This window comes from Daphnia magna, unplaced genomic scaffold, assembly GCF_020631705.1.
Source record: "Daphnia magna isolate NIES unplaced genomic scaffold, ASM2063170v1.1 Dm_contigs163, whole genome shotgun sequence".
NCBI lineage: Eukaryota > Metazoa > Arthropoda > Branchiopoda > Diplostraca > Daphniidae > Daphnia > Daphnia magna.
This window is the reverse complement of record NW_025533147.1, coordinates 70,326-125,714: the sequence shown is the minus strand read 5'-3', so window position 1 is coordinate 125,714 and position 55,389 is coordinate 70,326. Positions and strand designations below refer to the sequence as shown.

Below are 55,389 nucleotides of genomic sequence, written 5' to 3'. Positions count from 1 at the left end.
AAACAAGTTCTTGACTCTCATGCATTTGGTGATAACTTGTTTTATTTGTTCTTTCCACAGCAGTTTGTAGGCGAATGTGACTCCTAGGAATTTTTCAGATTTTTTAGGTTGGATCCTATGGCCATTCAGAAAGAGTAGTGGGTCATCTCCCGGTTTATAAGCGCGCGTGAATGTTATCATTCCTGATTTGTCGGATGCAAATTTGAATTTGCTTTTCCTTCCCCATTCATAGACCTCGTCGATAGCTGGTTGTAATGTTATTTCGGCGTCGAACGGTTTTTTTGTCTTCGTGTATATCATGATGTCATCTGCAAATAGCATCGTTCTAATATTGGGCCGGTGGCTGGGGAAGTCCGACAGCATTATATTAAATAGGATCGGGCTTAACGCTGCTCCCTGGGGGACTCCATTCTCCACTTCCTTTGCTGTTGAGAGTTGGTTGCCGATCCTTACGCTCAAAGTTTGGCCCGTAAGGAAGTTTTTTGTCCAGGTGAGTATATGCTCTGTGATTCCCAACTCGGCCATTTTGTATAGTAGGCCCTGTGTCCATACCGAGTCGTATGCCTTTGAGATGTCCAAGTAGACGGCCACAGTGGAGCACTTTTTGCTAAAGCTCGATTTGATGGCCGATTCTAGTCTTATAATGTGGTCCATAGTGCTGCACCCGCGTCTGAAGCCTGCTTGATCTATGTTTATTTTGGATTTGGTTTCTAGAAACCAGTGTAGTCGGCTTGCAATCAGCCTTTCCATGGCTTTGCTTAGGCAGGAAGTAAGCGCTACCTACTAGGAGGGGAATTATTATCGATTTCTTCCATATGGATGGGATGAACGCGTTCTTGAATGATACATTCATTAGGTGCTATAGTGATTTTTTGTTTGCAGATGACAGGTTCCTAAGCATCTGATTGTTTACCAGGTCCTTTCCGATGCATTGCTTTTTGATTTTGGTAAGCACTTTTCTATTTCCTCTATTGTTATTTGGTCATTGAGTGTTTTTTGCATGTCTAGCCGGGATGGCCTAAGTATTATCTCTTGATATGTGGTGTTGTTTTGGGATGCCAGTCGGATGAGCGGAGCTGAAATGGTTTACGAATACCTCGGCTGTTTCGCTGGGGTCGTTGGTGGCCATACGATTGTTGTTGATTGGTCGGCCATCTGGTGTAGGATCTGTTCCTTTGCCTGTCATGCTTCTCACGAATGACCATATTTTGGTTTGGTCCTTCGGTCCTAGGTCTGAAATGAAGTTGGTCCAAGCTTGTCTCTTTGCTGCTAATATTCCTTTCTTTTTCTTTGCTTCCGCTTTAATCCACTCCGACCTCGCTACAGTGGAAAGGGGGAATTTTCTCCATGTCTTGTATGATTTCCTTGCATTTTTTACCAGGTTTGCACAGTCCTCGTTACACCACGGCCTTCTTGGTTCCTGATTGGTGGGGCCTTCTGATCTTGATTTTGAAATTCTCTAAATTTGCTCTCTCCAATGCGTCTGAGAATATTTGCATTGCCATTTCCGGGTTCATCGTGTGCGCGAAGTTTTTGCTTTCCAGGTAAGATTCTATGCATTGGTTCTATGTTCCCCATTTCTTTTCATTGAGGATCCATGTGGATGGACGGCCGCTTATCTTGTTTGGAGTTGCGTTGAGAGTGGTGATTAACGGGAAGTGGTCGCCACCAAGGTGGGAGCCTTTTCTTACGGTTGTTGTGGCTGCTAGTCTTGGTGATACGAACGCAAGGTCTATTGTTGATTGTTTGCCTGTCGACGGGTCTACTCGTGTTCTTAATTCCTTAGGTGTAATTAGGCATGCATTTTGTACATGGATAAGGGCTTCGTAAATCGAGCGCCCAACCTTGTTTGGTCTCACGTCTGTTTCCCATGTAGCGTGGTGGCCATTGAAGTCTCCAGCTGTAATGAAATCATTGTTGTGGTTTATTAGGTGCGCCACTTCTTCTGTGTCGCAGTCTCCCTTTGGAACATACACTGATATGAAGGTAATTGGTACAGAATTTGTAAACATAATCTTCACCCCTATTGCTTCAATGGCGGTGGATGTCCTGACTTCTAGGAGTGCAAATTGCAGTGCCTTGTGAACTAAAATCGCCACTCCTCCTCCCATTTTGTTGGGGCGGTTCTTCTTGAGTATGTGGTACGATTTAAATTTAACATTATAGGTGTTGGCCCAGTGGGTTTTACTGAGCGATATAATTTCAGGGTTGGTGATGGACAAAAAATCGCGAAATTCTTCTAACTTAGATTTTGTAAGTCCTCTAGCATTCCATTGGACGCATTTGAATTCGTTCGTGGATCGGTGATGTTGTGGTCTAATCATCGTGTGGCGAATTTAGTTCCATGTTGTCTCCATTGAAGTTGAAAATGGGGCTGGTTGACCTATGGGGTAGCCAAGGTGAACCCCCTATCCCTAGCGCATTGGCCGTTCTCAACTGCTGGGAATGGTGCGGAGGTCTATATTGTGTATTTATTTGTTGTCCTCTGCTTGTGATTAGGCTGGTTAGGATTCCTTCCAATTTGTCGAAGCCAGCCGTTTGTTTGTTAGTCACCTCTACTTGTTGTTTTTCGACATGTCGAACCTCGTGTCAAAGTTGTCGATTTTTTCATTTGTTGCTGCCAAGTCCCCTGCTAGGTCATTTATTTTGTCATTTATTCTAGGAAAGGTCTTTTCTGTCATGACTTTTATTTCTTCCTACAGGGCTTTTAGTTGCTCCTTTAGTTGTGCCATTTCTAGTTATTGGCTGGAGTTTACTGAGTCTTGAGTTGGCGAAACGGCCATTGTTTTTCTAGCTGGCCCATACGTCCTGTTTACTTGCCTGGCTCTGGCTTCTTCTATTGGGATGCCTTCTAGGTATGCCATCTTGATTATTCTTTTCATCTATCTGTATGACGGACATTCATTGTCGCTTGTTTCATGTGAGTCGTTGTTGCAGTTTATACAGTGTGTTGAGCAGTCCTGGTTTTGTGGGTGTGGTTTGCTGCACTTCTTGCACGATTCTAGGTTAGCATTGCAGCTTGCAGTTGTGTGACCTAGTGTTCCACATTTATGGCAGCGGTATAGATTCGCGATTGACATTTGAACTCTAAAGCTCATGAATGCTAGTGTGACTCTGTCTGGGATAGTGGCGATGAACGTGAAGACTACTGTTTCCGACTGCATTTCCGGTTTGTTCCTTATTGGTAGACTTTTCACCTTAATGACCCCCTGATCTTTTAGGGCCTCTAGGATTTCCTCTTCCTTATCACCTACTGGAACGCCGAATATCACTCCATTTTTGTTCATTAAAGAGCTATTAGGGAGCGAGCAAGTTACGGGGCGGCCTGACAGGTTTTGTAGATTTAAAAGTCTGGTTTGTTAGGCTTGGTCGTACGGAGATACCGATAGGTCTCCGCCTCTTAAGACTAACGCATCTCTGGGGTTCCCGGCTGCTTCAAAGATAGTTTGACGAAGGGTTTCTCGTTCCATTATGGAGATGTTTTTAAAACTGTGTCCGCCATCATTGAATTTGATATTTACGTTTGTTACTCGCAGTTCTGGGTGCCGTTGTCTTTTCGTGGGGGGAGTGGGATTTTGGGCCATATTTCTTTGTCTTGGGGGGCGGATTTTACGACTATTTGGGTACCTTGTCGCTTGCTGAGCGCGCCTTTTCCGGCAACAAAGGAGGACGGGTACCAACGATTGATTTTACTTGCTAATTCCTTCAGGGAGAACACTTTTTACGTCTAGACACTACGAAGGTTTTGGTCGAGCTAAAAAAAAAAATCTTACATTGCTTTGATTAAAAATAACGGACATCGTAGCAAACCAGCAAAGATGAAAACACCGTTTGCCATTCTACCGGTAGAATGTCAAGTGCACTAGTGGCTTGGTTTCTGAGTCCTTCACAAGATGGCCTAACACGGCAGAACACCACTTACCTAACAGGTTTCGTTCAGGGAACACGCACAGCGTTTAAGCCGTGTTAACAAAACAATTGGACATCAAATACTGAAAGAATATTATTCATTTATTTATTTCACATGAACTATGGGAGTTTCTACTCTTGGTACAGATCACCAGATTTTAGTTGCGCTTGCTGACAAATTAAGTTGTTTATTCATTTAGGTAGTAAAGAGTTCACGGTATCATAGGATTGTTTATCCATCGAATGTGTTGATTATACAAACATAGTTCGATAGCGCAGTAGGCAGCGCGCCAGTCTCATAATTTCGAGGTCGTGAGTTCGAACCTCACTCGGTGCAGTATTAGGTAAACTAACTAAGTTTTTTCCAGTATAAGTCAATCTCTGTAAGAGCTGGTTGGTTTCTAAATGCTGCATGTAAAACAAGAAATTCCACAGTACGATAATACAGGTTCTACCGAGATTTGAACTCAGATTATCAGAGTCGGAGTTTGAATTGCTTGTTCCACCATAGAACCACTGCTAACGTATGATCAAACACCATAAAATTACTTATAACAAATGATGCTTTCTTAATTTAATGCAGCAATCAATGTTTTCTCAAGGATGTACATTTTACTATGACAAACATCTTTGGCATTGAAATTGACCTCTAGTTTAAGTTTCCCGACGAAGATGGAATTCGAACCCACGCGTGCAATGCATAATGGATTAGCAGTCCATCACCTTAACCACTCGGTCACCTCGTCTGGTTACTTCCACCACGTTGAGGTATTGAGCCCTAATGCGTTAGCGGATGATTTCAATAACATACAAATTTAACGAAAACACTGATATTGAGAACTCGCTGGAAAGAAAACTATTCAAATTACGCCCGATGAGGGATTTGAACCCTTGACCTCAAAATTAAAAGTCCCACGCTCTACCAACTGAGCTAACCGGGCTATGTAATAAATGCATATGTTATTTAATACATTAACATCACGTAGTTTCTTTGATCTTGCGACGACAAATTATGAAACCCACATATTTTCATATAAGTCTTACATTACCTTGATCCCAAATCACGGTATCCATGTCTCGAAAAATGAAGAAGCCGACCAATTTTCAAAATTTTTTTATCTTGGTCCAAAATAAGGGTGTTCATGTCACGCAAAATGAGGAAACTGTAACGCACCTGACTTGCTTGTAGGCGCGTTGCAGAGAAAGATAAGAGAATTTACTTGGGGGGAATTTAAGCACACTGTATTTCTGTGAGAAAAACGGGGGGACAAAACTTAGAGGACAAACGTAAGGACGAACTTTCTTTAAGACGGAGCAGGGAAAATCAAAACGTAAAAATTGAATGGACTGACGAGGTAACTTGGTTAAAAAAAAGACAAGACTGCCAAAAACAAATCGAGAACACCCGACGACGACTTAGAAGACCCTTGCCTCCCACAGCCCTGTCCGATGAGGGCAGCACCGTAGGTGACAGTGGGCCCACCTGTCTACAGGTAAAGAAAAAAAAAGAAAAAACGACCACGAAAAATAGAAAAAATAAAAAGGGAGGGAATCTTCTTCCGGCCCCCGCGCCAACGTTCACGTGTCTTACTGGGGCAGCAACTCTCGGTAAGTCTCACGTGGGCCGCACAGCAGCTGGTGATGTTTCCATGAGTTGCAAATCAGACAACACCGGAGATGCTTGCAGTCTCTTAACTTGGAATGGCCGGCTACCGCCACCGGCAGAAAACAGCCGTAACACCTTCAGCCGCTCTGCATTTGAGAGACCCATGAATTCTCTACATTCCGATGCAAAAATACCGCAACTGGATGATCCAAATTTACCGAAATCGTGAGACAGGAAACACTTCACCGATGGGGTGAACCTGGGTACCACGATCGGCGGTAAATCCATGTTGGTAGGCTGTGCGACGGGAATTCCATTTTCATTTTTTTTCTTTTCACGTAAGAGAGACCCCGCAAACTTATGCAATAAGGTTTGTCTTTCATTCGAATAGTGTACGTGTACGTTGACGAGATCTCGACCCACGTTATCGATTTCTTCGTCAAGACTCACTATCATCTTCTGATGGCGGTACACTTGTTTTACGGCCTCTTCCCTTGCCATCACGAGCAAATGTTGTTTGTCACGAAGGTTTTTCGTGCACTCACTTTCCATGTCACTGGATTCTTTAAGAGAAGCCTTTACTGATGGCACAGATAAGGGGGGACACTCGGCCATTTTAGAAAAACGGAAGCACTGTTCAGATGAAGTGAAACCTCTCGTGTGAGTCGCGTGGTTCGTGGAAACTGTAATGCTGATCGTATGCTAGCCTTGTGAGCCCTAAATGGTATCTGCGCAATTTAGCAGTGATTAACGGAAATTACACAACCTGGCGGACGATGTACGCAATATTGTATGAAGTTCAATATAGGTGGCGACGAAAGTTTCCACACTACCTTTATCAACTCGAACAGCTGTTTTACCTACACAATCGTTTCTAACATGTATAAAATTAACGTTTCTCTACAAGTAAGTGAGTTTTACACTATTTAATCATCAGTACAATCCATTTTAACGTTTACCCCTTGCTCTTTGGCCGTAGCTAAAACACAGAGCTTTGTCACAGGGCGTATAAACGGGTTTTTGTGGTGAACAAGCTTCACTTTAACCACTCTAACGACATTGTCGGTGGCACTGGGCATTGTTTCTATCACTTTGCCTAATGGCCACTGCCCACGTAAGGTATTTGGTTCAATAACAAGCACTATATCCCCCACAGTAACATTTGGCCGATTTTCTGCCCACTTTCTTCTTTCAGTCAGATGAGGAACGTATTCACGTAGCCATCAATTCCAAAAATGTTGAATAATGGCCTGGTTTTGCAGAAATTGCTTTGCGGTTACGTCCACGTTTTCTTCATCTGATAACTTTAGCGGTGTATAAGGACGTGCCCCACCGTGTAGAAAGTGATTCGGTGTGAGGGGATCAGGATCGTCAGGATCCATGCTGAGATGAGTCAGTGGTTTTGAATTGAGCAAGGCCACTGCTACCTCGGCAACGACGGTTCTTAAGACACGATCAGTGACGAGGCGAGTCCCAATACTGATTTTCATCCACGTTTGCACGATTGAACCAGTCTTTCCCATACTCCCCCGAAATGGGGCCCATCCGGAGGAGAAAAATGCCATTTTATCTGCTGACAGGACATTATGGTGTGTCGTTCGTTGCGTCTTTCGACGAGTTCTTCCAGAGCCTGGCGAAGTTCTTGCTCGGCTGCAACAAGGTTTGTTCCGTTGTCGCTGTAAATTACCTCCGGTTTTCCACGTATACTGACGAACCGGGTGAAGCAAAGCAAGAACTCTTCCAGACTGAGTCAATCTGAAGTTTCTAAATGAACAGCCCTGGTTGTTAGACACGTGAAAAGACTGATCCATCGCTTTTCGTGCCTTACACCTCTTCCACCAACACGTACAGTAAGAGGACCGAAGTAATCGATCCCCGTGAAGGCAAAGGCAAGGCGATACGGGGTAAGTCGATGTACTGGAAGCGATGCCATAAGGGGCGGCATTGGCTTCGCCGATCGACGTTTACAAGGCCAGCAATTATTCACGACTGATTTGATGACTTTCCGCCCAGAAAGTATCCAGTAACGTGAACGTATACTTGCTAATAACGTCTCAGCTTTCACATGCAAATTTTTCACGTGATGATCACACACTATCCGTTGAGTCAACAACTGATCTCCTGGTAGCAGAATGGGATGTTTTGCTGAGTAGTCTACCGGGGCGTGGTGGATACGTCCGCCTACCCGTCGTCTAAAAATGGCTTGAAAGGACGAAGTTCAGACGTCATTGGTAGTTCCAGGTTTTTTCTCAAGGCATAGATTTCTTCCTTGAAAGCTAACGCTTGAGCACGTTTGACGCAAGTCACTAACGAGGTTGAAATTTCTAACACCGTTAACTCTCCGACTGCCAGTTTGTCCCCACGTTTTCTGGATTGTGTATTTCTCACGAATCTTAAACACCAGGCTAGAACTCTCTGAATTCTAAGCAAACTCGAACAGTTTTTTACGCACTGATCTACGGGATGGTTCTCATCTTCCGTTTTTACTGCCAAGATGCGAATCACATTCAGGTCACTCTCTTCCGGCTCAGCAATGTAACCCAATTGTTCCATTCAGAAGGATCGAGTTGCAAGAATTGTGGTCCTTGATGAAACTGGAACTACTCGTTTACGTTCTGTGGGTCAATACCACGAATTCACAGGTCAGCAGGATTTTCGACTCCAGCTACATGACGCCACTGCCGACGATTGGTGTTTCTGAGGATTTTGCCAACATGATTGTTCACGAAAACTTCGAATTTTTACGTTCGTGACTAAATCCAACGTAACACTGTTTGCGAGTCGGTGTGAAAGGTAACGTCTTGTAGGTCCATTCCTAGCTCTCGACAAATGGTGAGGGCTATGTTCAGACCTTCAGCTGCTGCTTGAAGTTCCAGCCTAGGAATTGTAAGGCCTTTGACTGGGATGACGTGGGTTTTCGACATGACGAAAGACACGTCTCTCGAATGGTCTTGATAGACCGAACGGAAGTAAGCCACAGCTCCAAAGCCTTTTGAACTTGCATCCGTGAATACATGCAACCGCTGCTGCTACCTCCCCCAATGGAATCTGTAACACCGTGGCACCGAAAGCTTCTCCAAATTTTCAAGATGCTCGTACCTGTGTAGAAAACGTTCACGTAATTCTTCGGGTAGAAGATCATCCCAGCCAATCCTGGTTTCATACGTCCAGATGTCTTGAAGAAGAGACTTCATCAAGAAGGTTACAGGCGCTACGAGACCCAATGGATCGTAAACACTGGAAATGATGCTTAGGAACGTTCGCTTGGTAAGAGTATAAGGGTTTGATGACTTGTTAATTTTGAAAGTTAACATGTGTCTCTCACCATCCCACATTACGCCAAGGGTTCGTTCAACGGGCAATTTATCCAGGTCGAGATTCAGAGTTGGTGTGGCGAGCCTGAACTCACGTAAAGCTGCCATCACGTTTCTTGATGACGACGTCCACTTCGTGAGGTTAAAACCACCCAACTGAAGAAGGTTCTTCATTTGGCGGGCCCATTTAACTACCTCATCTTCGGAATCGAAGGAGTCAAGGTAGTTGTCGACGTAGAACGTACGTCGAACACTGTCTGCAGCTTCTGGAAACTGGTCACGATGATCGTCTACAGTTCAGTTCAGGGCGTAGATATAGATAGTTGGGGATGAAATTGAGCCAAACACGTGAACGGTCATCTGGTACGTCAATGAAGCAGAACTGCTGCCTGGCGTCCGGTAAACAAAACGGTAGGCTGACTGATCTTCTTCGGGAACTTGAACCTGATGAAACGTCTTCTCGATGTCTGCACCAACCGGGATGTGATTTCGCCGGAACCGGATAAGAACACCCAACAAGCTAAGCAGCAAGTTGGGACCCCGCAGCTCCATCGAAGACAACACGAACTTTGGTCGATGAGCTAAACGGACTCATGACTCCGTGGTGCGGTACAGTACCCACCAAACGATTAGGTACACCCCCGTTTTTTAGTGCATTCTTATGGCGCTTCTCGGCGTGAGCCGAGAAGCAAACGCTGTTTGCATCTTTGCTGGTTTGCTACGATGACCGTTATTTTGAATCAAAGCAATGTAAGATTTTTTATTTTTGTTTAATTGAAGGTTTCTGTCGCCTACGGTGCTGCCCTCATCGGGCAGGGTTAAGTCGTCGTCGGGTGTTCTCGTTTGGTTTTTGGCAGTCTTGTCTTTTTTGTAACCAAGTTACCTCGTCAGTCCATTCAATTTTTACGTTTTGATTTTCCCTGCCCCGTCTTAAAGAAAGTTCGTCCTTACGTTTGTCTTCTACGTTTTGTCCCCCCGTTTTTCTCACAGAAATACAGTGTGCTTATATTCCCCCCAAGTAAATTCTTTTATCTTTCTCTGCAAAGCGCCTGCAAGCACGTCAGGTGCGTTACAAATGGTGCCGAAACCCAGGATTTAACGAACACGTGCATTTCTCTTGTCATCCCTAGTAAAATGTGTTAAGATTCCGTAAAATTGTCGGGTATTCCGTGTTGCAAGGCCTTGGCATACGTTTACGCCAGCCTGAAGGCAGAGCCCGGTCCACCACGCGTTGCTTATCTGACTGTATCATCGCTGTATCTACGTGAATCATCGACATCCGTTTACGTGTGATTACTTACTTGTCTTTGAACGCTTCTACGTCATGAGTGAAGCCGTAGCAAAAGCAGAGAGTATTGAGTCGGGTGGCAATATCTCTATAGAAGACGAAATGAAGCCAGAAGCAGTGAAGAATGAAGGTTCCCTCCTCCCAGACAACGATCTCAAGCAGAAACGTAGGAGAAGAAAGGCTGCCCACACGAAGTTAAGGAATCAGCTCAGAAAAGCAGTGGCAGATCACAAAATGGGAGCCATCAGACTTATGAAGTTGCAAGTTGCAGCATGGCGAGACGAATTAATTCGTATCTACGAAGACGTCAAAGATCTTCACCACAAGTATATGGAAAGCATGCCCGATATTACGGATCCACAACGTCAAGCATGTGAAAAATGGGAGGTACAATTTGACACCGACCACGTGGAAATCCTCAACTTCGCCATTAGGTATGCCACGTCGTCTCGTCACTCAGTCAGTTCTGTTGGGACGTCAACTTCAGACGTCACGATTAGCACAACGTTATCGCAGAAGATGTCTACTCGGTCGGCGCCAACCGATCTTCCCAGACAAACCAGCCAGCTAGACCTGCACAACCAGAAGCAAATGTTGGAGCTGGAAGTCAAGTTGGAACAGTCAAAGTTCCAGATGGAAGCCGACGCAACGTCAGTCACGGAAACGTTGAGTAAGGCTTTAAAGGGTATGGGTGAGCAACTAGGCAAACTCATAGACAGCTCCCATGTCACGTTCCCTGAAATCGCCACCAACACTCAGTTGGTTAAAGACTCACGCAAGACGTTGCAAGACATGGATCAGAAGATCCAAACGGTTAAGTTAGACTTAAACGCACAGATCGAGGGCCTTCGAACAGAGTTTGGCGTCAGCAAGGTGCACCTGAGAATGATTCAGGAGCAAGTCATGGACCAAGGAGAACGCATACCTAGCCGACCACAGACTATCAGCTAGACAAGACGTTTCCGCCCGGTCTACCTTGAAGTCACTCGGGTCACCCCGGTCTACCTTGAAGCCACGGTACTGCATCACAGAACTCTGCTTGACGCCGACACCTCCTCACGAGAGCAGCCTTCAAAACCACTGACTAGCATGCATCCAGCCTGCGGCCCTTCTATTGGGGATGACGAATCTTCGGACACGTCCCCTGAGCACCAGCCTGCTAATGGTAGCTCCAACCATTCTCATGGTGGCTGCTGTAGTACCCCGAACTTCACGATCCAGCCGTTCGATGAAAATCCGAAGAATTACGCTCGGTTTAAGGCCAAATTCCGAGCCTTATACGAAAACGAATACAACGGTTCCCCTTGTCCTCCTGTTTATTCTTAAAGAGTTCCTAACAGAAAGCGTTCGTAACGAAGTCGGCAACGAAACGAAGTACTGATGGTTCCATGTATTCCGTTGTGTGGAAACGTCTCGATTCAGTTTATGGCCGAACCGAGATTATGGACCAGACGTACCTAGATGACCTGCTCCAGATTCCGCTATTGAAGAATCAAGAAGCTGGCAACCTAAAATCCTTCGCGAACCGTCTACATGGTGCAGTGGCGACCCTATCCCAATCGAAGTATGCGCAGGAACTTCACAGCCGCACTACCCTGATGGCTATTGAAGCGAAGCTGCTGGCATACCTGAGGGACAAGTGGAGTGAGAAACGTAAGATGGCGGGGCAGAATTGAACATCCTTGACCTGGATGATTGGGTAACTTTAAAATCCATGAGTAAACAACATGGTAAAAACGTATTCGAGTCTTTGCCCACGTCGACGTCCAAAAACGTGAGAATCAATGAAAAGGAGCCAGTCAAGAGACCATTGTATCCACCATTGGCCATGTATCGACAACGGAAGGCTCGAAAGTAACGGCAGTATCTTCCCCAGCAACCGTGCCTCCGAGGAGCCGACCGCACACGGAGAAGAGAAGAGCCGAGAAGAAGGAGCATTGGAAATGCTTGGTATGCCACGGCAAGGCCCACAACCTTATCGAATGCACTGCCTTCACCTCTCTCTCCCCAGGAGAAAGGGCGGAGAAAATCTTCAAGTCCGGAAGGTGTTTGCTATGCCTCACCGGCAACCACGAACGTAAGTAGTGTCCGAAAGACGTCAAATGCACCATTAGTGGTTGCACTGGCTCGAGACATCATACCTTGCTTCATGGAGCTGAATTCATCACACAGCGGAAGTCAGCAGATCAACACACTCCATCGGCACCAACATCGACGGCATTCCTTGGGACAGCTACCCATTTGGAGCCTTTAAAGCGACGTGTACGTTTTAAGATCGTACCAATCCGCATTGATGTTGGTGGAAGGTGGTTCGACACCTGCGGTTTCTTGTATACCGGAAGTGACACCACACTGATAAGGAGTGATGTAGTAAAAAAATTGGACATCGTTTGGCCGTCTATACGCATCAACGTTGTATCGTACGATGGGACCACGTCTAACGTTTGTGCTTCCCTAGTACACTTCTCAATTTCATCCCGTGACGGAACGAGCAAGTTTGAAGTTAAGCATGCTTACGCCGTCGACAAATTGAAGGTGACGCTGAACTCTCCGATCGACCCTCAGCAGATTGAATCTTGGACACACCTACGTGGTATTGATGTCCCGAACGTTTAACTGGAGGATGTAACCGTACTCATCGGAATTGACGAAGCAGAAGCCCACGATCATGTCGCTTCCATCAAGCTGCCGACTGAAACAACAGCTGCCCATCACCTTCAAGACTACTTTTGGTTGGTGCATGGGTGGTCCAACGGGCCCGCAGAACACCGATATCCCGTTCATGGCACACATTGTGTCAAAAGAACAAAGCGAAGACCTGAACGAGTTAGTGAAGAGATTCTGGCAACTCGAGGCAAAGGATGTCGAAGAAGAACCGCCAGTTCTTTCCGAAGACGACCTGCGAGGAAAACGTATCTTCGACCGCACTGTAAAAAACGTATGTAATCGTTACCAAATCGGCTTGACGTGGAAGGCTGATAACGTAAACCTTCCGAAAAATCGGACGTCTGCCTTGAAAAGGCTTTATGCACTCGAGAGGCGTTTCCATCGAGATGCTGACTTCGCCCGAAAATACGATGCCGGTGTCTAGGAGTACATCGCATTAAAACATGCCAGGCTTCTCACGACTCAAGAAGCATTGAAAGAAGGCAACAAAACGTGGTATCTACAGTACCCACCAAACGATTAGGTACACCCCCGTTTTTTTAGTGCATTCTTATTGCGCTACGGGTCTTAGGAAAACTTGAATATCTTTTTACTGATCAGGACTAATTTTTTTTTTCATTTTTCCTCTATCAGAAGAGAAAGTGCTCTAAAAATTATCTTTACAGGAAAAAATTGTAGAAGTTACACCCAGGGCGCTAAAGTATCGTTCACATGATTAGGTACAACACTTTTCTCCCCATAAACGCCATGTTAATACTGGCGTTTCCAAAAATATAAATAAAAAACTTAAAAACCTCCTTAAATTATTTTTTTTTATGCCGAACGACACTTTTTTCCTTACTTTATTAGAATATAGTGCATATTTTTGAATTGTTTGAACTAAAAAAGTGCTTTCCTATACCCCAAAGTTCTAACACTCAAATGTTTTACAGAGAAAATTAAGATTTTTGCATCCGCCACCAGGTGCACTAGGATCAATTTCAAGTGCTCAGATTTAAATTTTAAAAGAAGAATGAATTTAAACTGTTTTGATTGTTGCTGTAATGTATAACAACAACTAAAAGAATGTCTGTGAATTCGTTGTTATACATTACGGCAACAATCAAAACAGATAAAATACTTTCTTTTTATGATAAAAAAATCAATTATTTTTTTTTTATTTCTTTAATACGAAAAATCTAGCTGTATTTAACAAAAAAAAATCTGAGCACTTGAAATTGATCCCAGCACCCCTGGTGGCGCAAGCACAAATCATAATTTTCCCTGTAAAACATTTCAGTGTAACAACTTTGGGGTATAGGGAAGGATTTTTTTAGTTCAAAAAATCCAAAAACATGCACTATATTCTAATAGAGTAAAGAAAAATGCGTCGTTTGGCATAAAAAAATTAATTTAAGGATGTTTTGAAGTATTTTATTTATATTTTTGAAAACGCCGGTATTAACATGGCGTTTATGGGGAGAAAAGTAGTGTACCTAATCATGTAAACGATACTTTAGCGCCCTGGGTGTAACTTCAACAATTTTTTCCTGTTAAGATAACTTTTAACCAGTACACCATACATCCACTATTAACGAATGATCAAACATCATAGAATTACTTATAACAAATGATGCTTTCTTAATTTAATGCAGCAATCAATGTTTTCTCAAGGATGTACACTTGACTAATACAAACATCTTTCGCATCGAAAATGACCTCTAGTTTAAGTTTCCCTACGAAGATGGGATTCGATCCCACGCGTGCAATGCACAATGGATTAGCAGTCCATCACCTTAACCACTCGGTCACCTCGTCTGCTTATTTCCACCACGTTGAGGTCTTGAGCCCTAATGCGTTAGCAGATGATTTCAATAACATACAAATTTAACGAAAACACCGATAATGACAACTCGCTGGAAAGAAAACTATTCAAATTACGCCCGATGAGGGACTTGAACCCTCTTTTTTTTTGTAAAATCCTCTTTTATTATCTATTAATTTTTACAAAACAAAACAAAACTAAATATACAAATAATAATTTTCCTTGGATGCAGACGATGTAAGGGAGACAATAATATAAATTTGGCAATGTCGGTCCCGTCAATTCATTGATGAAAGAAAACAAACAAATGCGAAATATACTACGGTGGATTACTACAAACAAAAAAAAATCAAAACAAAAGTAAACAAAGGTGATTGACATATTAAAGTAGACGAAATAAACAAAAATAAACAAAAGATTTACAAATACAGGCAAGGAAATATATATAAAACAATATAAATTAAGAAAAGGGAACTCAAAGTGAAGGCTAAATGAAAAAGAGTGGGTTAAATGGAGAAAGTGCTTTCCATAAGCTCTCTACTTCTTCTTGACGAGGGGGGCGTTGAGAATTTCTTGATTTCCAGGTTATGAAGATGTATGCAGCCAGAAGAGTAAATGTTTGCCGGAGATTACCTATTGGCCCAAAATGGCCACGAATGAGATCTTCTTTGGAAGACCCCATTTGACGTATGGTTCCATCCAACCAGCTCCAAACGATGTGGCGTTCAGGACATTGAAATGTCATATGCTTATCGGTTTCTGGGTGCTGATGGCAGATAGGAAATGTCGCTTCTTTGGAAGGATCTAACCGATGGCATCTGGTCCTGGTAGGGAGAAGTCTCTGGTTGAAAAGGAACATGGTTTCTCTGATGTTGCTTGGCAGGGCTGCAGTCTCCTTTTAGATACGTGGCCAATCCAGGTTAGGCCTTAGGATCTCCAGCTTCCCCAAAGTGGTCACCTCCAGGATCCAATGGTTGTATGTTTTCCTGTGCACCATTGGACTCCCCTGCACCAGGATAGAAGAAGCAAATAGTTGTTTTATTTGGTGTAGGGGTTCCTGAAGGTAAGTTGGCCTCTTCATGACTGCAACGGGTACGGTGTTGTTCTTGTAGAGAAGTAGTACGGTTCGAAGAGGAAAGGACATCCAATAACGAAGTAGAGAGCTTTCTGGACTATTGGGGCCTGTCAGGACTTCCCAGCTAGCAGATCTTTATTGGTAAAATATTTTTTTCCGACAATATTCTTCGGTCGATAACCCATATATTGGTATAATATTATATTTTTACTTTTTTGCGACAAGGTGGCTGTTAAATTTTTTTGTTGTTTTCCCAATAAATGACTTTTATCAAAGAATAATAAATCAATATTATTTTTTGTTATTTTACCAATAACGGACCATTAAGTAAGGAATCGAACGTTGAGTTATGAAAAAGCTATATTCTTTTTCATTTACCATGCGTTAAAAATCCTAAATAACTTTTATTGTATTCATTACGTTAGTTCTGTATACATAATTTGCCCAAATGAACAAATCATAGCCTAAAAATCGAAGTCGTTCATAGGTCTCGAACAACTAACTATTGAATCACGAATATAACACTTTACCTCTACGCCACCGTGTTATGATTTGTCTTACACATTAAGGATGCAAATGTCAGTACTGTTATTTTCGATAACTTTAAATAAAACTGATTGATAATTCTTAATTAATTAATTAATAATACTGTTTTATTTGTTTTGAAATGAATGTTTGAATTTTTTGAGCCTGGACGTTTTTATGCATAATTCACTCAAAACAAATAAATTCGTAAACATACATTTCTTTTGAACGTGTTTATTTATTTTGCTGCTTCATAATTACTGTGATGACAAATGTAGTAGTGGAATCACTAAACCATAATCGCGCATAACATTATTTCTTAGAAAAACAGCTTTTATAGCATTCTTAATTTCATTTTTATTCCATTTTTTCTGCCTTATTAAGCCGCGCACTTTATATACATTTAATTCAGATGCTTTAGCTGGGTGCGAGTAGAACTCTTCAAAGTTACCATCACGCCTTTTTTCTATTCTAAGAGCGTAACCTGTAACATATAATGAATCCATAGCTGTAACTTTAATAACTATTGGATGCCTAGCCCTTGGAACGATAATATAGGAATCATTTTTAGACTGTGGAATGATAGTAGCGAATGTATCATATGATTTCGATTTTCCGCAACGCTCATTTAATCCAGTTCTCTTCATCGCACTTTGCATAGCATCGATTTCTGATAACCTTCGCACAATTTGCTTGAGAGGAAGTCTTGAATTTCTAAGAAGCCTTTTGAGTTTTCCTAAATAGTTTTCAAATCCAAAACAACTAAATGTATCTAACGCGCCATGAATAAGAACGTCTCCTGCCAAATGGATCAAAGAGTGGATATTGTAAACAATATGAAAATCACCATATAAAGCTGAAAAGTTCGTCACAAAATGTCTCAGGACTTGATCGGCATATTTTATATGGTCTACCGTAGATTTCGGATTGCAAAGTATTCGAATAGCAACATGGAAATAAATAAAGTGTTTGTACTGATGACAAGGGAGGATGTTTCTTAAAATATATATACCAGTGTAGAGAAGTCCTAAATTCTGTGGCTTTCCAGTTACTTATATCCTCAAGCGATCGACCTTTTCGATTGAATTCCTTTGGTAGTTGCATGGCACATAATCTGATTAATTCATTTATCAATCGTTGTTGTTGCTTACTCAGGCAATCGGGGTGTTGTTCCAACCAAATCATTTTCAGAAGGCGTTTCATGGCTCCAAAACAAACCAGGTGAAGATAATCCAACGGTATGTCAAACACCATGTCTAAATTATCGATTTCTTCAAGAGGGCTAATGGAATTATGATGATGTTCATCAGAACCAGCTCTAAAAGACTAATCAGTTCTGAAAAGCATTTTGAATTTACTACAAGAAATAATTCAGTAGCTTTTTAACCAATAATAAATACCTTAAAGCTGCCGTTAGTTGTGGAAACGTCGTTCTATTATCAGATCTCATTCCATGTGTTTCGCATCGTTCACATGCGCAATATCCCGTGTGTCCAATGATTTGCTTGATTAATGCGCGAGCTGGTGCGTCACAACAGAAAGCGCCAATTCGAATGTCAAATTTTTGCCCAAAGTGAAGTAATCCGTCGTTTAAAAGCGCTTTTAATTCGTCCAAAAAAGGCCGAAGATATGATCTGACGCTTAGCGGTTTTCCAACTCCACAGTGTAAAGTGACGAGAAATTCACTACTATCTTGACAATTAATAATGCGACAAACAATTGGCCAGAATTGCGTGCGGCTACTCCTCCAGAGCGGTAAACCATCAATATTAAATTGAAGAATAAGCATCATCAGCTTTTTGTCGGCGTTCATCAATTTTTTCCTTATCCCTTCAATTAATCCAAGGTGGACGAATGAGTTGCTGTTGCATTGGACACCGTTATTTAACTTGGTTAAGTCGCAAACTTTCGTCTTCATAATGGTTCTTGGATCCTTAGGTATGTTATGCCCCAAGTCGCGTAAGAGATTTGAAATTTCAGCGATAGTTGTTAGAGAACAATTAGTCTTGATTTTTATCTGTGCGATACGCTCCGTAATGGTTAGTCCGTTAAAAGCTTCCTCAATTGGATTTTCATTTGCAATATCATCAAAGTTGTTTAAAATTTCATCGCTGTAGCTACTATCGGTACTTGTGTTGTAATAAATTGCAGCAGAATCTGTGGTTGTTGTGTATAAAGATGATGTGTCATTATTATGTAAGGAGTTGTCAAAATGTGCCGCAGATACCGCAGATCTGTTATCTCTATCTGAGGCTATACATGAAAAACAGAGAAATGATTTGATTTGAGCCATAATAAAGTATTATTTAATTTTAAGATAATACCTGAAGATTCAAATTCAATCAATTGTCCCCTAGCACAAATGTCCTGGTGAAGTAGTAAATTTTCTATATATTTTAAAGACATTTTAAAGTTTAATCATTGATTAGAAAGTTTGTTTGTATCACTTTGCACGGAAAAATTATTATACCTGTCGTCATTCTTAAACTTTCATCTGTTAAATTTCTGTCGGATGTTCCACTATATAAATCATTGTCTGAACTTTCGCTTCGATTTTCTTCAGCACTTGTTCCGGAATCTATATTTAATAAAGTAGTTTTGACCAAATGCCTGAATCGGTATTATATTAAGATGCATTAATTTTATTTATACCTGATCGTTCTGATGAAGAACTGAAATAAGTAACCAAATTTTGCTCTTGCTGTTGAAGTTTTAGTTTTTGGATTTCTTTATTTACTTCCCTATTTTCTGTCCACCTAGACGAACTCATGATTGCAAATCATGACACAAGCGTGGTTAATTATGACAGGCCATCCATTTATTGTGGCAATAATACATATAAATTAAAAAAACTGGAATTTTATTGTAGTACTATTGTTATTCCGCTAGATGAGTTCTCGAATAGACGAATTAAGCTTCTCACAAAATGGTCATGCAACGTTGCGTGCCGTTAGCATCATCAGAGGCAATCACTTTTATCAAGTCTGCGTTCTGCTACCAAGATGTCTGCAATAGTACGTTTCCCAGAAAAGCCATACAAGCGGTATTGGGTCGCAAAAGTTTACGACGATGAAGTGGCAAATAAACAGGTTTTCAGTGTTCTAAATCCTAAATGGTGTCAGCCAGAAATATTGAAATGCCAGTTTCCTGCTGATATGAAAGTTAGTGAACAAGTGAAACAACGTGGTGAGAGCATGAAGCCAGCGGAATCGGATTGGATAACTTTCTCATATGTGTATTTCTCTCAAACTGGTAAAATTATTCTCTGATTCGTCAAATTAAAAAAATATATTGAATTTGCATTCAATTGAGATCAACACAAATAGTTGTGGATTCTACCAACAGATGGCGAACGAGAGCGTTTGTTTTTATTTACATTCGGGAATCATGACTTGAACTACATTTATATTTCTTTTAGCATAGTAGCCTTGAAAACAGCTAGTTCTATAATCTTTTTTTCCGCTCTATAATTACTTAACCGTCATCTGCTTATTATTAACGTAAAATATTTTATTTGTCTACTAGATGATATTAAATCTGCATATCGGCGAGTTGAACGACTGAGTAAAGGAGAAACGTTTGAAGAATCTGAGCAAGTAAAGCGTTTGAGAATAGCGAATAAAAAGTATGCTGATGATTACGAAATCGGGGAATTTTCAAAAGCTAGTGAGAAAGCTCTATCGCAAGAATCGACCAGGACTACGCCACCCTCAGTGAAAAAGTCGTTAGCCAAGAAGCCCACACAACAAAACATTTCAAATTTCCCATCTATACCGAATAGTAGTGTCCCCGAAGGTAATATATGATTATTATTATTAAGTTGTAGTATCATAATAAGTTACTTTTTTTATTAGTATCCGGAAAACGTGGGGTGTATAGAGGCAAATCTTTGAAAGCTGTCATTCAAACGGCCACAGTCAGCACTGTTTCAAATTCCGAATCATTAGAGAAAGATATGGTTGCGCCCGAAGGTAAATGGCAATAGATATTATGTTGTTATTATATATTGGCAGAACAGTTAATTTGTTATTGTTATTAGGATTATTTAAGCGCAATTGTCAGGTCACGTTGACGCGATATGAAGATATGAGCAACGACTCTGGTATCAATATTGACACAATTGAAGAACCATCACATATAGAAGATTTTGAAAGTTCATACCAGGAGACAACGCAGGCATCTAGAGCGACCAATGCAAGCAAAGTCCGCGATATCAACTTCATCAGTCAAAAGAGACGAAGCAAAATCCAGAAAAATACTTCAGAATTAGAAATGGTGTTGTACGTATGGCCTTTTTTTAGAATACTCTATTTTATGCAACTACATCTAAATACTTTTTTTTGTCCAGGACTCCTGCTCAAATGAGTCGTCTACTGATCAAAATGGATCAGCGAAGTAAGCGAACAGAAAAAATGGTGATAGAGATTAAAAATAATCGTACTGCTGGAGTCTTTTCTCCTTCTGGACTTCAATTATTGAAGGACAAGCTTCCCACAATGCCTTTCGACGATTGGAGTGAACTTGTGAAATTTGAGGATAGCATAGCTAGCGATGATGGGGCTTCTATAAAGAACGATTTGGTACGTACACTATATTTATTTCTACATTTTCACAGAAATAAAACCAATGTGTAATGTTATTAACGTAACTTTAAATTCTAGTTGGCATTCCTACAAATGGTACCTGGTACTTCAGTATATCAAACTGCCAAAAACATGATGGCTACTCTGATATCCATACCGCTATCCCAGCTATGTACTTTTAAAGGAACATCTGTTATTCGTGACCAAGGAATACAGAAAAACAAATTTTCTCAATCTTGCCCAACTATCTTGGCTTGCATTAGTGGTAATAATTGACGTAATTTATATAAGTTATAAAAATGAAATAATAATGATAAACACTTTTTTATATTTAGCTGCCTGTTTATCCCGACATCACGATAAATACGACCCCAATCAATTCAAAACGTCTTTACAAAAGTTTTTATTGAATCTGGAGATAAAAATGGGGGCACAGAGAAAAGAAAGAGAAAAATCAACGAAAAAAATTAGAAGGACAGATTCAACAAAAAAATCTCTAAAAAAATTCAGCAAGTGACATCTTTGAATCGTCGGAGGAAGACGTGGAATCATCTGGAAATGAAGCAGCCAATTTCAGAAAAAAAAGAGGAACAATTTTGATTGTATTAGTTCGTACTTTAGTTCAGGTTCATCAGATTCAGATAGTTGAATTCTATGTCCAACATCGCCGTGAAACATGAATCGAAAAATAAACAAATTGTGGACTGTAAATTTTTTTCTTTCATATTTTTCCAATAATAACTTCCTCTGCAAAATACGATGTATGCAGTTTTCAGCTAAATATAAAGCAAATAACATTCGCCAACATTTGAAAAGTAAGAAATCTGTTATTTTACCAATAGAAGTAAAATAACTTAAAAAATATTGTGACCCAATAAATTCGGGTGCAAAAATATATTGGATAAATATTTAAAAAAATTATTTTACCAACATCTCAATTGTAGGAATATAATATTTTAGCAATATTTGGGAAATATACTCTGCTAGCTGGGTTTATACATAGAACACAAGAAAAGGGAACGGTAAAAAAGAAGTGTGTTGACCATTCCCAGTCCCCCTTGAATAACAGGACGATCAACTACAGTTTTGTTCGGCCATTCAACTATTCCAATCCATAGAAATTTCATGATAGCCTTTAAAATCTGGTCAGCCATATTTTGTTTACATGGTAATACTTGTGCCATAAACACAGTTCCGGAGAGAGCCTTCGACTTGAGGAAAATAACCCTCTGGTATAGATTGAAACGTCGACAGGCATTCTCTCGCATAATACAATTTAGAGAGCCGAATGCATCATTCCAAACCCTATCAGCTGTCTCAACTATGGAGTGAGAGAATTTAATTCCTAATAGGGACAATCTTGGTTCCGACACAAGCCACTCAAGAGGCCAAGTCATCATAGAGCTCCAAGTCCCGAGTCCCAGGGCTTTTGTTTTCTCATTATTCATCCTTGCCTTTGTCCACTGGCAGAACAAGTCAAGCACCTGACCTGCCCTGGCAAAATCTTCGTCACAAGAAATGAAAATGGTGACGTCATCAACGAAGGCTCTGACAGTGAGTTTTTCATTAAATAATGATATGCTCTGGAGAACTTGAGATAAACAGTAACGGCTCAATGTATAGAATAAAGAGATGGACAGATAGGGGGCATCCCTGGCGAATCGATTGAATATCAGAAAGCACCCCAGCCACCTCCGATCCGTTGAGAATTTACATTCCTGTTACAGAATACATAGTCTGTAGCCAACGGATGAAAGTGGTGGGATAGCCCATGAAATCCAGAATCCTCCAGAGGACTTTCCTGTTAACCAGGTCGTAGGTCTTTTCAAAGTCAACTCCAACAATGGCAGCGCCCATACCCCGAATCGAAAAGTTGGAAGAGTCATGGTATCCCCGGTCATCAACGAATTGAATGACATCTCTATAAAGCATTAAATTGTCAAAAATCAATCTACCAGGTACCCCACCTTTTTGATGAGGCCCTATGGTAGATGACAGTGTCTGCCTGAATCGTCTCGCTAAAACAGATGCAATGACTTTGTAGTAACAATTCAGAACAGAAATTGGCCGAAAATTAGAAATTCCACAGAGCCCTGAAGACTTGGGAAATAGCCTGATCGCCGCTCGGTCCTGTGATGACGTCAGAGTTTCCCTTTCAAGGATATGATTGAACATATCCAAGAAATGGGGTGCGATCACGTCCCAAATTTCTACGTAAAACTCGTAAGGAATGCCATCGGTGCCAGGGGACTTGTTTGATTTCATCGCCATAAGAGCAGCTTTAATATCAAGGAGGAAAATTGGTGCAGTCAGGTTTGGGGTTGGCTTAAAGCACTCCCTCAAGAAAATCAGTACCTGCCAGTATGTCAGGAGAAGGTTGATTTTTGAAAATTTTACTGAAATGTGAAATAATCTCTCCTGAAATGTCCTCTTTGGTCGATAAGCATGTGTCATTAGAGGCAATGATTTTATCAATACGACATTTTCCGTAGTTAAGTCTAGCTCTATTTACATGACAAATATTGGCTTCCTCTACCTCATGGCCTTCAAAGCAGCGGGAACGAATCCCATACCCTTTAAGTGTGCTCTCCTCCCAAGACTTTGAGAATTTCCTCAACTGGTGAAAGGCAACCCAATCAAATGTATCTGCTTCTGCCATCTCCTGAATGCAGGACTGGTAAAAAAACTTCGTTCCCTAATAATTCTAGCTCTTTGCTTAGAATAATCTACCGAAATGCGTTTGATTCCTGGTTTCAGGACACTCTCCCACAAATTTGCGACATTACTTTCCCTAAGAGGATGATTGGCAGATTCATGAATAAAATTTTTACATAGTTTTGATAGCCTTCTTCTGACAATATGGAATTATTTGATTTCCACAAACCAGCAGGGGATCTAGTACGATGTGGGAGATCGAGATTGCAGGTAAACGTAGATTGTACCGATTGATGATCACTAACCAACAAAGATTGCAAATAAATATTTACAAAATTCTCTGCAAAAGATCGGCTAGCATATATCCTATCAAGCCGAGAAGAACAGGAGGGATGGTAAAAGGTGTGCCCCGGTTCAATTTTATTTAGCTTTTTCCAGATATCTACCAGATCAAGACCAGTAACCATCTCTTTCAAAGCATAGCTGACGATATTACTTTGGGAAGGGAAGGAGTCGGAGGATGCCTTATCTTGGATGTCGTCTACGCAGTTAAAATCGCCCGTCAACACGAAGGGCAGTCGAGTAGTTATTGTGTAAGCAGGGACGGTTTGACGAAGAAAATTGTTTCTCTCAGTTTTTACGTGACTACCTGACGGGGCATAGATATTAATGAACGTGAAACAATTCACGTCAATAGATATGAGCCTTCCGTCGGGTTCTAGAAGTAATCGAGAATAGTCTAAACCATGTCTAATGAGAATGGCTGTTCCGTTTTTGTTGGGACCGACATTTGCCAACAAACGGTAGCGACTTTCAATAATTGGACAAGAATGAAATGCTACCTCTTGAAGTCCCGCGATATCTAGGTTACCGTCCCTGCAGAAGTTAAAAAGAATTTGACGTCGCTCGACTGACCTAATCCCTCCAATGTTGATAGATGCGATTTTTAGCTTTGCAGTCATTTAAATGGTTTCTTGGGTTGAGAAGTGGACAAGGTAGGTCTAGAATTCTGGGGCGTCATTGTTGGTTTGAAACGTTTGTTTTGTGGTACAGTGGGAACTTTCAGGTGGTCACTGGCTTTTCAGTTTCCATGGGCTCAACTTCCCCCAAATTGGGTTCCATTGGGTCCATGGAAATTGTCATAGGTTCCGAGTCATCAGGTTGCGTTTCAGGGATTATCATTTGGGCTGGCGGAGTCTGTCGTGGTGGGTCGTCTGTGGATTTAACGGGTTGTTCGGTGGGAGAAATTTCTAAGTTGGGAGTCCCCCCTGAGAGTGAACTTTGTAATCCAAAATCAAGAAGGGCTTAGAAACCATGGGGTCTACATCTATTGGTAGAGCGACGGGTTTTTCCGGGACTGTCTCTGTCATCTTTGTCTCTTAGTCATTTTATTATCGGGCTTTTGGACATTGGTAGGTTCCTTACTACGTCTCAAAGTTGGGCAGTTTTAGCTAAAATGGGTTTCGTCGTCACACAGTCTGCAAGTAGGTTTTTGTCCCTCGTAATTTACCATGGCACGATAGCTGACAATAGTAATGTATGAGGGAATATTCTTAGTCAACGTCATTCGTACTATCATCCAAGTGGCAAGGACAGGGTATAAAACGTCATCCTCTGCCACCCGATAGCGTTCCCAACGAGCATTAATTATGGTTCCAAATTCCTTCAGACGTGTCTTTACTACTCCCAAGGCTAGATTCTGTGGAATCCCTGCAATTCTGACAAATTTCTCCTGAATATTACTGTCCCTAATGACTACATTAACTTCTTTCCCTTCCAATTCCGGTCTTTCCGGCTGTCGTAAACGTAATTCTAGCGACCTGATTTCTCGTATCTAGTACAGCAACTAGGCCTAAGAGATCCTGTGGCTCAACCTTCAAACTACGCACGAAACCATGTACCGCACGCATACTCAATTTCGGGAATTGAACCCCAAAATCGACGGCTACACTATTGAGCCACTTGGCAGCCATTGTCCCCTAGACAATGTAAACAAACTACCAAGGGGGAGGGGGGGTCCCCACACAAGTAAACAAAACACCGAAAAGGAAAATTTTGGGGAAAACACGAGAAAAACAAGAAAACTATACAAAATAAACACTCTAGAACATGAAAATAACAACAAAAAGTAATGAAAATAAACAATAAACTCACAAATTGATGGGGAAACGGGAGGAACAAAAACACGTCTGCATCCAAGTACTAACGGGACCCGACCTCCGGATTAAAAGTCCCGCGCTCTACCAACTGAGCTAACCGGGCTACGTAAACGTAATACATGCCTATGTTATTCAATACATTAACACCAAGCAGTTTCTTTCATCATGCGACGACAAATTTTGAAACCCACATATTTTCAAATAAGTCTTACATTACCTTGATCCAAAATCACGGTATCCATGTCTCGAAAAATGAAGAAGCCGACAAATTTAAAAAAAATTTTGATCTTGGTCGAGAATAAGGGTATCCATGTCACGCAAAATGAAGAAACCTTCAAACAAACAAAAACAAAAAATCTTACATTGCTTTGATTCAAAATAACGGTCATCGTAGCAAACCAGCAAAGATGAAAACAGCGTTTGCTTCTCGGCTCACGGTCCATGGACTACCCTAACTAAAGAACGGGACTCTTTCCCTATCTCGCCTTGCTAAAGGGTATCGTTGTGAGCTATTTTCATGAAAAAATAAAAAATACACCATTAAATGCAGCTTTAAAAGGCGAGTGTAACCATCAAATTTTTTCTTTATAAAACGAATCATTTAAGAAGATATTGCGATTTTAATTTTGGTAGGAAGGAGAATCGGGCGGGCCATAGGTGCCATCTATCAACCAAAAATCGCAAGTTCTTGCTGATTGACAACTGAACTCGAAATTGTCGGTAGCCATCTATCAACTAAAATCGCATGATCTTGCTGATTGACAACTGAACTTGAAATTGTAGAAAGAAAACAGGCAATGAGTTAGGATTTTTGGCTCCCAGATGGCACCGGCGGCCCGCCCAATTTCCGTATTTTCTGATAGAAAATATTTAATATCTCTTTAAAGGTTAATTTTCAATATAAGGACATTTGGTAAGTAAATAATTATTTTTTAAAACTGAATTTAATAAAAAAACTAAAAAAAATTACATGGGTAGCATAGGAAATGTCGAAGAGTCCCATCCTTTACTTAGAGTAGTCCATGCACGGTCACATTGTTGTTTTCCGTCTGCTATTCTGACATTCTGGATTCGCCATCTACCGGTAGAATGTCAAGTGCGCTAGTAGCTTGGTTTCTGAGTCCTTCACAAGATGGCCTAACACGGCAGAACACCACCTACCTAATAGGTTTCGTTCAGGGAAAACGCACAGAGTTTAAGCCGTGTTAACAAAATAATTGGACAGCAAATACTGAAAGCATATTATGCATTTATTTATTTCACATGAACTATGGGAGTTTCTACTCTTGGTACATATCACCAGATTTTAGTTGCGCGTGCTGACAAATTAAGTTGTTTATTCATTTAGGTAGTAAAGAGTTCACGGTATCATAGGATTGTTTCTCGATCGAATGTTTTGAATACATATAGATTCCTCGATAGCGCAGTAGGCAGCGCGCGAGTCTCATAATCTCGAGGTCGTGAGTTTGAACCTCACTCGGGGCAGTATTAAGTAAACTAACTAAATGTTTTCCACTAAAAGTCAATACTGTAAGAGATGTTTGGTTTCTAAATGCTGCATGTAAAACAAGAAATACCACGGTACGATAATAAAGGTTTTACCGAGATTTGAACTCAGATTGTCAGATTCAGATTTTGAAGTGCTAACCATCACACCACAGAACCACTGCTACCGCATGATCAAACACCATATAATTACTTATAACAAATGAGGCTTTCTTAATTGTTAATTTCACGAGGTCGCGTAGCAACCGAGGTGGAATTTTAGTTAGACGACTAATTAAAATACGAAACTTTTACGGTATAGAACACTTTGTATTTAGCTCCTTCCAAGAATACTGAAGCGATGGCAGCGCCATCGCCAATATACGGGAGAATACCCTCGAAGTCCTCAGAACTCTTTTACACAGAAACCCCAAATAAGTTCGAGGGAGAGTATAAGAGGCTAGAACATGGTTTTAAATGAAAATTGTAATTATTTCTCGATAAGCTCTTGACCTCTTGAAGCAAAACTGCCCGGAGATTATCAGTTGCACTGGTTGTTCTTGAAGCCTCTGTAACCACATCTGAAAAGGAAGAAAGGAGATTGACGATATACATTAGTAATTGGGTGGAGCGGGTGGGAAATAGAGAGCGTTAAAGTCTCGTATTTTAATTAGTCGTCTAATTAAATTCCACCTCGTTCGCTACGCGACCTCGTGGAATTAACAATTACACTCCTAACGCCAATACTCTACTTTAACGGTGACTTCAAAGTTAAATCACTCAGAACTTATTTGAGTTAAAACTGCTTCAGCCAACGTTGTACCAACCAAATCCCGATGATAATATCTTTGAAAAGTGGATTCCTTTGACCAGTTAGCTGTTTTAAGGACCGAATCCACAGAGACAGATTGCTTCACCGCTTTAGAGGCCGCGACGCCGCGAATAGAGTGAGCAGAAAAAGACGACGGGTCTAGACCAGCGTTTGACAAACATGCCTTGATCCAGTGGCCTAGAGTCGACGAACTGACCGGCTTGTGGGGCCTCTTAATCGACAAGAAAAGAAAAGAATACTCTGGATCTCTCCATTCACGAGATATATCCACGTAGGACTCAAGACACTTTACTGGGCAACACTTGCCAGAGAAACGAGGTAACACGAGGGATTTAAGTGGACCCGAGTTCTGCGCTTTCCGGGTTAGGCCGAGTTAGGCCGGGTTAGGACGAGTTAGGCCGGGTTAGGCCGAGTTAGGCCGGGTTAGGCCGAGTTAGGCCGGGTTAGAGAGAAACTGACCGCTGTCGGGGAAAATTTTAAAGAATGAAAGGAGATGGAAGCGATCTCTGAAATCGGCATTATCCGGCAAAGAGTCTAAGTATTTCAAAACAACATCAGGATCCCAGAGGGAATTATATCTAGCTTTAAGAGGTGGGCGATTGAAACAGCCTTTGAGAAGCTGTACGACAGTAGGGTGTTCACCGATTTTGTGTCCATCAATAGGATCTAAAGTGGACGAAATCATGGAACGGGCTGTGTTGATGGCACTGTATGAAGAATTAGATTTAGCCATATCCGTTAGAAATTGCAGAATGAATGTTAAAGAAGAAGACATGGGACTCGAACCCCGTTCGTGGTTCGTCCAATTGACCCAATACTTCCAGGCGGACTGGTAACTAGAAGTTGTGGACTCACGTATACCTTCCAGGAGAAGGTCGATAGTCTCTTTTGAAAAGCCTTTAGTTTCGAATCGTTTCCTGATACATACCACGCGACTGGAAGGAACTTCTTCGACTGAATTAATGGGTGTGGTTCCAGTATTGGCGAGTGTAGCAAAAGATGATGCGGAGCTAGAACACGAAGAATTTCGTGGGACATTTGTAGTAGCAGGGGAAACCCAGGTTGAGATGGCCAGAGAGGGCACACTACAACAAGATCTGCTCTATCTCTCTTTATCTTGGTTAAGCAGCGAGGAATTGGTGCGAACGGGGGGAAAGCGTAGCCGAGAAACCCCTTCCAATTCAACGCGAAGGTGTTGACTGCTGTCGCTTTGGGTTGAGGCAGCCAACTCACGAATTTGGGGAGCCTGGCGTTCCAAGCCGACGCAAAAAGGTCGATTTGTACCGGCCAAATTTGCGACAGCTGTTTGAACTTGTCTTGCAGCAGCATCCAATCGCTGGAGTCGAGCGCCGTCTTCAATTTCTCGTCTGCAATAATGTTACAATTTCCTGGTAAATGAGAAGCCAAAATACTAATATTGCGGGCTTCACACCATTGAATAATTTGAGCCGCAATGTTAGAAAGAGCTCGCGAGCGAGTGCCCCCACACTTATTAATATAGGAGACTGCCGTAGAATTATCTAGGAATAAATGAATCGAAATGATATCGGAAGAGTTTGCGAAAGCTTGCAACGAAAAATATGCGGTCAAAAGCTCTAGTTCGTTAATATGGCGATGTTTGTCAGCAGCCGTCCAAGGTCCCCGAGAACGAGAGCCGTCACAAATTGCACCCCAACCGTGAAGGGAAGAATCAGAAAAAATAACCAAATCGGGGTTGTCAGGAAAAAAGGTTCTGCCATTACACTTTTCCAGATGAGAGGCCCACCAAATCAGATCGGCTTTGGCAGGATCAGAGAGCGAAACCATTTTGTTCAAACTCCCTGGGATTTCGACAGAAAAAGATTTTGTAATTTTCTGAAATGCCCTTGCGCGAAGGGAACGGAGGGGATTGCCCACGAAAATTTCCCCATGACCTTTCCAAGGTCTCGCAGCTTTACACGCCCAGGGTTGTCTGAAACAAGGTCGTCGCAAAGCTTTACAATAGATATGACCTTCTCTGAGGGCAGTGAATTAGATAGGGAAAGAGAGTTAATGACCGTGCCTTGATACTCTAGAATTTGCAGGGGAACAATAACCGATTTTTCGTAATTAATAATAAAGCCCAGAAACTCCAGTAACCCTATGACGACCTTTTGGTCCAAAAGAAGACCGTCATGAGACTGGTTCAGAAAAAGCAAATCATCGAGATAGATTATTAACCGGATGCCACGCCCACGTAAAAATGCCACAACAGGTTTTAAAAGTTTTGTAAAAACTCGGGGAGCTGAACAGAGCCCAAACGCCAGACAGAGGTACTCATAAAGACTGCCTTTCCAAAAGAAACGGAGAAACCTACAGTGATCGGGTGCCAGGGACACTAAAAAATAAGCATCCTGTAGATCGATCTTAACCATCCAATCACCACGTTGAAGCAGATATTTGACACACTCAAGACCCTCCATTTTAAAATGTTTGTAGGCGATGAAAGCATTGAGTCGTTTTAAGTTGATGATTGGCCGCCATCCGCCCGATTGCTTAGGAATAGCAAACATGTTAGAAATGAAACAATCACTAAAACTGGAAATAACAGGTCTAATTGCCCCTTTCTCCAGTAAGGTATTAACTTCCTGAACGCAAATGGTTTTTATCTCTTGAGACATAATACAACCTGATGGAGTTGAATACTGGACGATAAAGTCAATGGAATAACCATGAACGACTGTAGATAAGATCCATTGATCGTTAGAAAAGAAATGCCATTTGTTTGCAAAATTGCTAAAACGACTGCCTACATTATTAGACCGAACGGGAGGCCCAACAGGAAAATCTTAGGAAGAGAGAAAGGGGAAAGAATCTACATACTTGTTAATGGCACCCTGGAGCGGCTGCTTCAAGAAAGGAGATCCCTTGTCGTTTTTTTCGCCTTTTCCTCTGTTGCTGAAACCACCAATTTGGTTATTACGGCCGTCGTGCGAGTTCTGATTGCGGTCGCCATTGCGCCGATTGAAATTGCCACGACTCTGGCTGGAAGAGGAACCACCATCGCGTCCGATTTTTGCCAACTTAGCGTCGTCATCCACTTCTTTCACCATGACGTCAATAAACTTAGAGCCAAACAAACGCTCAAACTCGCGAGAAGAGAAAGCCCTTGGTGTCTTTCAGCAAAGGTTTCATGGAAGTAGCCACGTGACGAATTACATTTTCACGTCGCAACTTGGAAACGTTGGCAAAAGCAAAGCCCAACAGACGGAGAGAAGACTCTAAACTACTAAACAACGGATCGTCAGTCCTCAACTGGTTCCAGGCATGCAGCATTGGCCGAATTGAATCTAGCATTTGATACTGAATGGACTTCAACATAGTCTCCTGATAGTCTTTCAATTTGGGAAAATTCTTGCTTCTTAACCATTTACGTTCCATGGACTCATCAAGCTTAGGACACAATAATTCGAATGTACCATCAAACTCTGGCTTGAAGTTAAGGCGTAAAGCCTTGGCCTCGTTGGCAGGTAAGCCTTGCAATAGCCATTTATGAACCTGACGAGATTTAACACGAGATATATGGAAAGAATTACCATAAGTAGCAGCAGGGTTTGGTGAGTGACTACGTGACCGAACAATGGAAGGCGAACGAGTTCGCGAGCGTCCCGAGCGAGAACGAGATCGAGAGCGAGAGACGCTCCGATCACCACGTGTGCGTTGATTACGATCGCGCTGTGACTGTGGGCTGTTGCGAACGCTAGGCAGAATGGATAAAGAGTTGGGATCTGAAATAGAAACCCGTGAATCGAAAGGCGAGTTTCCATGTGCCAGAGGATTCGCCGAAGAAAAGAGAGCACGTTGACGAAGAACGGAATTACTAGATTCGACAGACGTGGCAGACATTTTGATGTGTTCACTTAGCAGGAGCTAAAAGAGTTCTGAAGACTTAGAGGGTATTCTCCCGTATATTGACGATGGCGCTGCTATCGCTTCAGTATTCTTGGGAGGAGCTAAATACAAAGTGTTCTACACCGTTAAAGTAGAGTATTGGCATTAGGAGTGTAATTGAATACAGCAATAAATGTTTTCTCAAGGATGTACATCGAAATTGACCTCTAGTTTAAGTTTCCCGACGAAGATAGGATTCGAACCCATGCGTGCAATGCTCAATAGATTAGCAGTCCATCACCTTAACCCCTCGTTCACCTCGTCTGATTGGTTCCACTACGTTGAGGTCTTGAACCCTAATGTGTAAGCGGAGGATTTAAATAACATACAAATTTAACGAAAACACCGATAATAAGAACTTGCTGGAAAGAAAAATATTCAAATTACGCCTGATAAGGGACTTGAACCGTCGTCCTCAGGATGAAAAGTCCAACCCTCTACCAACTGAGCTAACCGGACTACGTAATACTTGCCTATGTTATTCAATACATTAACACCACGTAGTTTCTTTGATCATGCGACGACAAATTATGAAACCCACACATTTTCAAATAAGTCTTACATTACCTTGATCCAAAATCACGGTATAACATGTCTCGAAAAATGAAGAAGCCGAAAAATTTTCAAATTTTTTTTATCTTGGTCGAAAATAAGGGTGTCCATGTCACGCAAAATGAGGAAACCTTCAAACAAACCAAAAAAAAATCTTACATTGCTTTGATTCAAAATAACGGTCATCGTAGCAAACCAGCAAAGATGAAAACAGCGTTTTTTTATTTTTATTTATTAGGTGTCAGTGGCCATGGCGGGGAGCCACTGCTTACAGATTACGGGCCACTTCAGGAGGCCCTTACACACCGATATTGCATATTGTGATATTTTTATTAATTATTTTTATGGGGGCTTGTGTTAGTGGGATTTAGTTGGCATATTAATTACGGTTATATTCTTTCTAATAGTTTGGACTTGATTAGGAAAACAATTAATTTCTGGGCCATTTTTTGTTGTGAGTGTTTAGGTATTGAGCAGTTGATTCCCGTTAGAGTTGGTACGTTCATTGGGTGCTTCAGCTTTTCCAACGTTTGTTTCAGTTCTTCTCTGGCTGCGGAGTACGTGGGGCATTGAAGCAGTACGTGTGATGCGTTTTCCGTTTCAGTGCATCTATGGGGGAAGTTAGGTTTAGTATCCATGTCCCATTTACTTATTGTTCCGTTGAGTTTGTTATGGCCACTGCGAAGTCTTATTAGTGCCGACTGGATTGGTCTCACACTGTGGGTGAGCCATGGGAGGATTCCCATGCTGTACCGGCTTGTAACTGCTAGGTTTGTTGTTGTTGCTTTGATGCGTTGGAGCATTTGTTGTTTGTGGTCATTTATTATTTCCCGGATTTTTTCAGGGACGCTGTAGACATTCTTGAGGATTGCTCCATCCTTCTCTGTTCTCCTTAAGTTTGCTAGATGGTCTGCTACCATGTTCCCTGCCATTTCTGCGTGTCCAGGTATCCAAAATAATGTTACATTTGTGTCCGATGCTTTGAAGTTTGTAATGTGTCTTATGATTCCAGGTATGTATGCACTGGCCTCCCACTTGAAGTTTGTTATAGCCTGGATGGCTGATTTTGAGTCGGTAAAGATGGTTATTGTGTCCCATTCCTGTTGGTAAGTATGTTCAAGGGCTTGCATAATGGCTGCTAGCTCTGCGTTTAAACTGTTGGTGTATTTTCTCAGTCTCCATGTTAAGTTTTATTTTTTTTTAGGTATGTGGCATGCGCATGTTGATGTCCTAGTAGTTTCGCAAGAGGATCCATCGGTAAATATGGATAGGTGGTCTGCTTGTTCATGTTCTGTTAACTCTTGTAAGAGAGTTGAGGTACGTATTGGGTTAGCTGTTGCTAAATGTTTGTTTAATGGGAAGCTTCCACTTGGGATTTCAAATAGGCCCCATGGTGGGATAGGATCTATATTCGGTTGTGAGGATGGTAGTGTTTTCGGGTAGATCCTGTGTGATTCCTTGAGGGCCTCCTGGTGTCTCACAGCTGCTGGAGTACTTCTGGGCTTCCACTGTGGTTGGGGGTGGGTTAGTGTGTATATCGTCTCATAAACCGCGTTCCACGGTTTGTTGCATAGTTTGGTTAGATATTTTTTGTCCAGCAAGTCCCATCTGTCCCTAGTGGATGATATTCCTGTTTCCACACACACCAGCGCCGTTGGGGTGGACTTGAAGCAGCCTAATATCGTCTTCAGTATTTGGTTTTGTTTTATTTCCAGTTTTTGCAGTTTTGACCTGGGTATTGATGACAGTGCCAGTGCTCCGTAGTCCAGCTGGCTTCTGGTCATTGCATTGTAGATTTTCACTAGGAGTGGAAGTTTTAACGTCGTTTTTCCGTATGTTAACATTTTTATTAGGTTGTGGCTATGCGTCAGGCTGGCACTTAGGTGGTTGATGTGGTTTTCCCAAGTCATTTTATGATCGAATATGACTCCTTGGAATTTGTAGTTATTTGTTTCTTTTAAGTGAACATTGTTAAGAGTTAGGTTAATGTTTCTTTCTTGTGATTTTTTCCTTGAGAAGTGGACCAGCATGCACTTAGTTGCGGAGAATTTCATTCTCCAGTGTTTTGCCCAAGTTTCAATTTTGTTTAGGTATCCCTGCAGGTATCTTTCAGCATCACAGTTTTTTTCTGTGGTGGTATGGATTTCAACATCATCGGCGAAGAGCGACACTTTACATTCCTTATCTTGAATTGGGAAATCAGCCATCATGATGTTAAAAAGCAGAGGGCTTAGGACGCTTCCTTGAGGTACACCTTTAGTCAGTCTTGGTTTTACTGATGTTGAGTTGTTAACTTTCTCTGTTATTATTCTGTCACTGAGGAAATTGTTGATCCATTTGAGAGTTTTTCCGTTGATGTTGAGTTTGGTAATCTTGTACATTAATCCTGTTATCCATGTATTGTCGTATGCTTTTTCTATATCCAGGAATATTGCTGTTGTTAATTTCTTGACATTGAAGCCCTGTTGAATATCCGTTTCCAGTCTGGTGATGTTATCCAAGGTCGTGCATTCCTTTCTAAAACCAGTCTGGGCTTTCGGTAGGTGGATGTGTTTATCTATGTACCATTCAAGCCTGTTATTAATTAATCGTTCCATCACTTTCCCGTGGCATGATGTTAAGGATATGGGTCTGTAGGATCCCGGCTCAGTTGCTGGTTTGCCTGGTTTGATGATGGGGATCACTACGACATGTTTCCAATCTTCAGGTACGTGTCCGTGTTTGAGTAGTGTGTTCAGCAGGTGCAATAGTGATTTGATGTTCGTACTGTTGAGGTTGTTCAACATTTTGTTGTGGATTCTGTCGTTACCCATCGCTTTACTTGTTTGGACTTTGAGGCATCTGATTAGTTCTACTTCTGAGATTGCAGTATTCAGCTGATGGGGGTGGTCGTTCTGTATTGCATCTTCAATCTTTTGTCTGTATAGTTCTTCTAGTTCGTTGCCTCTATGTTCGTTAGCTGGGCAGAATTGGTCTAGTAGTATTTTTGCTTTTTCCGTGGGGTTGGTTGTTTGGTTGCCTTCTTTATCTTTGATGGGGGATGTGTTTGGCTGTTTGATGTTTCCTCCCATCATGTTCCTAGCAAACTGCCAGAATTTGTTTGTGTTTTGGGGGTTATCCATACCATCTATGTATTGCTGCCATGAGAGGTTTTTTGCTGCCATTATTGTTCTTTTCTTAATCTTCTGTTCTGTTTAGGTTAGTTTTGTCCTGTGGGAGAAGTGTGCGGTGCCACTTTTGGTACGCTTTCCTTGTGTTTGCTGTAGCTTTTCGGCATTCGGCTGTCCACCAAGGTTTGTTGGATTCTTTGTAGTTTTTCTTTGGTCTATGGTGTCTCTCCGATGCTTCTATTATGGCTTTGTAGAACAGGTGGTATACTTTTTCTTGATTGATTAACACCGGGTAGTTTGCTTGAGTTACTTTTTGCGAGATAACTTCGTTCCATCTGTTCTAGTTGTCTTTTTGAAAGGTCAAATGATCGTTTGGTGCAGAGTTGGTTGAGGTATTTAAGTCGAGGTCAATCATTACTGGCAGATGATCGCTTCCCCAGTATGGTCCCGTCCTTACTGTGATTAAGCTTGCCAAGTCCTGTGATTCGAAGGTTAAGTCTATTGTTGAGGGCTGGTTTCCATTGTTGCTTGGTCTCGTTCCCAGGTCCTTGGGGGTGCACAGGATAAGTTTGTCTTCTTTCGCCAGGTACTCTGTTATTATTTTGCCGCTTTTGTTCTGTTGTCGGTCTTGTTCCCAAACATTAGAAGGTGCGTTTAGGTCTCCTGCCATGATTGTGCTATTCGTCGTAGACTCAGCTATTCTTCTCCATTCTTGGTAAGTGCAATTGTTTCCATTAGGACAATATATTGAAATTAGGTCTAACAACTTGTTGTTTTTTATTCTCATAGTTATTCCAACTGCTTCGAAATCGGCTGTTTGTGGGAGTAAGATGGGAGTTGCCTGGATGTTCTTTTTAATGAGTATGGCTACTCCTCCGCCTTGGCTCTGACGATTGAGGTAAAAGGACTGGTATGCATTAAATTTGGGTATATAATTTTCTTTCCAGTGTGTTTCGCTCAGCATTACAATGTGTGGATCGTTGCCCTTATGTTGGCTTTAAATTCTTGTAGTTTGCTTTTGTAAAGGCTTCGGGAGTTCGATTGTACTATCCTAATTGGTGCTGTCATTTTTTAAATTGTTCTGATGGTTTTTTCGGTGGGTTAGCGGCGGGTCTTTCTGGTCGTGTGGTTTTGAGTTGAGCGTCGCCGCTAGCTGGCATCGTGAGGTTTTTTTGTAATAATGCTGTTAGTGACTGCAGTTGGTTGAAGGTGGCGCTGAATCCGTTTTGCATTTCCGCTTTGATCGTGTTAACGGCTTCGGGTATAACGAGCAATGGTTCTATTTGTTTTTTCAGGGTTTGGATAGAAATCTCTAGTGTCGTTATTCGATCTCCTATCGGAATTGCTGCTATCTTCATTGCTGTTATTTGTGTTTTTAATTTTTCGATGTCACGTCTTAGGATCGGTATTTCAGGATCTTTTTCCTCAGGAGCCAGGGCCGATGTTGCGGGAATTTTTTCCGGTGTGGGTTTAGTCATTAGTTTGCTTGCTTCAGGTATCGGGATCTTGTTTTCGTAGGCAAACCTTATCACTTGTTGTTTGTTTGCGAACAGTGGGCAATCGTTCGATTCTGCGGAGTGGCCAAATTTTGAACATGAAAGGCATTTGGTCGTGCTTAGGCATTTTACATCATGCGTATGCTGTTGCGCACAGTGTTTTCAGATTGGTTGGTTTTTACAGGTTTCCTCTGGGTGGCCAAAGATCCAACAGATACGGCATAGTGCTGGTCTAGGGATATAAGGGTGGACTGGGAGTACCTCATGTGCTATGATGACTTCTCTTGGGATTGTTTGTTTGTTGAAGTAGAGGACTACGGTTCTTAGCGGTGTTCTTGCTCCGTCCGGTGTTGTCGTCCAGAACGAGTGTAGTTTAGTTACTGCTTGGTCGGATAGCAATTCTAAAAGATCTTCTTCTGCGTCGCCAGTTGGTACGTTACGTATGACTCCTCTTACGAAGGTTTCAGACATCGCGGGGGTGCATTTTATTTGGACATCTTTTACCGCTTTTAGCTCCAAGAGTTGTTTCTTTTGGTTGTTCGATGCAGGGTAGATGTTGAGGGTTCCGCGGTGTGCCCATTTAGTACCATTTTAAATCTGGCCTACTATGTGTGTTAGGTTGGAGATAAATTGTTTCTTTTCAGTCAGGCTCAGGAGGTTGAAGGATTGTGGGTTGCTTATGAGGTGGATTATTACGGGGGCTCCACTTGTTGTTTGGTTGTGGAGGTCTGAGAGTAGTGGTTGGCCTGGTCTTGGGTTGAAATTCTCCATTTTTTTCTTCCTTTGATTATTTGATTCTTCATATGTCATTTGCTCATCCATGTCACTGGATACTGGCTGTTGGTCAGGGGAGTACAGGTGGGACATAGCGTGTTTAGAGCGTGGTCCTTAAGGCGGGGGGTAGTTGCTAGGTAGGGTAAGAATTGTCACTATTTTGGTGCGCACTTTTCGCACTTCTATCTCTGATCGTGGCTCAGGTGAGACTCCATGAAAACAGCGTTTGCTTCTCGGCTAACGGTCACATTGTTGTTTTCCGTCTGCTATTGTGACATTCTGGATACGCCATCTACCGGTAGAATGTCAAGTGCGCTAGTGACTTGGTTTCTGAGTCCTTCACAAGATGGCCTAACATGGTAGAACACCACCTACCTAACAGGTTTCGTTCAGGGAAAACGCACAGAGTTTAAGCCGTGTTAACAAAATAATTGGACATCAAATAGTGAAAGCATATTATTCATTTATTTATTTCACATAAACTATGGAAGTTTCTACTCTTGGTACAGATCACCAGATTTTAGTTGCGCGTGCTGACAAATTAAGTTGTTTATTCATTTAGGTAGTAGAGAGTTCACGGTATCATAGAATTGTTTCTCGATCGAATGTGTTGAACACATATACATGCCTCGATAGCGCAGTAGGCAGCGCGCGAGTCTCATAATCTCGAGGTCGTGAGTTCGAACCTCACTCGGGGCAGTACCAAGAAAACTAACTAAATTTTTTCCACTAAAAGTCAATATCTGTAATAGCTGGTTGGTTTCTAAATGCTGCATGTTAAACAAGAAGTACCATGGTACGATGGTAAAGGTTCTACCGAGATTTGAACTCAGATTGTCAGATTCAGAGTCTGAAGTGCTAACCATAACACCATAGAACCACTGCTTTTGCTAATTGAATGCAGCAATCAATGTTTTCTCAAGAATGTACACTTGTAAATTGTTCGAGTGAAACGAAAAACAATTTTGATTGTTGTGTGAATAAAAAGTGAAGACATTGACTGTGTGTTGATCTTGTTTTATTAGCTTATTCTTAGCAAACAAAGGAGGGGTAACCAAAATAAAGAAGGTGGCGCCCTCTTGGTGGGTGGGCGTACTTTAACTATTCAGTATTCAAAAGCAGAAAAGAAGGATAATTCAAATTCCGGTCCGGATTGATTAATTTCTTCTGATTATTGTTGTTATTGTTGTAGAATCTGTACTTGTTGTTGTTGTTGTGGCTGGAGTCTTTGCTTCTGTATCCTTGGTTAGGGTATCGGTCGAAAATAACCATAAATTAGTATTAACGAATAAAGGGCCGGGTGGGTGGGAGTATAGACAGTCAATGTCTTCACTTTTTATTCACACAACAATCAAAATTGTTCTTCGTTTCACTCGAACAATTTACAATTGTCATGTAAATTAAGTTCGACATTGACTGTGTCTTCAAAGCACATCACGGACAATCCAAGGGAGGAATGAATATATTAAAATAAACAATGATGAGGGATTCTATTAAAAACCTATTCTTCCGAGTCCGAGTCTTTGAGGACCGATTGGCCTACTACATTTCTATCAACATTGACGTCTCTCTGATAGAATTTGGCAAAGGTTGATTCTCTGGACCAATGACCCTGATTTAAAATGGATTTCAGCGGTACTCCATTTGCGAGGGCCTTCGAGCCGGCCGCCCCTCGAGTTGAATGCGAGCTAAAGACGCTAGTATCAATTCCGCTTTCTCGAAGTTGGTCCTTAATCCATCTGCCGATTGTTCAGCTTGTCACCGGTTTGGGAGGTTTTGTAGAGCCAATGAATAAATTACTCCTGTTCGCCTCGTTTCTTAGAGACGCTGTTTTGGCAATGTAGGTGTCGATACTTTGCAACGGGCAGATTGCTGAGTTTTGGGGCCATGACTGGATAGAAATCTGATGCAGAGGGCCTGATCGTTGAGATTTCCTAGGATTGCCTAACGCAAAGGAATTTTGCAAATCTGAAAGGTTAATTGAGGGTAGTTGGATAGAAGCAATCTCTCCTCCTCTTAACATTGTTGTCAGAGCTATTAACGTGGCCGCCTTTCTTGAGATTTGGATAAGAGATGGATCGATGGTTGCCGATACATCGAAGAAGGCCAGCACGATGGATGGGTCCCAGGTTGTGACGTATCTTGGCTTCGGAGGCTTTTGATTATAAATTACTCTCATTAGCTTGACCACTAGAGGATTTTTGCCTATAACTGCTATATTATTTGGCCCCATGCAGAGTGTAGATGATAACATTGAACGTGCGATATTTACCGAGCTGTAGCTTTTTCCTTCTGAGAAATATTCGGCCAGGAAGCTTAAAACGTCGTTGACAGTAGCAGACATGGAATGGATACCCCGTTTGATACACCAAGAGTTCCAAGCGTTCCACGCTGATTGATATGCAGCTTGTGTATTGAGTCTTGCTGCACCCAGCAAGAGTTCAATAACATTCTTCGGAAAGCCTCTGCTTTCGAGGCTACTCCGGAGAGCTTCCATGCGATTAGTCTGATTGATGAGCTCCTTGTCAGCTGATGCTGGTCCCCCGTTGGGGATGTAAGCAGTCCCTCCTTGGGGAAGAGAAGCCTGGGTATCTCCACCGTCATTTCCATTAGGGCCGGGAACCAATGTTGACTTGGCCAGTATGGAGCTATTAAAATTACGTCCGCCTCTTCCCGCCGAATCTTCGATAGACAGAACGGGATCATGTTGAAAGGGGGGAAGCAGTATCCCTTCAGATCCTTCCACCGGAAGGAGAACGCATCCGTTCTCCACGCTCCTGGTTGCGGAAAACGGCTGACAAATTTGGGCAATTGTGCGTCTCCCGACGTAAGTGGTCTCCTCGACTCTGTATCAGCCAACATGTTAGAACGGCCCGGGATAAAAACGGCAGTAAGAGATAAATTTCTGATTTCACACCAATGTGTTATTTGCAGAGCAATCTTGCACAGCTCCTTAGATTTGGAGCCACCAAGCCTGTTGATATAGCTAACAGCCGATGTATTGTCTACTTGCATTTCGACTGAGGTGTTCGATGCCGTTTCAGTGAAACATTGAAGCGCCCTAAGTGCCGCCAGCAACTCGAGATAATTTATATGTTTCTCGCTTTCTGTCTCTGTCCATGGACCACCCGTTCTTGAATCAAGACAAACTGCTCCCCACCCCGTGAGCGAAGCGTCTGAATAAATTGATATTTCTGGAGAGATAAATATGATTGGGCGGCCGGATATGTAGTCAGCACCTGATATCCACCATTCTAAATCCTTTTGTTCCTCCAAAGAGAGATAAAAGGAGGCATCTATGTTTCCTTTTGCCTTTCTGGAGTACGAAATATGAAAACGTTGTAGGCTTCGATAGTGGGCCTGTGCATAACTCACCACGGCTGCCGCCCAGTTCATGTTACCTAAGATTCTGGCCATCTCTCTTAGATAAATCTTGTTTTTCTTTACATATTTCCTGCATAGATCTTTAATGTCCGAAATCTTTTTGTCTGGCAGACTGAGCTTCATGGTTATAGTGTTGATGGAGAGACCTAGATATTCTAAGATCTGGACCGGGTCTTCTACTGATTTTTCCGAGCTGATGACAAAACCGAGTGATTCCAGTGTCTTTTTTGTCAAGGCCACTGCTGACTTTGCTGCTAGTAGTGAACTGGCTATGATTAAAATATCGTCAAGGTAAATGACTAGGCGTAGCCCGTTCTTTCTAAGGTATGCAACCACTACCCTCAAAAGCTTGGTGAATGCCCAAGGCGCGGAGCTTAATCCAAAAGGTAAGGCAAAAAACTCATAACAAGATTCCCGCCATACGAAACGTAAAAGTTTTCTGTGACCTTCAAACACTGGGACTGTCAGATAGGCGTCTTTTAGGTCTAGTTTAGCTAACCAATCCCCTTCCCTAACGGTGTGTCTGATGGTGCTAATTCCTTCCATCTTAAATGGATGCTCGACTAGAAATTTGTTTAAGTTCTTGAGGTTGATGATTGGCCGATGCCTACCTGTCTTTTTCGGGATAAGAAAAATGCTACTTATAAAGCCCGGCCCGACTGCTTTGACTGTGGCACCCTTCTTGAACAAGGAAACGATTTCTTGGTCACAGAGTTCCTTTTGCTGACGAGACATTACGGCATTGGACGGAGCATGAGACTGATTACGGGTCCGATAAAAACTTCAATTCAAAACCTCTACACACTGTCGCTAGGATACAAGGGTCTTGCGTCAGTTGAGACCATTCATGTGCGAATCGCGCAATACGGCCTCCAAAAGAATCGGAAAAAGCGAGTCTAGTTTGCACATTCCGATTCTGAGCGTTACTTCCGGAAGATGTAGATGGTCTCGGTTGGTTGGGTGGTGGAGCTGCTGATTTCCCCGCTTGGTTGAGTTTGTTGAGGGTGTTGACTTGGTCCACCAGAACATCCACAAATTTAGGACCGAAAAGAAGTTCGCCGCCCACTGGCAAGATACCTTTGTTGTCCAAAAGCCCGATGTTTTGAGGATATATCTGCGACAAAATGTTGCGGCGCCTGGCTGTAGTGACGTTGTAGAGAACTGCCCACAATTTAAGAGCTGCACGAACCGCGAGCGTAATTTTTCTTGACTTCTTCTTCCTTCCTATGCGGCTTGCTAAAAACATAAGAGGTTTTACTGCATCGATTAGTTTGTAAGTCTGGTTTCGATACACTTTTTCTAGTGGGTCGATGTTGTTCTTGGCTGCGGCTGAATTCATTACACTCTTTAGACGAATATAAAACGCTTCGTCTAACGACGGGTTAGTTAACAAGCTTGAATTTTTCTTAATCTTAGGCTTGAAAATCTCTCTTGCTGACTTAGCTTTAGCTTCTCCTAAACCTGAAACTATCCATCTTGACAAACCTGTCGACTTGGTATCGTTGAATTTAAATTTCACCGAGTAATCTCTGTCTTTTCTTGAAGAAGATGAACTTGACGAACTTGAACTTGATGAAGAGTCGGACGAACTAGAGCTTGAGTCCGACGACATGATGTTTGCTTAGCGATAGCTAAAAAAGAACTGAATAGTTAAAGTACGCCCACCCACCAAGAGGACGCCACCTTTTTTGTTTTGGTTACCCCTCCTTTGTTTGCTAAGAATAAGCTAATAAAACAATGTCAACAAACAGTCAATGTCAAACGTAATTTATATGACAATTGACTGTGACAAACATCTTTGGCATCGAAATTAACCTCTAGTTTAAGTTTCCCGACGAAGATGAGATTCGAACCCACGCGTGCAATGCACAATGAATTAGCAGTCCATCACCTTAACCACTCAGTCATCTCGTCTGATTATTCGACCACGTTGAGGTCTTGAGCCCTAATGCGTTAGCGGATGATTTCAATAACATACAAATTTAACGAAAACCCCGATAATGAGAACTCGCTGGAAAGAAAACTATTCAAATTACGCTTGATAAGGGACTTGAACCCTCGACCTCAGGATTAAAAGTCCCGCGCTCTACCAACTGAGGTAACCGGGCTACATAATACATGCCTATGTTTTTCAATACATTAACACCACGTAGTTTCTTTGATCATGCGACGACAAATTATGAAACCCACATATTTTCAAATAAGTCTTACATTACCTTGATCCAAAATCACTGTATCCATGTCTCGAAAAATGAAGAAGCCGACAAATTTTCAAAATTTTTTTATCTTGGTAGAAAATAAGGGTGTCCATGTCACGCAAAGTGAGGAAACCTTCAAACAAACAAAAAACAAAAAATCTTACATTGCTTTGATTCAAAATAACGGTCATCGTTTGTTTGTTTGTTTGACTATGTTTAGAGTGCCTCCACTGCGGGAATACCGTCACGGATACGGGTCTTCTGATGAAGGCCACAAAAAAGCACTGGCGATGGAGAGGTCGAAATGAGAAAAGGGGGAAAGTAGGATAGAAAACTGATAGATGATTAAATGCGTTTAAGAAAGTCGGACTTCCAAAGAAATTCGAGGACGGCGTTTCGAGTGGCGTAGTTAGAGTTAGAGTCGTCGGCAGAGAGGCTGAGTAAAGTCTGGAGGTCCATTGACAGATTGTGCTCCGAGCAGAGTCGTCTAAGGGCCGAGCGGTGAACTTGGTAATGCGGGCAGGCGAAAAGCACATGCTCGATTGTTTCCTCTTCGACACAGCCATGAAGACACAGGGGAGAAACCGATGGGTCGAACTGGGCGAGACGAGCGTTCAGACGGGTGCGGTTTGCACGTAGCCTGTGGAGAATGCTATTCTTACGACGGCAGGGGTGGGTTAGCCACGGGTCAGGTTTTGGGGCGGATCTCGGGTGGCTCTCGAAAAAATAGTGTTGGCTAGAAAGGTAAGCAGCTAGCATTGAATTCCAGTTTTGGCGATATTTTTTCTTAACGTCTATAAGTGAGGTGCGGAGGGTCATTTTCTCGCACTGCGATGACCTTGCTACATTGGTTAAATGGTCGACAGTGTCATTTTTTACGATCCCGATGTGGCTAGGGATCCAATGTAACTCAATTTTGACGTTGGAAAAGAGGGCGTCCGCAGCGATGTTACGTATGTTGATGATAAGCTCATTAGATGGTCGAGGGTTGTTTATGGCTTCTATGGCCATGCGTGAGTCGGTGAAAATTTGAGCAAGTGCTGGAGAAACGTGACGAGCACATTCAATTGCTTTTGTTAAGCCTAACAGTTCAGCCGTGTAACTATCCGTGCCATCGGGGAGTTTCCAACTCTTAGACATTTGAAGCTTTGGGCAGTAGATGGCGCATGCAGAAGAATTGTCACCCAGGTTGACTGAGCCATCAGAAAAGATGGAGATTGAGTTGTCGTCTGCATTGTTGGTGTTTGGGTACAATTGTCTGAAGAGGATTTTTGCATGAGTTTGGTTAGCCGAGGAGAATTTTTTTGAGAAAGGGAAGAGGAAAGTTGGAATTTTCGGCGTAATCCACGGGGGCTCTCTTAGTTTTAAAAGATTCCAGTGCAATTGAAAGAGGGAGATACCATAGGCCGACAGTTGAGATTTACTGACCAGGATGTTGGGAGTGCTGCGCGGTTTCCAGAAGGTAAGGCTATTGTAAGTTTGTGAAGCGTTTTTGTAAAAAGGATTGTTGGTCTTGAAATTTTGATTCCTGACGTATTGACACGCCAGCCATTCACATCTGCAGCGGATGGGACACAAGCCAGAGTCAAGCCAAACATGAGCACGAGGAGTGGATTTGGAAGCTAGTAGAATGGATCGAAGAATGGAATTTTGAATGATGTCTAGCTTGCTTACCAGAGACGAGCTTGATTGGAGGATGACTGGATAAGAGTAATCCATGATGCTTCGAACAAGGGCAAGGTATAGGTTAATAAGTAGTTTCGGCTTGAGGTTCATGCATCTTCTTAACAGGATCTTGAAGAGATTGTGCCTTTGAGCAACTTTACCAAGTAACTCAAGTACGTGTGGCCTCCAAGACAGTTTTCTGTCAAAGATAATGCCTAGGAATTTGCCTTCCTCTACATCAGGAATTCTTTCTCCCAAAGCTTCGAGTTGGAGAGGCGCATTGGATCCTCTGCGTCTACTGAAGGAGATAGTAAAAGACTTGGAGACGGAGATGGTGAACTTCCATAATTTGCACCATTTACAAAAACGGAACAGAGCCTTCTGAAGTGCCAGACGGGCCTTACGTCTGTGACGGTGGGCAATGGAGGCTGAAATGTCGTCTGCATACATCCGAAGTGATACTCCTTGGGAGTTTTGGAGTCTGTTTGCCAGTGAAAAGTCTCGAGTCATCACTGTGAACAGAAGCGGACTGAGAACTGCGCCTTGAGGAACGCCTAAAGAGATGGTTTTCGTTAATGAGAACGTGCCGTTTAGACTAACGCGTACCCGCCGTAAGGTAAGGAAATCTTTAAGCCATCGAATGATGTAGCCTGAAACCTTCACCTGGCAGAGCTTAAAAAGCAGGCCGGTTATCCAAACGCTATCACACGCTTTTGAAATGTCAAGGAACACACAGTGAACTTCTTTTTTGGAATTAAAACCAGTTTTAATGTTATTTTCTAGATCCCAGATGAGGTCGTGTGTGGAGCAACCTTGACGAAAACCAGCTTGAGAGGTCGGAATAAAGTTGTGGGGATCTAAGTGCCACGTGAGTCTGGCTTTCATTATCCGCTCAAAGCATTTGCCCATGCAGGAGGTGATGGAGATTGGTCGGTAGGAGTCAACTTTTTTGTTGTCTTTTCCTTGTTTCAATAGCGGCAGAATATTAGCTAACTTCCAGTCATCAGGGCAGAAACCGTTTCTGAAAAGTAAGTTGAAGAGACTGAGCAGAATCTTGCGATTGGATAGATTGAGATGGTGAAGCATTTGGTTGTGAATAAAATCGGCACCCATGGCATTGCTTTTAGGGACCTTCAGCGCAGCGCTTTGCTCATCCAAAGAGATAGGTTCGTTGAGCGGGTTTCTTATATCGTTGATGGCATCTTCGATCCGAGATAGAAGGGCGGTTTCGACGGGGTCATGGTTTGTAATGGAGAAGTGGGCATGGGCAGTGAAATGTTCGACGAATTTATTTGCTATTGTGACGTACTTCTCAGAGGGGCTGATGTTATCTGCCACTGGAATGTTCGTCCAAGCATTAAAATTTGAGTACCTGGCACCCAGCAGGCTATTGGTAAAGTTCCAGATTCTTTTCGTATTTTTTGAGTTGTTTAGGTCATCGATTAGCTTGACCCATGATAGATTTCGGGCTTTTGCCAGAGTTCTCTTTTTACGAGCTTCAGTTCTGTTGAGTGCCTGTTTGTTAGCGGGCGAGGGGAGAGCCTTCCACTTGTTGTATGCCCGACGTGACTCGGCGACCGCTTTGCTGCAAAGCGCATTCCACCAGGGACGATGTTTTTCTTTTTAACGGGAATGTTTTTTTGGGGTAAGAAGTATTTTTCGCTTGCAAGGAAAAAGGCGGATTTGACCAGACCGTAAGCTCTGGCGGGATCATTGATACGATCGAAGTCCGACGCTAAAAAAATCTGGTGAAGTTCTACGTTCCAGGCATTCCATTTGGAGTTTCTGAGGACCCAGAGTGGTTGAGACGAAAGTTCGGCGTGCGAGTCTGCTAAGCTGATAAAGATGGGAAGGTGGTCACTGCTCCAAAAGGGTCCGGTTACAATCCGGTGAGGAAAGCCGAGGTCTGTTGTCATAAACGTGAGATCAATAGTGGAGCCGGTGCCTGAATGAAAACATCTTCTCGTGATTAAGTCCTTAGGAGTGGCCAGTATCCACTCAGGGGCGTCATACAAGAACTCCGCGATCGCTCTCCCACCTCTGTTTTCTCTGTGTGTAGACGTCCAAAGGCTATGATGGGCATTAAAGTCTCCTGCGATAATGGTAGGGCCTGAATTCTGGTGGAACAGCCTAGCTATGAGATCCGAGTCGTATGCGTTGCCTTGCGGGTAGTAAGTAGAGAAGACAACTATTTCTTTTTTAACGAGGTTTTGTATTTTAACGCCAATTGTTTCAATGCCGTCTAAGGGTTGATCGAGAGAAATGAGACTGAAACTTATGTAGTTCTTAAGGAGGATAGCGACGCCTCCGTAACCGTCTGGGCGATTTTGGTGCACTAGTTTGTATGAGCTCAGTTTACGGTTCATAAAAGTTACGTTGTTACGTACGTTAACGTGCATGTAACGTCGTAGCAGAAAATGAGGAATTACAGGATGAATGAAAAAGATGGAAAAGATGACGGATGGGAAAGAACACTTGATTTCTTTGCAAACGCAGTGGAGTAGACAATTTTTACCGACGTGGTAACAGAGGGACAAATTGAGATGACTTCTTTACTTTACTACTAAATGGATACTGACCAAAAAATGGGGGCAAGGGCTCTTAACTTTAACATAAATTTAGAGGGCCCTTGCCACCCACGATCCTGCCCGTGAGGGCAGCACCGTAGGTGACAGCGGGCCCACCTGTCCACAGGTACAACACAAAAACTAAATACCATTTCAGGCGACAGAAACAACAAAAAAAAGGGAAACAGAAACGATCAGTTTGGCGAAAAAAGGCACAAAATACCACTCCAAAGCTAGTTACGTCGATGTCTAGTTTTCTTTAGGCAGAAGCCTCTTATCAGAACTCCGCGGGCCACATAGGATCTGATGATGGTCTCCCGCCTTGCAGAGATTGCAGCACCGAGGATGCGGGCAATCGGCCAGGGTGTTATGGCCAGCAACAGAGGCGGGCAAAAAACACCCGAAGCAACGATGCTGCGTGAAAAGAAGCTCCAGGCGATCTTGGTTGGTGAGAGTCATAAACTCCTCACATTCCGCAATCTTCAAAGTTCAGCGATAAGATCCCAGCTTCTCCAAATGCTCGGGCAAGAAACAGCGGATGGTCGGGGTGTGACGGGGCAAAACGTACTTCGGGGCGTCGGGAATTGGAACTGTTACGTTCACGTTTTCGGCTACCTCTTTTTCCCGAATCTTGCGCAGCAGGTCTCCAACAAATCCACTCAGCATTTTCTCCCTCTCAGTTCGGTAGTGGACCTGCACGTTGACGAGATCCTCAGCTCCCTGAGCGATTTCTTCGTTCAGGCGAGGAACCACGCGCTGATGGGCGTAAATGACGTCTACAGCTTTCTTTCGGGCTTGAACCAACTGAAGTTGGTTTTCCTTTAGATTCCGCACGCACTCCTCTTCCTTTTCACGGGACTCCTTCAATTTGTTTTTGATGGATGCGGTGGATTCGGCTGGATTTTGGGCCATAGTGAACGTTGACGGCGAGAGATGATTAACTTGTAGCACACACCAAGTCAAGGGGTAAACTGTCGCCTGCTGTTCGTAAGGGACTAAACAGTTTCCCTAAGCGGTCAAGGGTTAAACAGTAGGCGACCTAATTTTGCCTTTGCCCTTTGAACTAATTATAGGTGGCGCTGCCGTCGGAAATTTTACAATGGGGTTTTAGGGTTCACATTTTTTACATTGTTACATATGACTATATAAACCAGTTTTACATTTTACATTTTGACATTTGACATTTTACAATTTTACAATTTTACCATTTTACAATTTATACTACTTTTTTTACTTTCATACAAGGATTGACTATTTACATTGCATTTTGACCTAACGATCTCGATTTTAACTCAGATGACCCAATTTTTTCACTTTCTACGTAAACATCCTGCTCTTTGGCCGTAGCCATAACACAGAGCTTAGTCACTGGACGAATACAGGGGTTTTTGTGCTTGCTGATTTGCACTTTTACCACTCGTACAACGTTATCAGAGTCACTGGGGAGAACCTCTATCACTTTTCCCAACGGCCAGTGTCCAAATAGAGTATTCGGCTCAATGACGAGTACTAGGTCTCCGACGGTAACGTTAGGCCGATTTTCCGACCATTTTCTCCTTGCCGTCAGGTGTGGAACGTATTCACGTAGTCATCTGTTCCAAAAATGTTGTATGATGGCCTGGCTTTGGAGGAATTGTTTTGCTGTGACGTCCATGTTCTCAGCATCTCCCAACTTTAGTGGCACGTAGGGACGGGCTCCTCCATGAAGAAAGTGATTCGGCGTTAACGGGTCGGGATCTTCTGGATCCATGCTGAGGTGGGTTAGTGGCCTAGCGTTCAAAAGGGCTGCTACTTCTGCGATCACCGTTCTTAGGACCCGATCGGTGACTAAACGATTCCCGACGCTGACCTTCATGGCTCGCTTGCACGATTGCACGAGCCTTTCCCAAACTCCACCGAAATGGGGTCCGTGAGGAGGAGAGAAATGCCACTCTATTTGTTGGCATGCCATCTTCGACTGCAACTCCTGGTGTTGTTTGACTAACTCCGTTAGAGCTTGTCGGAGTTCTCGTTCCCCAGCTACGAGATTAGTTCCGTTGTCACTGTAAACAACGTTCGGCTTTCCACGTAAACTCACGAACCGAGTGAAACATAGCATGAATTCTTCGAGACTGAGGCCGTCGGAGACTTCTAGGTGAACGGCTCTAGTTGTTAGGCACGTAAACAGGCATACCCAACGTTTCTCGTGTCTACATCCTCTTCCACCGACTCGTACCGTTAGTGGGCCGAAGTAATCGATTCCCGTATATGCGAAAGGTGGAAGATAGGGAGTAAGCCTGTGAACTGGTAACGATGCCATGAGTGGTGGAATGGGTTTCGATGATCTCCGCTTGCAAGGCCAGCAGGTGTTGACAACCGATTTGATGACGTTACGTCCAGAGATTATCCAGTAACGTGTACGTAAGTCCGCCAGCAATCTTTCAGATTTAATGTAAAGATTCCGTTTGTGATGATCCCATACAATCCGCTGCGTCAGGAGTTGATCGGCTGGAAGCAGGATGGGATGCTTTGTGGAATAATCAACTGGAGCCTGAAGTATACGTCCGCCTACACGTAGCTGACCTGTTTCATCCAGGAAAGGGCTAAACGTGCGTAGTTTTGACTTCAGAGGCAACTACAAGCTCTTTTTCAAGGCGTAGATTTCTTCCGCAAATGCCAGTCCTTGGATGCGTTTGACACAAAGCGTGAGGGCCGTCATCATTTCTTCAGCCGTCAACTCCCCCACGGTTGGCTTGTAAATTCCCATCTTAGCTCTGGCGTTGGTCGCGAACCTTCTGCACCAAGCGATAACTCTTTGGATCTTGAGTAAGCTGGAATACCTCTTTACACAGTCATCAATCGGGTGATTTTCGTCTTCCGTTTTGACTGCGAAGACTCGAATTACGTTAACGTCCCTTTCTTTCGGCTCTGCGATCTCTTCCCAAATATCCCACTCCGACGGATCGAGTTTCAGGAACGATAGACCCTCGTGGAATTTCACCAACTCCTCGACGTTCTTCGGGTCAATGCCACGACTACACAGGTCCGCTGGATTGTTAATTCCGGAAACGTGACGCCATTGTCTTCGATTCGTGTTCCGGAGGATTCTGCCAATCCGATTGTTCACGAAGGTTTCAAATCGGCAAGTGTGAGAATGGATCCAACGTAAGACGGTTTGAGAGTCGGTGTGGAAGGTAACTTCACGTAAATCGATTTCGAGCTCCCGGCAGATTACTAGGGCGATATTTAAGCCTTCTACAGCAGCCTGCAACTCTAATCTTGGGATCGTGACTCCTTTTACTGGTGTTACGTGGGTTTTAGCCATGACGAAGGATACGTTGATCGACTGGTAATCGAAGGTGAAACGGAAGTAGGCCACAGCTCCAAATCCTTTTGTGCTTGCATCCGTAAATACATTCAGGTGCTGCTGCGTCCAACGTCCACGTTGATGCCGGAAACATCTTGGTACTGTTAACAACTCCAGGTTATCCAGATGCTCGTACCAGTAGTGAAATCGTTGGCCTAATTCTTCGGGGATAGGGTCATCCCAGCCGATCCTTTTCTCGTACGTCCATATATCTTGCAGAAGTGACTTCATTAAGAAAACAACAGGAGCGACGAGTCCCAACGGGTCGTAGACACTGGAGATTATACTGAGGAAATTCCTTTTGGTGAGAACGTCATGGCTTGGCTGCTTCCGTATCTTGAACGTCAGCATATCCGTTTCTCCGTTCCACATCACTCCAAGTGTTCGCTCGATGGGCAACTTCTCCAAATCAAGGTCCAGTGTTGGTGAAGCCAAACCGAACTCACGTAGAGCCGATATAACCTTCCTTGATGAGGACGTCCACTTCGTTAGATTGAAACCACCTAGTTGTAAGAGTTTCTTCATCTGGCGGGCCCGTTTTACTGCCCCGTCTTCGGAATCAAAGGAATCGAGGTAATTGTCAACGTAAAAGTTTCTTCGAACGCTCTCTGCTGCCTCCGGATACTGGTCACGATGATCGTCTGCAGTCCGATTTAGGGCGAAAATACAGGTCGTTGGGGAAGATACCGATCCAAAGACGTGGAATGTCATTTGGTACGTTAACGGTGCTTGATTACTGCCAGGCGTTCGATAGACAAACCGATAGGCCACCTGGACTTCTACTGGAACCTTCACTTGGTGAAACATCTTCTCGATATCTGCGCCAACTGGTACCAGGTTCCTTCGGAAGCGTAGTAGGACACCGAGTAGGCTAACGAGAAGATTGGGTCCACGTAACAGGTTCTGGTTGATCGACGTTCCCCCATACTCGGCGGCTCCGTCGAATACAACTCGAACTTTGGTCGTAGAGCTGGATGGGCTTACGACGCCGTGGTGCGGTAAATACCACGTTCTACTTGACTCCTTCCGCAACTCTTCGGTCTTGAGGAGTCTGGCGTGATCCAGGCCGATGTACTCCTTAATAACTGCATCATACTTCTGGGCGAAGTCTACATCTCGTTGAAATCGCCTCTCAAGAGAATAAAGTCTCTTCAATGCAGTTGCCCGATTGTCCGGAAGGTTTACGTTGTCGGTTTTCCACATAAGGCCGACTTGATACCGGTTACCAATTTCTTTACTGTTGACTCGAGGATACGTTGCCCACGTAGATCGTCTTCGGAGAGAACAGGCTGCTCCATGTCTACGTCTTTCGCCTCCAGCTGCCAGAATTTCTTGACTAACTCGTTGAGGTCTTCGGGACGTTCCTCTGCTACTATATGGGCGATGAACGGACGCCCATCTTGTGGCGGGCCCGTTTGACCACCCAGGCACCAGCCAAACGGTGTTTTGAAGGCGATAGGCCCAATTGTTCCAGCCGGCGGCTTGACGGAATCTACGTGATCGTGGGCTTCTGCTACGTCAATTCCAATTAATACTCCAACGTCTTCGGGTTGTATGTTCGGGACATCAAGACCGCGTAGGTGTGTCCAGGACTCCATTTGACGAGGGTTGATTGGAGGATTTGGCGTCACCTTCAAATTGTCGACGGCGTAGGCGTGTTTAACTTCAAACCGGCTTGTTCCGTCAACGGACGAGAGGGAGAAATCCACAACGGCAGCTTGGACGTTTGATGTGGCTCCATCATAAGAGACAACGTTGATACGTTTATGCTGACCAACGAGTCCCAACCTTTTTACTAAATCTCTCCTGATCAGTGTGGTGTCACTTCCGGTATCCAGGAATCCGAAAGTGTCGACCCATCTTGTACCGACGCTAATACGGACGGGTACAATCTTGAAACGTACACGTCGCTTTACCGGTTCCTTCTGGGTTAGTGTCCCAAGGAATGCAGTCGATGTAGACGCTGATGGAGACGTTGGATCCGATAGTTTCCTCCGTGGGATGAACTCAGACCCGTGAAGCAATGGATGGTGTCTTGATCCAGTGCATCGACCCATGGTACATTTGATGTCCCTGGGACACTCCTTGCGTTCATGTTTGCCGGTTAGGCATAGTAGACACCTCCCGGACTTAAACACGACTTCAGCCCTTTTCGTGGGCGTGGAAGACATAAACAGGCTACAGCTGGCCAAGTTGTGAGCCCTGCCGTTACAAGCTAGGCACCTCCATTGGTCAGTCTTTTCGGTCGCTTTCTCCTCCGTCTTCAGTTGTTTTCCCTTGGGAGCAGCCTCCGGAGGTGATGACGCCGTTGATTTAGAGCCCTCTTCTGTCGAAACGTGTCCAATGGTCGACGTGTGAGCAGCGTTCTGTTTCTTGACAGGCTTCTTCTCATCAAACCGTACTTTGGACGTCGACGTAGGCAAGGACTCAAATACGTTTTTACCATGTTGCTTACTCATGGATTTTACTGTTACCCAGTCATCCAGGTCCAGGACGTTCAGCTCTGCACCTGTTCTCTTTCGTTTTTCATTCCACTTCTCTTTAAGGTACGTCATCAGCTTTACTTCCATGGCCATCAGAGTAGTACGGCTATGAAGCTCGTGGGCATATCTTGATTGTGACAGCGTCACCACTGCTCCATACAACCGGTTTGCAAAAGTCTTGAGGCTCGCCGCATCTTGGCTCTTCAAAGGTGGAATCTGCAGCAGGTCGTCGAGGTACGTTTGATCCATGACTTCGGTGCGGCCGTAAACTGCATCGAGTCGTTCCCACACCACGGAGTACATAGCCTCATCGGCGAGGCACTCGCCGATCTCATTCCGGACCTCCTTCGACAGCAGTTCTTCCAACATGAACAGTAGGGCAAGAGAACCGTTGTATTCTTGTTCGTATAAGGCTCGAAATTTAGCCTTAAACCGGGCGTAGTTCTTCGAATTTCCATCAAACGGCTGGATCGTGAAGGTCGGAGTACGTGGACGACTACAGCAGCCGCCATGAGGATGATTGGAAGGGCCAGCGGCCGGTGGAGGTTCAGCGGTCGTGTCCGAAGACGTATCGTCCCCAGGGGGTGGGCATGGATTGCAGGTTGAAGGCATGATGGGCAAGGGTCTTCGGGTAGGATCCTGTGCAGAGGTACCGGCTGGAACGTAACGATTGGACAAGTCTCTATGGTGCATTACTGTTGCCTCAATTGACTTTAAGGACGCCCGAGCAGGGATGTCTTGTGTAGCAGCGAATGACTCTGATCGTTTTGGAAGGCGGGTCTCTTGGTCCAGAACTTGCTCTTGTATCGTTCTCAGATGGATCTTGTTGACTTTCATCGTTGTTTTTAGACCTTCAATCTGAGCATTTAGGTCCAAGTTAACCTCTTTGATCTTCTGATCCATTTCACGTAGACTCTGACGTGAATCTTTCACCAAGTTGGTGTTAGCGGCGATTTCTGATGACGTCTTTTCCGCGCTGTCAATGAGTTTGCTCAGGTGCTCACCCATGCCTTTCAGCGCCTTGCTTAACGTTTCCGTAGCCGACGTGGTGCTCGCTTCCATCTGGATTCTTGCACGTTCCATCTTGACTTCCAGTTCCAGTATCTGTTTCTGGATGCACAGATCACGCTGGCTGGGTTGACCAAGGGAAACATTTGACGCCGAACGGGTAGACCTCTTCTGTGATAGCGTGGTGCTAACTGTGACGTCTGAAGCTGTCGTACCAATAGAGCTGGCTGAGTGACGTGACGACGTGGCATACCTAATGGCGAAGTTGAGGATTTCCACGTGGTCGGTGTCGAATTGTACCTCCCATTTTTCACATGCTTGACGTTGTTGATCCGTAATATCGGGCAAGCTCTCCACATACGTGTGGTGAAGATCTTTGACGTCTTCGTAGATACGAATTAATTCGTCTCGCCATGCTGCAACTTGCAACTTCTTGAGTCTGATGGCTCCCATCTTGTGATCTGCCACTGCTTTTCTGAGCTGATTCGTTAACTTCGTGTGGGCCGCCTTTCTTCTCCCACGTTTCTGCTTGAGATCGTTGTATGGGAGGAGGGGGCCTTCATTCTTCATTGCTTCTGGTTTCATTTCATCTTCTATAGAGATATTGCCGCCCGACTCAATACTCTCGGCTTTTGCTACGGCTTCACTCATGACGTAGAAACGTTCAAAGACAAGGAAGTAGTCACACGTAAACGGATGTCGATGATTCACGTAGATACAGCGACGATACAGTCAGATACGTAAAGGCGTGGTAGACCGGGTTTTGCCTTCAGGATGGCGTGGACGTGTGTTAAAGTCTTACAAAGGGAATACCCGACAATTTTACTGAATCTAACAAGTTTTACTAGGGATAACAAGAGAAATGCACGTGTTCGTTAAATCCCGGGTTTCGGCACCATTTGTTACGTACGTTAACGTGCATGTAACGTCGTAGCAGAAAATGAGGGATTACAGGATGAATGAAAAAGATGGAAAAGATGACGGATGGGAAAGAA

At 43.2% G+C, this 55,389-nt stretch overlaps 4 protein-coding genes, 1 non-coding gene and 2 pseudogenes across 5 annotated transcripts; 2 read left to right on the top strand and 5 right to left on the bottom strand.

The window, feature by feature from the left end:
- Positions 1-17,514: 17,514 nt before the first annotated feature.
- Positions 17,515-18,958, bottom strand: LOC123467202. Its single transcript, XM_045167237.1, has 5 exons — positions 18,841-18,958; positions 18,659-18,766; positions 18,513-18,575; positions 17,589-18,441; positions 17,515-17,524 (listed from the first exon to the last, which is right to left on the bottom strand). The coding sequence occupies exons 1-5, from the start codon at positions 18,956-18,958 to the stop codon at positions 17,515-17,517; spliced, it is 1,152 nt and encodes a 383-aa protein (XP_045023172.1).
- Positions 18,959-19,170: 212 nt separating this feature from the next.
- Positions 19,171-21,142, top strand: LOC123467201. Its single transcript, XM_045167236.1, has 6 exons — positions 19,171-19,440; positions 19,714-19,983; positions 20,043-20,159; positions 20,228-20,468; positions 20,537-20,768; positions 20,850-21,142. The coding sequence occupies exons 1-6, from the start codon at positions 19,191-19,193 to the stop codon at positions 21,045-21,047; spliced, it is 1,308 nt and encodes a 435-aa protein (XP_045023171.1). The 5' UTR covers positions 19,171-19,190; the 3' UTR covers positions 21,048-21,142.
- Positions 21,143-23,553: 2,411 nt separating this feature from the next.
- On the bottom strand, positions 23,554-24,608 carry LOC123466378. The gene is made up of 4 exons (XM_045167234.1): positions 24,505-24,608; positions 24,076-24,302; positions 23,759-23,868; positions 23,554-23,562 (listed from the first exon to the last, which is right to left on the bottom strand). Exons 1-4 carry the CDS (start codon positions 24,606-24,608, stop codon positions 23,554-23,556), a joined length of 450 nt encoding a protein of 149 aa, XP_045023169.1.
- A 184-nt stretch (positions 24,609-24,792) lies between these two features.
- LOC116930483 lies at positions 24,793-25,399 on the bottom strand (annotated as a pseudogene).
- Positions 25,400-28,335: 2,936 nt separating this feature from the next.
- On the bottom strand, positions 28,336-31,766 carry LOC116930482 (annotated as a pseudogene).
- Positions 31,767-38,369: 6,603 nt separating this feature from the next.
- Trnam-cau lies at positions 38,370-38,442 on the top strand. Its single transcript has one exon. It is a non-coding gene; the product is annotated as a tRNA-Met (tRNA).
- A 3,448-nt stretch (positions 38,443-41,890) lies between these two features.
- Positions 41,891-42,739, bottom strand: LOC123467200. The gene has a single exon (XM_045167233.1). The coding sequence runs from the start codon at positions 42,737-42,739 to the stop codon at positions 41,891-41,893; it is 849 nt and encodes a 282-aa protein (XP_045023168.1).
- Between the last annotated feature and the right edge of the window lie 12,650 nt (positions 42,740-55,389).

Excerpts from the sequence above, each read along its gene's own strand:
- LOC123467202 (XM_045167237.1), bottom strand. The coding sequence starts at position 18,958 with ATGAGTTCGTCTAGGTGGACAGAAAATAGGGAAGTAAATAAAGAAATC. Across the intron at positions 18,767-18,840 it reads TTCTTCATCAGAACGATCAG|ATTCCGGAACAAGTGCTGAA; the intron begins GTATAAATAAAA and ends TATTAAATATAG. Across the intron at positions 18,442-18,512 it reads GATTGAATTTGAATCTTCAG|CCTCAGATAGAGATAACAGA; the intron begins GTATTATCTTAA and ends TTTCATGTATAG.
- LOC123467201 (XM_045167236.1), top strand. The coding sequence starts at position 19,191 with ATGTCTGCAATAGTACGTTTCCCAGAAAAGCCATACAAGCGGTATTGG. Across the intron at positions 19,441-19,713 it reads TGTGTATTTCTCTCAAACTG|ATGATATTAAATCTGCATAT; the intron begins GTAAAATTATTC and ends TTTGTCTACTAG. Across the intron at positions 20,769-20,849 it reads CTTCTATAAAGAACGATTTG|TTGGCATTCCTACAAATGGT; the intron begins GTACGTACACTA and ends TTTAAATTCTAG.
- LOC123466378 (XM_045167234.1), bottom strand. The coding sequence starts at position 24,608 with ATGATAATCCCTGAAACGCAACCTGATGACTCGGAACCTATGACAATT. Across the intron at positions 24,303-24,504 it reads GAGCCCATGGAAACTGAAAA|GGACGGTAACCTAGATATCG; the intron begins GCCAGTGACCAC and ends TAACTTCTGCAG. Across the intron at positions 23,869-24,075 it reads TAATATCTATGCCCCGTCAG|ATATCTGGAAAAAGCTAAAT; the intron begins GTAGTCACGTAA and ends TTGATCTGGTAG.
- LOC123467200 (XM_045167233.1), bottom strand. The coding sequence starts at position 42,739 with ATGTCGTCGGACTCAAGCTCTAGTTCGTCCGACTCTTCATCAAGTTCA.